The sequence below is a fragment of the Corvus cornix genome, chromosome 1A, assembly GCF_000738735.6.
Source record: "Corvus cornix cornix isolate S_Up_H32 chromosome 1A, ASM73873v5, whole genome shotgun sequence".
NCBI lineage: Eukaryota > Metazoa > Chordata > Aves > Passeriformes > Corvidae > Corvus > Corvus cornix.
Window position 1 is genome coordinate 62,675,663 of NC_047057.1, and position 60,948 is coordinate 62,736,610.

The 60,948-nt window shown below is 42.6% G+C and overlaps 3 long non-coding RNA genes across 5 annotated transcripts; 2 read left to right on the top strand and 1 right to left on the bottom strand.

Annotated features, from left to right (window-relative positions):
- The first annotated feature begins 32,398 nt into the window (after positions 1-32,398).
- LOC120411970 lies at positions 32,399-48,202 on the top strand. Of its 2 annotated transcripts, none has more exons than XR_005604606.1 (3): positions 32,399-32,688; positions 47,062-47,233; positions 47,820-48,202. It is a non-coding gene; the product is annotated as an uncharacterized LOC120411970 (long non-coding RNA). The 2 variants fall into 2 exon arrangements; XR_005604607.1 differs by lacking the exon at positions 32,399-32,688 and adding an exon at positions 33,638-33,786.
- Positions 46,273-55,945, bottom strand: LOC104696120. 2 transcript variants are annotated; one of them, XR_752975.4, is made up of 5 exons: positions 54,153-55,945; positions 53,615-53,823; positions 53,445-53,512; positions 51,686-52,691; positions 46,273-48,103 (listed from the first exon to the last, which is right to left on the bottom strand). It is a non-coding gene; the product is annotated as an uncharacterized LOC104696120 (long non-coding RNA). The 2 variants fall into 2 exon arrangements; XR_002047936.3 differs by having other exon boundaries at positions 51,335-52,691.
- LOC109146124 lies at positions 54,255-58,952 on the top strand. Its single transcript, XR_002047941.3, has 2 exons — positions 54,255-54,339; positions 57,246-58,952. It is a non-coding gene; the product is annotated as an uncharacterized LOC109146124 (long non-coding RNA).
- Positions 58,953-60,948: the final 1,996 nt, after the last annotated feature.

Genomic DNA, 60,948 nt, shown 5'->3' on the forward strand with positions numbered 1-60,948 from the left:
GAGACAGGCTGGGAAAATTGGGATTGTTCAGCCTGGAGAAGGGAAGGGTGCATGGAGGCCTCACAGCACCTCCTAGTATCTGGAGGGGCTGCAGGGAAGCTGGAGAGGGACTTTTCATCAGGAATTGTAGTGACAGGGCCAGGGGCAATGTCTTCACACTGACAGAGAGCAGGTTTAGATTGGATATCAGGAAGAAATTCTTCCCTGTGAGGGTGGGGAGGCCCTGGCACAGGTTGCCCAGAGAAGCTGTGGCTGCCCCATCCCTGGAAGTGTTCCAGGCCAGGCTGGATGGGGCTCTGAGCAACCTGGGACAGTGGAAGGTGTTCCTGCCTGTGGTAGGAGGCTGGAACTGGAAGATCTTTAAGGTCCCTTCCAACGCAGGCCATTCTATGATTCTGTGATTCTAAGATTCTAAGTTTAAGAGGTATGTGAGACATTAGACATGAGAAATACCCGTGTAAGGTCTTAACCTGAGATCTCAGTCCTCCCCCAGATCCCGTATGGGAGTTGGAAACCACAGCTGGGCTGCCACCAACCTGGATCCTCCTCATCCTGGAGGAGGACCTGCTGTCCTCCGAGTAAAACTGCTCGATGTCAGTCTGCAGTGTTTTATATGACATTTGGTTGCATGTTTATTTGTTTTAAAAACTGAACACAAGCCATGTGCAGAGATGTACTTCTGTGCTGACTTGACAGGAGCCACTGAGTGAAAAGTTGGCAGGTGGGAGATGTGATTTCGTCTCCTTGTTGATGTCCCTTTGATTCAGGTGGTGATTTTGTTGCCAGAGGAAAGATTTACCATGTTTTTTAATAATCTCTCAAGAAATCTTTCCCAGATCTCAGATCCAACACTTAATTCTTCATTAACTTGCCACTCTCATTACCAATTCCCTCACCCAGGGGTGAATAACTGATTGCTATCAGTCCTGTCAATCCCCCTCATCATGCTGAAATTCCTCATCACAGAAATAGCTTCTGCTTTGGAGGCAGATCAATACCAGTTTCATAATGGAGGGAGTAGGTCTTGGGAATGGGAGTTGAACACACCTTAATCAGGAGGGAAAATGTAAAAGCACAACTCTTGGCTTTATTCCTCAATTGGTGTTAAATCTGGAGCTGTTCCAAAATAAGACTTTTAAATTTTAAATGATTGTTCTAAATAAGTCTGAAAATTTGCTCAGTTTTTATCTGAAAAAAACTACTAAGATTTCTTTGGACGCAGTGGGGATATTCCCATTTTTTTCTGCTAGATTCTACTGAGAATTCAGAAACAAGGAGTTGGAGTACTCCTTGTTTCTTTCCAGCTGGTTAAAACACCAAGCATTTGAAAGCAATTTAAAATCAGAATTGCTACCTAGAAACACAATGGAAAGAAGAAACTGTCCTCATACCTTTTGGGGAGGAAGTTTTTTTCAGCTGTTCCAATTTAAACTGTAGATCCTACAAAACCAGAATCATGGAGGTTATACTAAGGCTCACTGGAGTGGAGCTGTATTGTCTGAGAAACTTGTAAATCTAAACACAAACACATCTTGTATTGGTTTTGCTTGTCCTGGTTTTTGGTAGCAGGGGGGCCACAGAGGTGGCTCCTGTGAGAAGCTGCTGGAAGCTTCCACCATGTCCAGCAGAGCCAGTCCCTGATGGCTCTGAAGATGGACATGCTGCTGGCCAAAACTGGGCCAAATGAGAGAGGCTGGTAACACCTCTGTGATGACATATTTAAGAAGAAAATCAAAACAAAGTCACAAGGTTTTGCTTCTAGCCAGAGAAGAGAGGAGGTGAGAACATGTGAGGGAAACAACATGGGGACACCAAGGTCAGTGCAGAAGGAGAGGCAGGAGGTGCTCCAGGTGCTGGAGCTGAGGTGCCTCTGCAGGCCATGGTGAAGACCATGGTGAAGCAGCTGTGCCCCTGCAGCCTGTGGGTCCATGGGGGATGCAGAGATCCACCTGCAGCCCTTGGGGATCCATGGGGGATGCAGAGATCCACCTGCAGTCCATGGGGATCCCCGTGGGATGCAGAGATCCACCTGCAGCCCTTGGGGGAGGTGCCCATGCCAGGGTGGGTGGATGCCTGGAGGAGGCTGTGATCCATGGAAGACCCAGTGCAGAGAGAGGGCCCTGCTTCCAGGCTGGAGCAGCCTGTCCTTGGAGGACTGCACCCCGTGGCAGAGTGACCCATGGCGCAGCAGTTTTGGGAGGGCTGTGTGCCCATGGGAGGGGCTCCCGCTGCAGCAGGGGTGGTGTGGCTGCTGCTCCTGAGAGTGGATCCACACTGGCGAAGTTCAGGAGAACTGTCTCCCGTGGGAGGGACCGCACGGCCTCACAGGGGAAGACTGCTGTCCCGGAGCAGCGGAAGGAGATCTCGGGGATGGACTGACCAAACCCCCATGCCCTGTCTCCCTGCTCTGTCTGTGGGAAGAAGGCAGGGGCTGGGGGGAAAAGGTGTTTTAGGCTTATTTTATTCTCATTATCCTCCTCTGATTCTGTTAACAATAAATTCACTTTGTAACTTTAAGTTGAGCCTGTTTTGCCCTTGAAGTGTTTTCTCCCAGTCCTTGTCTCAACTAAGGAAGCCTTCATTAATTTTTTTCCCTTCTCTGTCCTCTGCCCAGTTGTGGCAGGGGAGGGTGAGCAAGCAACTCTTGTGGGTGCCAAACCACGACAACATCCTTCATGCAAACATAATGTTTCAGCTCTTTATTGATCACCTAACATCATATCTTTTATGATTGTATTTCTTTTCTGTTTAAAAATTCGTTTGGATTTGTTAATAAAATACATCAATCTCTTGCTGCTTGATTTGATATTTGAATACTGAATCCTCAGTTTCTGGATTTTTTTCAAGTGTTTACAGTCTAGGACTGACAGCAGAGTGGATATCTCCAGATCTAGGGATTGGGGCAAAGTTTGGGGATTAGGGGAAATTTTTAAATAGAAATATTTTAAATATAGCTTAGAAAATAAACTATAAAATGACAAGCTTTCAAACTAAATGTAATATGTATTCTTAGATTTGGCTTGAAAAGTAAGACTGATAAATAGGTCATGTTTGAACTTTATAATTTCAGCTGCCTTTGAATAATGAAAAAGAAAAGTTAAATTAGAAAGGTTAGTAAGTTAAGAGCAAACCTAATCTTACCATACAATGCTGGACCAAAAGTAATTTTCACAAACATCCTGGAGAAAAATAAAACATGAATTCTAAATTTTGACAAACTGCTGTGGAACAACTGTTTTGTAATACATCAACAATAGGAAAAGAGAGTTTCAAAATGAGATAATAATAGTGCTTTTAAGAACCAAATTGAAGTCCTACAAAAATATTGGTGGTTTGGGATTTTCTGTTCATGATTTTGTTCAGTTGCATTTGAAATCCATTTTCTAACCTTAAGAGAAGTTTGCTAAGCTCTTAAAGTTGGGAGTCATCCTCTTGTTGATTTCAGGATCTCTGCCAAACACTGTTTTCAGTGATGAAAGGAAAAGGACCAAGTCCCTGGACTCCTATAGGAGGGATAGAAATGAGGTGACTAAGCCTGACCTCTAGTTCAGACTCACCTCCTTGTCCTACATGTTCCTAAGGAAAATATTTTTAAATGCTTGGAATTCTGAGCACCTCCTGTTGAGTTAGGACAGCTCTACGCACCAGCACAATAAAAGAAGTTTTAATCATCTGCTCATAAATACATTTTTCTTCTTGTTGCTGTTTTTATTTTTTATGTAATGACAGAATTTCTCCAGCATGCAAACTGTGAAGCTGGGAACCAAACCCAGAAACGTTTGTCTGGGCAGAAATCATTGCAATCTCAAAATCTCCTGAGGAGCTCTTTTTTCCAGCACTCCCCAGCCTTTCTAGTCCTCTCAGAGCTATGAAGGACTCTGTAGAATTGCTGTGGTTTGGAAACCAAGGGCAAATCTCTCTGTATTTATGTCTGTGGAGAGTTAAGAGCTTAGAGGAGGAACAGAAAAGGCAGCAAGTCCAATATGCCTGTGTCACAGCACATCCCAGGAAAGACTTGGTTTCCTCAATGGAGAAAATAGAGGTGGAATCCCACAGCAGCTGGTCCTGAGTTGCTGCTGGCTGATTCTTCCTCTCTCTGTCTCTTTGGTTAAGCCTGGTTTGGCACACATGTTATGGTGATATGTTAAGGAACAGCCAATGGAGGGAGGAAAATCACCAAATTTGGGGATTCCTCCCTAATTTAAGTTGTTCTGAGCAGTATTGATGGTGTTGAGACTCTTCCCCTCTCCAGAATGGCTTATTAAGACAGGACATCCAGAACATCTAGACTATTGCCAGATAGTTAAGAAAAACCTAAAAGCTGTGCCCATTAAACACTTTTCCCTGCTGCTCTTAAATAGGTTCTTACTATTTGGCATCTTTGAAAACTGAAATTTGGTGTTTTCTGTACACTAGAACTGATTTCTTTTTCTTTTTTTTTTTTTTTTTTTTAATGAAGAGTGTCAGGGTTCAAATTAACAATGCCAGGCTAGAACACAATATCTGTGTCGAGCTGTAGTAAATGCAGGGTATAATGAAAACAGTTTGCAGTGGTTTCACATACAACTGATTGTAGTAAGTAAACCCTGATGCCAGCCAGACCACTGCTGGATTCCTGCTAAAATCCCAATCCCAGCAGCAGGGTAATCAGCTAATCTTGTAATCCTGCTCCCTTGGGGAAGGGATTGAGAACAGCAAGCAACTCCTAATGCAGGCTGTGCCCTTGGAGCCAAGGCTGGAGTGACTCCCGCAGGGAAACAGCTCTGGCACATGGATGTATTGGCAATGGCTTCTCTGTCCCTCAACTGGGGCATTGTCGGCGCTGAGGGGGGTCAAGATTGGCCGTGTAGAGGAGGCAAAGTAAAACCAAGTCAAACGAGTCTCATTTAGTATGGAAAATCAGCAGGGTCTTTGTGGGGTCTTTCCAATGGCTCATCTGGAAACAATGGAGGGATTTGTTTCCTTTTCCAGGCTTCTTAAGTCTTGTTAAAGCTAAAGCAAGCCTGATCAGATAAAAGGACCACAAGGGTGGTCAAACCCTTGAACAGTTTGCCAGAGTAGTTATAAAGTCTCTGTCCTTGGAGCTGTTCAAAACTTGACTGGATACCGCCCAGATCAAGGGCTCAGATTCAATATTTACTGAGGGTCTGCTCAGGGCCCACAAGTCTTTCCAACCTAAGTTATTTTGTGATTCTGTACTGGCTTCTGAAGGACTTTTTGTGTTGAGCTACAGGCAGGTGCAATAAATGGGGAAAAGGTTTTGAAGAATCCCTCCTTCTCCCTTGTTGCACCTGCTAATGTCCAGGGAAAGAGTGGAAAGGCAGAAATGTTATGTGACAGACATTGCCAACAACCTGAAAGTATTTTTTGGGGAGTAGGGAGAGAAAACCAGATCAGAGCCACGGCAGGAGCAATGTTGTGAGTGTTACATACAGAAACAAGGGGAAACATCTTTTTACACAAACCACTGGAGCTCTCCTTCGGGGTGGTGTGTTTGGAAGCCACCACAATTGCAAGGATGTGTGATCCCTCCTCTATATTGTGGCAAGCCTCATGTATATAAAAGCCTTAACTGATCCTTAATTTGCTGTTTCCTACTGACTCTGAAAAGCCCATGAAATGCAGTGGTTACTGGCAACCTCCAAGCTCTTGACTCAGTGAAAGTGAATCATTCTATTTATGTTACTACAAGGGAGTGGAGTCTGGCAGAGGTCCTGTTTGGAATGATTTAACAGAGCAACTCCTTTAAAAAGGATTATTTTTTCTTGCTTTTTTGACTTTTTCTTCAGGGGATTTTTTTTTTTTTTTTTTTTTTTTAATTTTAGACAGAGGACCTTTTTTTTCCCCTTGGTTTTAGCCCTTCTAGCCTCCTCTGCTCTGCTCTGCTCTGCTCTCCTCTCCCATTAAAATACTGATCTGTGTTATGTGACACAGTATTTGTTGTATTTTCAAATGGCTATGAATATGCAAATGAATATTCAACCTTATTCTGAATTTAATTAAATTTGTGGCTTCTCTGCCTCTTAGTTTCTCATTGTACTTAAGCCTTACATGATTTTTTTAGAGCTTTTGACACTTTGAAGCTTCCTGCATCTAAATGTCATTAGATATCCACCATTATTTTGTTATGGACTACCATGAACAATATAATTACTTCACACACTCATTATTTTTCAAATGCTTGAGACATCTTCTTGTATTTGCCCTTCATCTCAGCTGAACATTTCCAGGCATTTCAATTTCTCTTTGGACTTTTCTAACGTGGGGCAGTTCTCTGACACCTCACATGAGATAAGGCAAAAAATTGTTTCCCTGAGATCTCTGCCAGATATTTTACTGCCTACAGGAAAGGAAGATCCCTCAATAGAACCAGTGGTGGGCAGAGCAGATCCTGCTACATTTCAGTGAGTGAAACACAATTTAATCCAGATGTAAATGCAGGGAACTGGGCCTTAGACAGATTGTTGCTATCTTGATGTGAGGTTTTGTCCCACCTGTTTCATATTAACTCCACGGATAGTCCCTAAATATGCTTCTGTCCTGCACTGTGTGGCTACTTCTGAGCACTGTTAAAATGTGGAAAAATGGAGCAGGGAAGAAGCAGCTCTGGAAATGAGAAAGGACGAGAAGAATGCAGGACACAAGGGATGGAACAAGAAGAACAAGGGAAAAAAAATATTTCCAAATGGAAGAAGTTGTGTAAGTTAATGAAAGATAGATGGATTCCCATGTTGCACACAAATGTTGAGGCAAACTATTTTCTCTTTCTAATATTTTATAAAGCCTCCTATTATCCAGGATCAGATTAATGTCCTTGCTGGGTTTAGTTTTGTTTTGCTTTGTTTTTAACACAATCCACCTGTCTTGAAGGTCGTGGTGTGGAATTGATTTCAATAAAACCCAGGAAATTAAGTTAATGATCCTGATCTCTTTTCCTGAAGTGATAGAATCCTCCATGGAAAGCCAGGGCTGTTCCAGCTCCAGCCAGACCTTGGGAATGCCCTGTCAGGAGCCAATAAACTCAGCTTGATGTTCTTCTTTCCCTGGTTCCCAGTGCCTAGGTTACACCCAGTAAAAATCAGCTGTCTATTAAGCAGGCTATCCTTTGTTCCAGCTTGGAATCTGCTGTCCCTTTTATCTGTTCTTGGAAACTCTTTATCTCCCTGCTGAGGTGGCACTGGTGAAAATAAAATTACCGTGGCTGAGACAGGAGGGATATACTCAGAGTAGCATGCCTCACATGTTCACTTCCTTTCTGACAGCCTTCTTTTGAAGAGGCAGAAGATAAATTTCTAAGGCTTCTGTGGTGCAAATTGCTAGAGGAAGTTTCTAGGGATGAAGCTTTAAAGTCATTTGTGACTTATTATGCTGCCAAGTGCTAAGACTGCCCAGCAAGGTATAACATTGCTCTGCTTGTTTTCTTTGCAGCTCTCCTGAAAGCACTCTGAGAGCTCCTCTAGGTACAACACCCATGGCACGAGGGTGTCTTGGGTTTCCTGCTCCAGAGCAAACTTTGCTGATCAGAAACAACCGCAAACCTCTGGGACTTGCCCTGTTGAGCACCTTCCTCTGCATGTTCCCATGGTTCCCACTCAGTCACACAGACAGAGCCATCACCTCACACTTAAAACATAAAAATACAGGGTGCTGCAGCAGCTGCCTTCAGGGAGCAGCTCTGTGGTCCTGGCAGTGAGCAGGAACATTATTCCATGGAAAAGCCCACATGGCATCGTGCCTGTGGCTGGCACAGCATCCCTCAGAGCTCCATGGGAGCGGGTGTCTGGGCACACCTGGTCTTCTCTGTGCCCTCTGAAGCACTGCAGAGAGAAGGACTGGAACAAGGATTTCTTCCTCCAAAGAAAGGCAAGGCCCCATCCATAGTCCCTGGTGCTTGTGAAAGTGTTGGAGTGGCTCCCTTGGCCCTTCTGCCTTTAGATCCATGCAAAAGGGTCACAGTCTAAAGGGCCAATTCAGCCTGGCAGAGAATATTAGATCTGATAAAAATTGTCTCTGCAACTGTTCCTGAATTAAGAAAAAACATAAAAAAAAAGGAAGCAAGGAAAAAGGTCCACCCATAAAAATAAATCTGAGTAAAAGCACTACATGGAATTCAACAAGCAAATATATAGATGTTGTATTTATCACAGAATCATCAAGGTTTGAAAAGACCTCCATGATCATCAAGTCTGGGTTTTGACCAATCCCCACCTTGTTGGCCAAACCAGAGTACTGAGGGCCACATCCAGTCATTCCTGCATGGATGGGGACTCCACCACCTCCCTGGACAGCCCATTCCAGTGCCTGACCACCCCTTCAGTGAAGAACTCAATGTCTTTTAGTAGTGACAGGCCCAGAGCTGGACATGGGATTTGAGGTGTGGCCTCACCAGTGCCCAGTACAGAGGGACAATCCTGTGCTCCTGCTGACCACACTATTGCTGATCCAGATTCTTATACTAAGAATAATTTCTTTGTCAAAGCACCTTGATGAAGAAATTACAGATTTTAGCAAATGGTTCTGAGGGGGAAAAAAGAGATCTTGGAAGAGAAAAAAGGTTCTCTGGTTATGGAGGGAGGGGTAGAATTGGTGCTGACACAAAAATGTTTTTAAAATCTATCAATGGTTTCTGAAATGCCATAGAGAATGTAGTGAAATACTCAGAGAATATTAAAGAGAGAGCATATTCTTCCCTAAGAGAAGAAAATAAATGGTTGGAAAAGGAGCATAAGTCCTCACCTTCATCAGTCCATAAGCTGTGGTACCAATTTAAATTACTTCACCCTTATTTTCTAATGGAACTTTTCAATAAGAGCCTTAGTTCATAGGATTTAGGCAATTAGCATTCTCTCAGGAAAAGAAAAGCTACTTAGACCAAAACCCCTCAACTGTGCAATAGACAATGGGCTCAAAAGGAAACTCAAATAGGTGGAGTCCTTTGAACTAAGTATTTTTCTGTCTGTGTTGCTGACTGAGCTAGGCAGGGACATGTCCCAGAGTACAGGCACTTTGCACAGGATGAGAGAAGGCTGCTGTAGGTCCCACTGATCTGGGCTGTTGTGAGCTCTACTTCTGCCCTGCTCAGCCCTCTGTGAGGGCTTGAGCTTGGCCTGCAGCCACACACCCCCCCAGCTGCTCCCTCACTCCTCCTCTTCAAAAGGACAGCAGGAGAAAATGAGATAGAAGAGCTCATGGGTTGAGATAAAGATATTTAGCAATCACTGACACAGGCAAAACAGACTTGGCTTGATGAAAATTTAATTTATTGCCTGAAGTCCATCAGGATAAGCTTGCTCCATAGTGGCCCTCCTCTGTGGGCTGCAGGGAATCTCTGCTTGGGTGCTTGGAGCATTGCCTCTCCCTCCTCCTGCTCTCATTTTGTGTCTGATGGATGTTTCTCATGCATTTTCCTCACTCCTTTTTGCCTTTTTTGTCATTTTTGTCCTTCTTTAAAGATGCTTTGCTTGGCATAAGGTTTATTCTAACAACATTCCAAGAAATAGCATAAGGTAATATCTAGAACACTGATTGTTGGGAGTTTTATTTGTCTTTTAAGTGGTTTTTATGGCCAGTGTAGCTACCTAGAGGAGCATCAGTGTTTTGTTTCATTCTGGGATAAATCCCTTGATATCAATTGAATAATTGTTGTTAACTAAAAAGGGAGCAAGGCCTGCTTTAATTTGCTCTCTGAAAAAAGTGCAGGCCATGAGAACTGCCCACATTTCTTGGAAAAACAAGTACATCTCCAAAGGCCATTTTAAGCTTATAGCTTGTTCAGTTTCCTCTTTTTACCAGCTGCAAAAAGCCAGGGAAGTTTGGACCATAGAAGGTTTTCAGTTGCTGACAGCTTTTCTCTGAAGCAGGAAGAGTTCCAGTACAACATCACCAGCCAAGCTCCAAAAGTAAAACCCAGGCCCTTTCTCTTGGTCTTGAAGTCTCCTCTTTCCATCCATACTCAGTTCTCACACCTCACCTGTCCCTTGTGTGTTTTCACATCCCCCAACCCTGCCAGTGGATGTCCTCTATCCCTTTTTCCTCTTCTCTAGGAATCTTCTTTCCCTGTTGAGTTTTTGCTTCCTTAATGTCTCTTCTCTACTTCTTGCCCAAGTTTCTGAATTTGTTTTCTTTCCCTTACATCACATGCACATGGCCAGACCTGCTCCTTGCTCTCAGTTTTGTTATTTTTCAGTCAGTGCGTGATAACCTTTTAATGAGGATTTTGAACAATAACAAGGATTTTGAACTCTCCTTGTAGAGGAGAGTAAACAGTGCTATCCTTAATAAGGATTTCCAAATATATTGTGAAATTAGCCGTTTCACAAGCAGTAGGACTACTGAAGCATGATTCCTACTGGCATTGTGCCATGAGGCTCAACTGGGCAAGATCTCTGATGCCTAATAAAACAAAAAGTCATCTTAGTTTCTTCTCCCAAAGGACACCTAGAAGGATGTCTTGTCTTTCCCCAGATGCCATTTATTAGTGTCTGTAGTACCTCCCAATGATTGTTACCCCTCAGGAGAGATGTCGGTCCCTGTTTGTGCAAGGCAGAGCCTTTTCTGTGATTTAACCCTGGACTCCTTGGTGGGATGGCACAGGGGAGGCACACAGATGTGTGTCCCCAGCCTGCCACACGAGGCCAAAGCTTGCAGCTGGGCCATTAGCACAGCTCTGGAAAAGAAATCTGAAAACTCTGCATTTCACGTGTTAGTTAATCCGGCTCTTGACAAGGACACAAGATTATGGCTGAAGACGCCTGGACATCTTGTGCTACTTTTAAATGTCAAAAGCAAGTTTATTTATTTTATTTAATTATTTTATAATTACTGGTTCCTTCATTGGTCAGTGCTGACACGTGGGTGGCTGTGCAATAATTAGTGCAGAGTGGTGTGCCTGTGGGGATGGGGCTCACTGAGGCATCCTGGCTCATGGCAAGAGCAGAAGAAGCAACAAAACTGATCACCACCTTTTGGTAAATCTTCTTCAGAGGAGCTCTGTAATGAACAGAGCAGAAATTAGCCAGACATGTCTAATTACTTACAAAATGCTGGCTTAACTAGTTCATGCAGGACAGCAAAGTGAGATGGATGGACTGACATGTGACAACAACAAAACTGTGACTCTGTCAGCTCTGTCAGCAGGGCTGAAATGCAACGACCTTGCTTTGAGCGATGTAATGGGGAATCTGAAAATGGGACGGTGATTTGGATCAGCACTGCAGTAAATGATGGGTTATTACACCAGTTTGCCAGCGCCAAACCTTAGAAACAATATATGCTTCATCACAGAGCAGAACCCACCTAAAGCCCTATTACCTTTTGCTATATTTCCTATTTCTTGAAGCTGGTGGGGGTTTCCCTTTTTTTTTTTAACCTCTGGTTTTAGGCAGAAAGAAATAGCGTATTATGTGGAATTCAAGAAAACACATGCCACAGGAATGTCATCTTGCCCTTCAGCAAATAGCTGAGCAAACCCCAAACACCAGAGTTTCAAAAGCAAACTCCAAATCAGCTTTCTGCAACCTCCTATATATGAGCAGGCATGAATTAAACATGCTTATCCCTCCCATGGCTTTGCTGAGGCAACTGTTGTTGTATAAGAACAAAACTACCTAGAGGGATATGAGCTCAAATGTCAGGTAATAAACCTTTCCTGTTCTCAGTCAATTTTTAAGTTTATATTTTTAATAATACCAAAACCTAGGATGCTTTGCTTCCTGCGGATTATTTTTTGTTTAACCCTGAAGGATACATTGCTGATGAAAACCAAGCATGGAAAGTGTCTGATATTTGGTTGCATTTTTTCATACAATTAGTGGTAATTCTGGGTTAGCAGCTGAGATTACCTAAGAACAAAAGAAAAGAAAAAGAAAAAAGAGGAAAATAACAACAAAAAACTTCCTTTGCTACAGTTATTCCTGGTTAATGTGCTGAACTAGCCAGCGATAAAGGGGGCTCTTGATGATATTAAGGACATGAATTTGGCACTCATTTTTCCGGACAAATCTTTCTACTTGATTCTTGAGATGTCAATATATTATAAAGGATTGCTCCACAAGAGTTTAAGTGATGTTCCCCACCTACTTGGCTGTCCCTGATGAGCCTCCAGAATCCTGGAATGCTTCTCCCAAGGCGCTGGAGTGACAGATATTCCTGCCACTAGAGGGTATGATGTCTCCATCATTTATACCTGGCCAGCCCTCACACATCGTGGATGCATGAACACCTGGCTTTTCAGGAGCGTCAAAACTGAGGCAAAGCTCCTCAGGGAAGCTCGAAGGAATTAAGGGTTCTTTGGGATAGGAGCACCTCACTTCTGCCACCTGCTTTGTCGGTCTCAGCCAGAGAATACTTTCCAGAAAGCTGCAAGTGCGAGTGGGAACTGACTGGTGGAGATAAAGGGAGAATGTAATTATCAAGATTTGTGGGAAAAGTTAATTTAAAAAGTCCATAACCAGAGCAGTTTAGCAACAGTGGGAAATCCCAGCCTGTCATCCCAGGCTGAACATGGAAGGCTGACGTATAAATCCATTAATCATGTTCCCTTGTACTTGGGTGGTAGGATCTCTCAGCAGCCAAAAGAAAGGCTCTGAGGGCTGAGAAGAAGCCCTAGATAAAAACACAACTGAAGAGATCCCTGACTGATCATTCTGAGGAGGGAAGAGTTCGTTCTCACTCCACTGAGGTAACAAGCTCTGTGCCAGTACCAACAGTCCTCAAGGAGAACAGAGGGTACCACAGCACCAGCCAAAGACAGCCCTTCTTCTACAGGACTGGGGATCCTTCAGGAAAAAAAAAAACTGTGTGTTCAGCTCTAGGGATTCTTCTGCTAGGGGACAAATGCATTTTTTTTGCTTCCAGCTAGTGAGAAAACTGAGCTTTGAGAGAAAAATTACTTGTGAGATGTTAGAAGGCTCCATGCAATTTATCATTCTAATCTCTAGCATTTGGGAGCAAGATATATCTTTGATTGTCTGTCTTGCTGTACTGCAATCTGAGGATCTGAATATTTGAATAACAAGCCCTGTGAAGAAATTGCAGTCTATATTAAACATGTGAAAGCTTCTTCTTAATCTTTAGAAAAAGGGGAATGACATTATCTTCCCAGTCCAGCTCTCTGCTTTGTGATCTTTCACAGAGAGGTGAAACACGAAAAATTATTTAAATCCATACATGTTGCAGAAAAAAGTATTCCTTTAAAGAGCAGGAGTTACAAACCCTCTGTAAGAGAGTTTCACCTTGCCTTTGAAAGGGTCAAGATGCACACAGATATGCAGCCAAACACTGCTTTTAGGTGACCAGAAGGTCACTTCAGCTGCCTCCCACTCCCCTTGGACCAGAGCACTTAGGTGGCACCTGAGTGTGGATGTAAAAATGCCAGCACCAAGTTCCAGATTCGCCACAGTTTAGTCTTGCAGTGCAAAGCCATCAGGCAGACTCAGAAGTATTTGCTCTGCTAATCTGGACTACATTTAATGGCTATCAGATAACCCCACCATGGTGATTGCTAGGCTGCTGTTGTCCCCAGCCAGTGGCAGTGCAGATGGCAGGCAGCAAGGCTGCCTTTATGGAGAGGGCAGTGCCTGAGGAAAGCAGGAACGAAGGAATTCTGTCTGAAAAAGGACTGTGAGTGGGTCAGGGCTGCAAGGAACCTGTAACCAAGCTGTTCCTCATCCATCCTGCATAGGGAGGGCCTGGGCTGGTAGAACAAATCCCTGGTGAGGAGCAAGTTGAATGAAACTGCGTCAGTGTCTTGCTGTAAACCCTAAACTGTGAAAATTCCCAGTACCTCAGCTCACTGGCAGTGTGGGGAAGGGGCTAATTAGGATCACGTGTAATGCAAAGTCTCTGTTGCTGCTCTTGTGCAAGAAAAAACCCTTATGAGCTTTACTGGAGCTAAATTTGTCCCTCTGGGCCAAATGGGTTCAAAACCATGTAGATGTGGCACTTGGGGGCATGGGTAAGTGCTGGCTTGGTGGGCAGACTCGCTGGTCTTAGAGGTCTTTTCCAACCATAATTATTCTGTTATATTGTGACACTTCCTTCAGGAATGGGGAATTTGAGCGTCATAACCAAGAGACAGAGAAGCTGGACCAGCCGGACTAGAAATGCCAGATGAGAGAAATGTTGACCTCTGGAAATAAGGGCCAGACTCAAAGCTAGAAAAGATGCAATCCTTGTTTATGCATTTAAATAGGATGTATACCAGGCCCTGCTGCTCTTTACTGGCATAACTAAGAGCCTTGCCTCTCTTTCCACTTTCTCACCTGGGGTTGTTTTTTTCCCCCTCAGTTCATTCATAAGAAAAGTAAGTCTAAAAAAAGAGAAGTAGTCTCTCTGCTTTCTCAGGATGTGGTTTTTTATTTACAACACTCTCAGGCACATGGTGTGATTCTTGGGGCTGTCCTGTGCAGGGCCAGGAGTGTGACTTCAATGATCCTCGTGGGTCCCTTCCAACTCAGGATATTCCATGCAATTTATTTACTATTAATTATTGAAAGCATTCTGTCACTTCATTTCCCCAAAACACGTGTATACAGGTGAAATAGGAGGATTCTCTGCATAAACCACCCCACAGGTTTTGATGGAAGGGATGAGACACTCAGAACCAAGATGATTATTGCACCAATAAAATATGTACAATTCATGAAAAAAAACCAAAAAACAAACACTTGCAAAAAGAGGTTTTAAGAGGATTATCCTGACAATGAAGAACATAAAGAGACAGGTTGGTATATTCTGCCAAAAGTACAGGGATTTAATGAGACTGCATTGCAATGGAATTGTGAAGTATGTGGATTCTGTATGAGCCTGGAAAAGGCCTGGGAACCAGTGCAACTCCTTCTATTCTCTTATCAGTGCTTATTATATGGCATAATACCCAAATCCTGGTGGGTCCATATCCATTCCTGCAGTTTAAAGTAGCTTTCAATGCAAGTGCCATGCACATGCCACGGGAGAGTTGTAGAGCATCTAGCAGCAGGCATGTGGAAACTCAGAGCTGAAGGATGTGCTGGTTTTGTCTGGGATAGAGTTAACTTCCCTCACAGTGGCTGGTGTGGAGCTGGGCTTTGGATTTGTGCTGGAAGCAGGGTGGGTAACACTGGGATGTTTTAGTTCTTGCTGAGCAGTGATTACACAGCATCGAGGCCTTTTCTGCTCCTCACCCCACCCCATCAGCGAGGACTGTGCACAAGGAGTTGGGAGGGGACACGGCCAGGACAGGTGACCCCAGCTGGCCAAAGGGACATTCCAGACCCTTTGGCATCATGCTCAGCTTATAAATCTGGAGGGAGAAGAAGGAAGTGGGGGCTGTTTGAAGTGATGGCACTTTTTTCCCCAGGTATGTGTGATGGAGCCCTGTTCTCCTGGGGATGGCTGAACCCCTGCCTGCCTGTGGGAAGGGGTAAATTCCTTGTTTTGCTTTTCTGGCATGTGTGGCTTTTGCTTTCCCTATTAACCTGTCCTTATCTCAACCCGTGAGTTTTCTGGCTTTCATCCTGCCAATTCCAGCTTTTTCCCTTCCCCAGTGGGATAGGGGAGAGTGAGTGGCTGTGTGGGGTTAAACCACAACAAAGTCATTTGCAGTTCTCAGGCTTGAGGTTGCCTCCTGAAGCTACACTTTACTCTGCCCCACCATGGATTTTGCCTCCTGTGGGTAATCAGCTGTTCAGGCTGGATGGATTCCTGTGGAAGACACAGTTATGTGATGGTTGTGGTTCATGGATTTAGATAAAGCAGCCGCACAACAAGTTTATCCCCTTTGTCCATTTGTAAATGTCCACTGAACCTGAAGAGGTCAGCTGGGTGTAAATAAGGGCATGTTTCCTTTGGCTTAAAACTAAACTCACTTAAGTGGGTTGCTCCAAGAACACTAAACACAGTCTTCCTAGAAATCAAGAGATTTGTAATTTTAGTGCATTCTTGAAAAGAAGAACAAAATACTAAAATTACTCTGCGTACCCACTTGCAAACTTCTTCATGTTTTCCAAATGTATTGCTACTTTACAGAGTTATGATACAATACTGCTTATTATGGGATTGTATTGCTTCCTGCCAATTTCTTCTCGACCTTGTAGGCCACAAGCATAACTCATGTGTGCATTCTGAAACCTAGAAATACCTAACAAGACCCAGCATAATTTTCATGGTCCAAAAATGCAGAGTGCCTAACACTGCCCTTGTTTTCAGATGTGTCACCTGAGGAGGTGGCCATGGGCAGGGACACCTCCCACTGTCCCATCTTGCTCAGAGCCCCATCCAACCTGGCCTTGAACACTTCCAGGGATGGGGCAGCCACAGCTGCTCTGGGAAATCTGTGCCAGGGCCTCCCCACGCTCACAGGGAACAATTTCTTCCTAATACCCAATCTAAGCCTCCTCTCTGTCAGTGTGAAGCCATTCCCCTTGTCCTGTCACTCCAGGCCGTTGTCAAGAGTCTCTCTCCATCTTTCCTGTGGGCTCCCTTCAGGCACTGCAAGGCCACAATGAGGTCACCCCAAAGCCTTCTCTTCTCCAGGCTGAACAATCCCAGTTCCCTCAGCCTTTCCTCCCAGCAGAGCTGCTCCATCCCTCTGCTCCCCTTGGTGTCCCTGCTCTGGACTGGCTCCAGCAGCTCCCTATCCTTCCTGTGCTGCTACCCCAGGACTGGTTGACTTTTCAGCCCCTCAGTGTCTTTGGAGCCCAGACAACCTGTACCTTAATCATGGATTTCATGCAGCTGGCAGGTTTTGCACCTGTCATTTAAGAACCATTTAGGTGAAAACTGCTTCTTTCCCCCACTTCTCCCTGATATAACTGTAGCTGTTGATCTTTATGCGATTCATTATGTAAGTGTCCAGTCCTTTTTTTACTCTTGGCAAATGCTTAACCTCAAAGCCACTCTGGTGCATCTGTGCATTAAAAAACAAGACTCTTACAAACTGTACTGTGCTGTTTATAGGAAATAATCCTCCCCATTAAAAAAGAAATTAAATTTCCTCAGTTTGCAACACTGAAACTTGCTACTATTGTTACATTAACCAATGTTTCTGGATGTAAAGTCTTCCTTTCCATGGAAAGCAGGAGGAAAAAAACTATTTCAGTGACAAATTCCTACAGAGAAAGCCTTTAACACTGAATTTTTCCAGTTAATAGTTATAGTTCTAATGAGGCTTCTTCGAAACTTTTTGGAATTCTTTGTCAAAATAAAAAGAATTGTTCTTAATGTGTTTTCTTTGAGTATCCCTGTAAAGTATATTTTCCCAAGTTCCCAAGATGGATTCTCTGACAGTAAAAGGAAACTAAGCTTAAAGCCATTGTTTTCCTTCCAACCTTCATCTTCAGTTTGTGGCTAATTTTATATTTGTCCTGTGATTCTTAAAATTCCTTCAACTTTTTCTTTACCTCTCTGTTACTTCTTGAGACCATAATCTAATATACCCCAAAATGCCCTGAAAAACTGTGTTGTAAAGAAGACAGAATGATTACAATACTTCTTCTGTTCATTGTTTTGGCAAATACATTTGGCAATCCAGGCTACTCAAGAAAATTCATAAATGCATGAAAATAAACCAAGACTTTACACAGATGGAGAGCAATGTGTGTGGTGCATATTTAAAAAAAAAAAAAATGTTAAAAGTGTAGCTGGCTGCTGCCGTGCTGCCCCTCCACGTTCATGTTAACGAAGAGGTGCACTAGGACAGTAAAAAGACATTTCTCCTCTAAAACAGGAATGAGGGCAAGCAAAGCATCCAGAGAGGGCTCTGCATGACACTTTAGGCAGTGGAGGAGGAGCATTCAGGGGGAGGCGCTGCAAACTAAGCAAGGACTCACTGTGGTGTCTTCCCCGCAGGGGAAGGGAGCTCCCAAGATCCACAGGTACTCCTGGTCGAAAGGAATGACAGAACTCAGAGGGTCAGCAAAAGCTTATAAAGTTTTATGGGTAAATCACACTCCTGACATGGAAATCTGTGCAAGTGTGTCCCTGATCTCCAAGTACAAGCACGTGGTGGTGGGTTTGGAACAAAGGGGTGGGGTGGAGGGGAAGAGACGGAGAGAGATGGATCAAAGAGGGGGAGAGAGAAAGAAAGGAAGAAAGGGAAAAGGTGAGATCACCATTCCTGGCTCCAGTGTTGATCCAGCTGGGGGTTGCCCAGGGTCCTGGGGCTCCTGTGCACCCACACTTTGTGGGAATACCTTTTGAAAGATAAGTTGTCCTCACCCTGGAGATAAGTTTCTTGTTCTCTATGCAAATTATTTGTCATGGAATCACAGAATCATTGAGGTTGGAAAAGACTTCTGAGATCATCCAGTCCAACCCATGACTGACACCCATCTTGTCAACCAGACCAGAGAACTGAGTGCCACATCCAGTCCTTCCTTGGACACCTCCAGGGATGGGGATGCCAACACCTCTCAGAGCAGCCCCTTCCAATGTTTCACAACCCTTTCCATGAGGAAACTGCTCCTCATGTCCAGCCTGAGCCTCCCTTTGTGCATCCTGAGGTCATTTCCTCTTGTCCTGTCACTACTTGCCTTGGAGAAGAGACCAACTCCCACCTTGCTACAACCTCCTCTGGAAGTGCAAAGCCAAACCCTGGTTAGTCATGCATTGTCCCATGGTAGGAGCAGTTCGCAGAGTCTAATTTCTGTCCCCACAGTGTCACCTGAAAGGTTCAGTAAGCATGGCACAGGAGCAGTAGGTTCAGTAATCACGGCACCGGAGCAGTACCACACTGGATCGCCAGCCCAGCCATCCCTGCATCCTTTCTCTTGCCGTGCCCTGCACTAGGCAGCTCATTTTCAGGAAGCTGCTAGTTGAACCTTGATGACCAAATGTCAGTTGCTTCCTTTATGCTTCATTTGGAGGGGGGATTATACTGTAAATCATCAGGCTTTGTTTTTCCTTCCAGTAACTCTTGGATGTATTTTTCTTTCCCCCACTTCTTCCTGATGTAACTGTAGCTGTTGATCTTTATATGATTCATTATATGTGTCCAGTCCCTTTGTTACTCTTGACAAATGCTTAACCTCAAAGCCACTCTGTGACTAATTAATCCCACACTAAATGGCACTGATATCCCATGTGGGCCACAGGAATGGCTACACATGGGGTGCATTCGCATCCCTGTCAGGTGAGTTCTCCCTCCCCCACCAGCCTGAGGTAAACATTAGCACAGTACAGAGTTCCTCCATCTGTCAGCATGCTCTATTCACATTAAGTGACCAAAATCCTTGATGCTAAACCAGATCACAGGAATAAAGGATATTTTGAAATCTGGAGTGTTTTCTAGTTCTGCTTCCCTCCTTCAGAGCTGAGCAACACACAATCTGCAACAAATCATGTTCACTTCTTGAGGTCTCATTTGGATATGCTGAGATCTGTTTAGTTTTATAATATTCAAAATTTGCTCCAAATGAAAAAATTACAATTTGTAACAAATAAGAATTAAAAAATCATGCCCATTGTCTTTGGGAAAGTTGAGGAAAGCCACCAGGATAACAGGCACAGAAAATGTTAGAGATACCCAGGGAGCAAAGTTATTCTTTTTGTACTGAGCACAAAATGCTGAAAGATGTGAAGAGTGAGGGGGGCACGTGATGCCAAACATGAATTCCATGTGAATGCTTTTGGGCTTTTTTATGGGACCCAGCAGTGTTATTGCAGCCTCATTTACACTGCTGCTGTTCCATCTGGGTCAGTATTTCCTTTGGAAATCCCTATTTTCAGGGCTTTAGAAACTGCCCATAAAAAGCCTTAATGGGCAAAAATCTTGGCAGCCCTGATCCCAGTATGGGAGAAAGCCATTGAGTTTTAAGAGGGTTTATTTTCCTCTAAGTTGTAACTCAAATTACTTCATGGGCTTTGCTTAGAGGAAAGTTTTCAGACTATCTGTGTCCTCTTGTGGCTTGGACTAAGGAAATCTTGTTGCTGAACATGAGTAACACCTGTTGCCCAGTGAGGAAATCCAAGGATGAGTCTCTTGGGTCACTTTTGCCCAGACCTCCCAGCTGGAATGTAGTCCTGGCAACTCTTACATGGAAAAGGGGAGAGCAGATAAAACTGAGGGATAATTCAGCGCCCTTTCCCCACCCCCACCCCAATATAGATTCATATCCTGGCCAGTTCCTTTGCATTTGTGGAGGCCATAAACCAGGCACATATATTTTCTTTTCCCCAGTTCAGAGTTTAATTTCACACCTTGGGCCTTCTTATTTATCCCCCAGTCCTTTTAGGCAGTCTGAACACATAAAGGCATGATTAAGAATGCGTAAAGGTTATTGACACTCGTTTTATGGGCCCTTTGAACTGTTCAAGTGATATAAAGGCAACACAAAGTAATAAAAAACAGAAGCAGCAGTGTGTTAGCAATAAAAAAAAATAGGAAAAAAACCCTCTTAGGCTGGTGGGGATCTAAATGGTTTTCTTCATTCTTACTCCACTAACCCTGACTGAGTCTATTTGCAGTGATCAGATGCCCTGTTCCACCTATCTGTGGGCTGTCCACTGAGGAAATCACTTCTGATCTCCACAGAAGCCTTGGCGTGACTGCATGGATTTCATGCCATGCCATGGCAGCATAACCCCCAGGACAATTTTGCAGTTTGGTGGCTGGAATTGCAGTTGTGGGTGGTTTGCAGTGAAGCTTCACCTCCTTGTGCACCTCTTACATGGGGTTGGAAGATCCAGGAGGGATTTGTGTGCGTGGTGATGAGCAAACATGGCCCTCCATGGTATTTCCATTTCTTACCAACATTGACTCTGGATGCCTCAAGAAAGAACATTAAACAAATAAAGGAGTGTGAGGACTTCAACAATCCCTTCTGTAGCCACACTTGATTGTGAAGAAAGTAAAATACCTCTCACCCCCTTCTTTAATGTATAGATAACCTAATTCTCTGCTCTAAAGGAAGGGGGACTCAATCTTAGCCCTTCTGTCAATGAAGGACCTCTGAATGCATCATTCCGTGAGATTTGTCTTTTCTTCTTGTCACAGCTTCATGGCATTGATGCTCTGTCACTCAGAGTTATCTCCATTTTTTGGTACCACTTCTGCCTGGGAATTATCTCCTGCTTTAGATGTATTTGCTCCTTCTTATTTGTGTCACTTTGTGCTTGGCTTTACTGAGAAAGTTTTTGTTTATCTTGGACTGGTTTGCCAATTTTTTCAAGATGTTTCAGATTCTGATCCAACCGTCCAAAGCACTTAGAATTTTCTTTCTCTCTACATGATATTCAAATCTTTATGAAACCCATTAAGCACTTACCCTCAGTTAATACTTTGTGCAAATAATGAACTTTTCAGTTCTTAGTCCAAACAAACAAAACATTTAGCCTTGAACATAAGTGATTTCTTCTTTTTTCTCTTAGAGAAGCAAATCCCTTCCTACTCAGCATATTCTGTGAAAAAAAAAAGTCATTATGAGTCAATGGAAATATTTTTGTTTTCATTGCTGACAATTCTAATAAAAGCAAAATACTGGAAATGAAAAGCTTCATTAGGTAACACTGAAAAATAACAAAGAAATGCTACTCTATCTACCTAACCCAGTGCTTAAGCTGCTTACCCAAAGTGCCAGAGATTTAGATTCACTGTCTTCTCCCATGGAAAAGTGTCAAATCCCCAGCTCCCAGAATGCCCTGGCCTCCAAACTCTGTGCCAGAGCTGGGCAGCTTTTCAGTCTCCCTTTTGAAGCAATTCATTTTCACAATAAGCTGAAGTGATCACTGGCAGAGAGACAAGAACCTGGGCATTTGTCTTTCCGGGTGAGTATCCCAGCCACTACAGGGAGAGCACCAAGCTCCAGCTGCTCTTTCCCATGTTTTGGACAGGCCTGTTCTTAGGCAGTGATCCTTTCATGAACAGCATCCAGCAGAGGAACCTTCTCCCGCCACTCTAAACCAGAATATCCACAATGTGGTGATGGCCTTAGATGTGGAATAGGAGAAGGGTAACCTGTCCTTCACATCTAAAAGGTCCCTCACATACAAAATGGTGTTCTCATAAAAGGGCATAAAAATCCTTGCTCCACTTGAGCAACCCAAACAGTTTCTGCTTATAGAAATTTTCTGAAAAGCCTTGCCAAAATCACTGCATCATTTTAGGATGACCCCACACTTGTTCTTCAGTGAGCAGAACACAGCAGTACATTCTCTGAGTGACACTCACTTGTGACAACATGGGACAAGTGTCTGTCTCTACCCAGGAGGATCCAAGACTGACTCCTTCCAAAACACGTAACAGGGACCTCAAGCAGCTTCTACTGAAAATGTCTGAAGAAAAATATTCATGGCTCTGTGAAGCCCAACATGATGTTATTGTGCCACAAGCCTGACAATAAATAGGTTTGAACTGTTTCCTCTTTAGGTAATGTTACTCTGAGCTCCCAGATGTTGCCAAGCAGAACAGTCTGTGCTGCTCTGTTCTCAGCTGCCATGTGGAACTGCTTCCCCAGCCTAAACCACGCTATGATTGAGATAATTAGAGAACATTATACAGAAACAGACATGGTTTGGTTTGAAATTTATTATTAACAAATGTTGTACAAGACCCTTGCTGCTAAACTACTCATCAAATAGTAGAGCTCGAGGAAGCCAGTCCTACATATTGGTGATGGACTGGGGTGGTAAAGTAAATGCTGAGTCCACCAGCCTGATGAGCTCTATATTCTCAACCGAATAGAAAGCTTTCTGCACACTGAAATTGTGGTGAAAGAAACCCTAGACATTTAGCAAAATTCAGTGTCTGGTAAGGCCCTTGCTCAGTGCTGTGTTTGGGTGAGGATTAAAAGGCTTATTTTCAATTCTTATGTTTGGAGCGTAACCACTGAAGAATATTTTGTTGGAGATGTTCCAACGCCCAGAGTAAGTTTCTTGTCAAATGACAACACTCCGAGAAAGGACTGCAGAGGACTCAGAAGAAGAGGGGCCCTCAGCCCTGGGTGTCCCTGTGTGCAGGGAGGGCTCCGAGCAGGGCCCAGGCTCTGCTCCGGGGGGCCCAGCCATGGCACCAGAGGAACGGGCAGGGACTGATGCCAGGAAGTTCCACCTGGACAGGAGGCAGAACTTCTTCCCTGGGCAGTGGCTGAGCCCTGAACAGAGACCAGAGAGGGTGTGGAGTCTCCTCACTGGGGATATTTCAGACCCCTCTGGACACAATCCTGTGCCCTCTGAAATTCATGGCACACTGCTACAGCAAACCAATGGCTCACCGTGTGGCCTTGAAAACCAGGATTTGCTGGCATTAGCAGGGTAAGAGCACTCTAAGCAAATGGATAAATCACGGCTAGAGTTTTCTATACATGCCTTTTTTTTCTATAGGACACCCTGCATATAGCAAATCTTTATCTATACCTGTCACAGACTGGACTTATATTTCAGGCTGCCTTTTCAGAGGTTTAAGAAAGGTTTCCCATAGTCAACTTTAGTGCAAAAGAGCAATCTGTGTCTACCAGTCAGGTATCTATAAAAACTTTAATTAATGTTCATCATTAATTGCTCTTGCCAAGCTACAGGAGCAGCCCTGAAGGATGAAATAGCAGCAACAGGGAACAAAGCATTCCCAGCTGGCACTGAATTCTTATTCAGCTTTCTCTTTAGGATTTTATATGTATCTTTCTGTAGATTTGGCACTGGTCAGCAGTAGAAAAGAGGGCTGCTCTGGCTACCCAAGTGATGCAGTTCAGAACTACAGTTTTCATGCAACTTTATTATCGAACTCTTTGTGACAATGCTGAACTCATATACAAAAATTTAACCTAAAAGCCTCAGGAGATTTTCAAGCCTCCAAGAAAAGCTAGCATCTTTAGGAACATCAAGGACACAAACCTAGTACTTGAGTTTAAAAGCACAAGCATGTCTGATGAAAAATGTTGTGGAGACTATTTATATTGAATGCTTTGTGGCTTAGTTGTAGAAGAAAAGTCCACTAGAGAAAACTCTAAATTTAATCTACCCTTGGTGAAACAACACCATTTCAATATTTGTTGGCAATATTTCAATATTGCAACAAGTGGCAAATTTTTTGGAGTTGGTTTTGTGGCCACTGAAATCAAAGCCAAATATCCCAGTGAGTTTTTGGTAGCAAAGTAAAGGTCCTTTACTTTTGCAAAGAGCCTTGTCATACTTTAGGCCCTCTAAATACTTCAGAAATCCTTTTGGCTTCTAAAATAAAAGGTATTGGGACATTTGTTTACAAATCTGCACCCTTAAGGAAGGTCTGGATTGACTTCCTGACTCAATAGGAACAGCAGAATTCCACCAAATGGAAATGTTCTAGTCAGACTTTGAACTTAAAATGCTAACACTTTTGTTTTACATCTTAATGCTGCACTAACACTGAATTAAAATGGAGTCCCAATGGTAATGTGCAATATCTGAATCAATACCACATGATTAGTGTCATGAAAATGAATATTAAATGATATAATAGCAGTGGGACTCACCAAACAAGAAGGGATTTTTAAGGGAATAAAACCTTTGGTGTCCATTAACTCATGCCTGACTAATGCTAAATTATGATCAAATATCTGGAAAATACTTGTGAGAGCTTCACTAATGCCCACAAAATGTATCCTAATTAATGCTATTGTGATAAATTCTGAAAGAATTCATTATGGCTCACTACTTTTAATAGATAGTTACCCATAAATTTCATCTCAACAAACTCTGGCATTACCACAGCCCCAGTGATTAGTCCCACAAAGAAGCTCTGGTGAACTGTGTCCAAACTCTTTATTTAAAGACTACCAATGACTGCTTTTTCTGTTTGACATATTTCTACTTTGGAGCTTTCTGCCATGACTGGGAATCAACATCCTGCCTTGTTTTGCGGCTTCAAGGTCAGTGCAATGCCTGTGTCCACGCGGTCTCCACAATGGACAGGCTGATGTGGGTGTGACAACAGGAGGAACACAAGGATGGATATGATTTCAGTTTGTCCAGTCTGACATTAAATAAATATTAAATTAATTTGCTGGAGAAGAAAACTGCTTGGATTCAGATTCTATCAGGCACCAGATGTATAGATTTTTTGAGGTTGTTCTCTGCTCACATAGAGTCTCCCACATCTGTCCCACTGCAGCTCATGGCAGAGCCTGCTCCCAATGCCTTCAATACATCAGGAATCTGGTTTGCATTCCCTGAATGTAAACTAACACGTTTTCTATCAGACTATTTCCCTGAGAAATTAACCTCCCAAATAAGCAAAGTGTTCTTTAATATCTAAAACATGAAAGCCACTTACAATTTATCCCAGCAAACTATTACAGACATACTCAAGCACAGGCCAATTTACAAGGCATGGGAACAATATAAATTTAAATTAAACTCTTGTAACTTCATGAAAATTGCAGATAACTCTTTCAAGTTCTCCTCTTCCTTTTAGTTGGATGTGCTCTCTGAACTACATTTAATGTAAATGCTGCTGATTTCACCCAAAACACATGTCCAGCCAGGACAAGGTTTTTAGAGGATATGCTTTGCTGGATTTATGCTTGGATCAAATCCAGAGAAGCCCAGTGTGTTCTTCTAAGCAGGACTCATCCATACATGCCTATATGATTTCCTAAATCAAGGCCTTTTTTTTGGTTGCATTGCTCAAAGCCTTCCTCTCCATTTAGCCTTCACATTTATTGATTAAAAAAGCATTTGCCAAAGTAACAAATACAGCCCAGGGGTCAGGGCAGAATTATACCGAGATTATTTTCCGTGTAGCCAGCAGACAAACGAACAGAAGGTCTATTGTTTGTATGTCTGATAATTTACTTATTTTTCAGTGTTTATGTCCCAGTTTGTCTATACATTGCTTATGTCACTTATAAATTAATTCAGTAAAATTAAAAAATACCAATTTGCTTGGTTTTCCCAGAGCTAAATAAAATTGGATGCTACATTTTGATTTTCAAGGGAAAAAAAAATGCAATGGGTCGGAGTCATCCCTAGTATGTGCCAGAGATTAATTTGGCCTGGTGTGATAGATTTGGACATAATAAAATGTGTTTCTACTCTGAAAACATGCTACATTAAATGGCAGCTTACACCAATCAGTCCCACATTCTGAGTAATCAGAGTCAAAACTGTTGACTTCAACGACAAAGTGATTTTTTTACCGCTTTTTTCCCCAAAGTACATGCCTGAGATTGTAACTGAAGAATGTGCTTCTGCATATGGTTGAATTCAAAATATTTAGATGGTGATGCAAGCTCGCCTTGAGTATGTGCTAAAGTGCACAAACTGAAAAAGAGAGTTGCCTGCACAGAATAGGGTGGGGTAGCCAACTTCTGCTCCATCCAACAACTTAAGCAGGTCAGGATCTTTTATCCTGAAGGAAAATAAAAAAACCTTAGTACAAGGCATTACCACCACTGCTTGGATTTTTTTTTCATTATTTTATAACTGACACCCTTAATCAGCCCTTCCCTCTCCTTCTCCTCTGATCTTGCAGAGCTTCTTTCTCATCATCTCTACATTGCTCTTAGAATTCTCTACACCTAAACTTTCCTCAAATCTTTCAGAGAACCTTAAGTAATGAATTTGTAGTCCAAGCTAGGAATCATGTTTTTCTTTCAAGCAGAGACATCAGAAGGCCCTGATTTCCACAAAGGAAAACCATTTCTGTGTTTTTACTTCAAAGCTTTCTTGACCTTTGGTGTGCATCCACAGGTACACGTGTGTTCAAGCACTCACGAGAAAATCAGGCCCCAATTTTGCTCTCTTGAAGCACCACTTTGCTTTCCTCATTTTCCTCTGGGTGCTTGGACTACAAACTCCTCCTACCCCACATAATAGACCTTTAACTGCAAACTCAAGGTACCTTTGGTCCACTCAGCTCTTCACAGTTACTTCAGCACATGGTCAAGTAAAGTGAGAAATTGAATTATCCTGGGTTGAAATCCATGTTGCACAAAGTACACTGGTCACAGGTGGCAAGTGAGTGACATCTTAATCAGCCAAGACAGGTCTACATGAACTCCAGCCATCCCTTAGGTTCTCCCCCTCGTGGAATTGGAGGTGCAGGCTGCAAGGAATGCTGTATTCCTGCCAGGCTTTATTTTCACAGGGTCAAAACCATTTAGGCAGCCAAAACGTGAACAACTCCAAGGTATAACCTTTATCTCAGGTAATCCCCAAGCTGGTTATTAGAGACCGGAAGAGTGTATTTGAGGAGTGTCACTTGAGATTTACTTGATTCTCACCTGTTTTCCATTGAATGTGGTATTTACGTTCCCATGGGCCAGGATGCTGAGCTCGGTGATCTTCCATCCCAGACTTCTGCTGTTCTTGCATCCAAGTTGAATTTACAACCAACCCATCCCTATTCAAGACATGGAGTTATGAATAAACACCACAATAATTCATGTAAACTGGTATTTATTTCTTTGCTATTATTGAACAAGCAAATCACTCACAATCATGCCAGGCTGGGAGCTGAAGCTCCATGGGGCTGACTGTCCTTTGGAGCTGTCGATTCCAGCTGGGAGAGGAGAGGCAGGAAGTGGGGCAGGATTAGTCCTACTGAGTATCAGCACTCTGAAAATTGGATGTCTGGCTCAAGCTGCTCACGTGGGGCTCTCTCTCAAGCACCTCGAGGGAGTGATTCATCTCTCGCATCTGAGAGATTAAACTAAGTGAGGACAGCTAAATGTGGGGGAAATCAATCTTGTTCTCAGTTTCACCCTCTCTTGTCTTCCCTTTCCCTTAAGTTTTTTCACCCCACTGATTATATTCTAAACAACTGGATAATGATGCCTAACAAGCCTAATAAAGCTTATCAAATTTAAAAAAAAAAAAAAAAAAGGATTTTTAAAACCATCTGAGGCTGCCAAGGAATAAGAAAAAGATATTTCACATATTTTCTTCCCAGACTCCAAAGGGCACAAAGAGAAATTTGGAGACAAAATCTTTTGGAGTCAATGGAGACATTTTTGTTCCCACAAGAAAAGAAAAAAAATCCAACCAATAATATTAATTTGAAGGGGTTTACTTTGCTTTATTTTGTCCAGGTTAAGCCCAATTTTTTTCACTTCCTGGAAAGAAAAGTTTCATTTTCTGTTGCAAACTTATTTCTACAATTACAAAACAAAAACAAAGGTTAAGAATATGAATCACCAAGAGTCTTCAGAAAGAAAATTATCTGAAATTCCATTTTCTTCTCAAATTCACAATTTTCTGTGTCCTTTCTAGAAGGAAAAACATTTTGAATATTCAAAAAAACAGTATTTTTTCACGAATGTTCTTACTTTCAGTTTCTTCCAGAGGACTCTGCATGGTTGTGAGTGAGGAAGAACTGTTTCCAGAGATGTCCATGAGTAATGTCTACTCATTTCCTCAAGCCAAAAATGGGGTTTTGTGTCTGGGCAATGACTTCCGGATCGGATTTAATTATGTTAGAAAAAAATGTCCCCTGATGCTGCCAGCAGCACCTGTAAGAGAGGATGCATGCCTGTATAGGATGCTTCCTGAATCCAGGCCTTTGTCTTCATCTGGGCTATAATTTCATTTACCTGTCAATGGGGATGATATTTACATCGACCTCACAGAGGTGTTGCAAGGTTCACTTCATTAAAATATGCCAAATGTCAGGTCCTTGGAGGGAAGATGGGATGGAATTATAAAGAAGTTATTTTTAGTATTCAGAAATTAATCTTTTAACCTGCCAAAACAGATGCTCTGTGCCTTTCTCTGTGCCCTTCTCTGTGCCCTCCAGGCTGCTGAACTCTGGTGAATCATGAGCAGAAATTAGCTTCAGACTTTGCCTGCAGACAGGCTAAGGATTGCATCAGACCCCATGGAAACAAAAATATGTTCTCAAAGACCTGTTAGAGTCCTTTTGAATGTGAAGATTGTGTTGGACAACTTCATAGATGATTCTGCTGCTCCCAAATCCAAAATTGTTCTGTTTGAAAATCCTTCTCTAGGAAGTGACAGCTGTTTAGGCCACTGAAATTTAGATCTGTTTTCTGTAATCTGCTGCTTTTCCATCATTTTCCCTGTGTTTGGAATAAGTAATTCTCAAAATTGCAATTGTGCAGTTCTCAAATGAAAGAAGTAAAACTATAGGAATACCATAAAAAAGTAGTTAGGATCTACAATGAAAAAAAAATCAAGAGAGCCAAAGAAATAAAAAGCAGCCGTGCCCTGAAAACTAAAAAAGTTAAAAAGGAGAGAATATCTGGAATGGAAAAATGCATAAAGAGTAAATAGGGGAAGATGATTTATTTAAGCTTCAGGCTTTTTTTCTAATTATGTTTTAGAATGCTTCATTTTAATTATCAACATGAACAGTTCAGTGACTCAGTTCTACAGACCTCAACAACTACAGCTCAACAACGTCTAAAAGATGTTCCTCCCACCACCTTTCCCTCTCATACTTGACCACTGCTGCTGCTATGTTCCAGTTTGGGACTGTGTGACCAAAACTGAGAATGGTAGGGAGAAAAATGCCTGCAAACACTCACATTCCCTTTGCTGCACTGATGCCATGATGATTTTTTGCCTTTTCTTTTATACCCCTTTTATACCCCTTTTATACCTTTTTACAACTTCTGTATTCTAGTGGTTTTTTTAGATTACGTTCTTGGAACGTAATTTGTCAAGCTAGGAGACTAAACATTTTAGAGGTTTCATAGTTAGGGATCAATATGCCCCAGACCCCAAGGTCCTCTCCAGAACACATTCTGTAAACTAAGATAGAACCATCCAGGGGAAGGTTCCTCAGAGAGGGGGGCTCATTCAAGCCTCTCATTGGGGAATCTTTGATAGATATGCTAATTAGTAAAACCTATAATGTTATACCAGATCTTTTGGGGGTGTGCATGGAGGTGTGCATTGAGGTGCATTTGACCTGGACGTGTGCACCTAAGGATCCTTAAAATAAATACCAAGGTAAAATCCCTTTTCCCCTTCTAACCGTGTTTGACTCTTGATTTTAAGACCAGAAAAAGGCATCAGCACCATACAGGCCTGCTGTGAAAAATGCCCCCCTGCAAAGAACCACTCCACAGGAAAATCCTGTGGGCCTCATTGCTTCCAGCTGTCCATGCTTCCAGCTTTGGGAGAAGCTGTGCCAGAGCTTGCCAGGATGATGGGATCTAAAATAACAGCATCGTGGCCCTGTCCATTTTTCACACTCTTTGCCTGAGCATGCACTGGCCTCCATCAATGTCTTCAGACTGACAGAAAGTAGGTTTAGATTGGATATTAGAAAAGAATTCTTCCCTGTGAGGGTGGTGAGGCCCTGGCACAGGTTTCTGGGAGAGACTGGAATGTTAATGGGTAATGACTCAAAACAGTCTGCCACTTGTGGAGGTGTTTCAGTGTTATTTTTATGTTTTTATATTGCTGTATTACTACAGATAATCGTAAGCAAGATGGCTACAAACCTGCTTCCCATTGCAAACAAACGTTCTAAAATAAAGCTTGAAATATTCATATTTATAAACACCAATCATTCAGTGTTGTTTCACTTTAACCTGTTCCAAGGGATCTATTAACAAGAACCTGGGATACCCTCGCCTTCAGCTCATAACACTTGCCCAGAGAAGCTGTGGCTGCCTCATCCCTGGAAGTGTTCAAGGCCAGGTTGGATCAGGCTCTGAGCAGCCTGGGATAGTGGAAGGTGTTGGGAATGAGATGGATTTTGCGGTCTCTTGCAACACAAATCATTCTATAATTCCATGATCTAGACATGGGGTGATCTGATCCAGCCCTTTGGCAGCTGCACAGCCCCAGAAGTGGGAACCCTGTGGAAGGGGTGAGTGAGGCCCAAAGCTGGGACAAGACTGTCACACTGCCAGGGTCACTTCAGTTCTCAAGGCGAGTTAGTGCCTCTTGTGGCGTCTCTGCACCGGACAGACCCAGCAGCCTGCTCAGAGCTGACTTCACAAAATCACAGAACCATTTAGGCTGGAAAAGACCTCCCAGATTATCGAGTCCAGACCAGAGCACTGAGTGCCACATCCAGTCATTTCCTGAACACCTCCAGGGATGGGGACACCTTCCAGTGCTTCACCACCCTTTCAGTGAAGAAATTCTTCCTGATGTCCAACCCGAACCTCTCCTGGCACAGCTTGAGGCCATTTCCTCTTGTCCTGTCCCTTGCTGCCTGGGAGAAGACTTTGACCCCCCCTGGCTGCCCCCTCCTATCAGGGAGTTGTGCAGAGCCAGAAGGTCCCCCCGAGCCTCCTTTTCTCCAGGCTGAGCCCCTTTCCCAGCTCCCTCAGCTGCTCCTCACAGGACTGGCTGCCTCGGTGTATCCAGAGTACAGAGCTTGAAGATGCGCAGGGGCCCATGCAAACGCCAACAGCTGCAGAGAATAGAACCAGCCAGGCATTTCAGGTACAAAGAGATAATGGAGACGTGGTTCAGAGGAGTGAATCATCTCATTTGTGTTGCTAAAATGCTGCTAATAAAATGTGATGACAGCCCCGGCGTTAATAACATGTGTGCTATCTCTGTGATCAGCACAATGTTTATTTTAAAGAACGGTGTTTATTCCTTCCATTGCCTGTCCTCGTCATTCAAGGCTGAACAAAAGGTCTTTTGTGTAGCACAGAGCTGGGCTGAACCGTACAAAGGGCTAAGCATTCTCGCAGCAGTGGACTTAGTCACATGCTTAACTTTAAGCATGTCAACAGCCCCACTGAAATTGGCAAGACTAATTATGTCCTCAGAGTTAAGCGCGGGCTTAAGTGCACTTTTGGACCAGAGCCAGAGTACTCAGCACCTTTGCAAGGCTGATCTGCCAGTGAACAAATTTTGTTTTGGAAGAATTTATATTCAAAGAAAGCAAAATGACCAAAAAAAAAAAAAAAAAAAAAAAAAGAAAAGAAAGAAAAAGAAAACCCCTTGCATCTTTCTGTAAGTATTATCAAATTGGATCCAGGCCAAAACTTTACCATTCCCAGCAGCACATGCAGCTGTTCTCTGAGAAAAGGGTGTAATTCCAACCCCTGGATAAAAGTGTACATTTCAGTGCATTTGCCATAAGGAGAAGTTTGCCGTGTTTCACAGTTTAAGCAACTTTTCCTGGTTGGTGGCAGTTTCCTTGTCTCCAGTGAAAACTGCCTCAATTTCCTATGGAATGTTTACAGTCAGGAACAGGAAACAGTTTCATTTTATTGCACCCCCGGAGTGTATTTCCCATTTCATCAAGCCCTTGAAGCATGTCTTCCAACCCTGCATGCTGAGCTGTGGCTCGGAGAACCCTGGGGGAGAGTTTTCAGGTCTTCCAGGACCTTCAGCAAAGACCTTAACCAACTGAAAAGAGCAACTTGTGTCTCCAGGGAAGGGTGAGGTGAGATGAAGTGCCACTGCTGCACCTTCATCTCATTCCAGACCAGTGCTAACATTGACACGAGCCTCAGTAGAAGTCACTCTCTTCCCAGTAATCCACAGAGTGAAACACACCCCTGTGAAACTTTGATTCCTCATTGCACGCCTTGGCATCTCCTCCAGGATGAATCTGACCTGCAATTACTGCTCAGCTGTATTTGTTTTCTTTCACTTGCATGCTCGTTTTCCCCACTGGACACCCCAATTTTTCACCAGATTATTTAATTTCTCATCTTCTCTTCTACTACGTAATACTGCCTGTTCCTGTTCTCTTCCACCTGTGGAGGTGAATGCATCCCAGCAAACATATTTCTCATGGATGAAATAAAAGAACTGCTCCTGAGGAGAGGAAATGGAAGCGGGGAGGGAAGCAGGAAAGAGGTAAGTCCCTGAGCTTTGAGCTTTGTAGCCACTAGTGCTTTTCTAGCAGTGCCCTCCCAGCTTGCCAGAACCTGTCAGTCTAGCCTTCCTATAATCACTTCCACTTTGAATTTCTGCTGGAATGTACTCGTTTGTTGATTTCCTATTTGCTATTTGATGAGGTTCATAAGGAGCAGCTGCAATACCTGTCCTAACTCCTTCATTTCTCCTCCTCTCCTCCTCTTTTCAAACCAATCACCAAAGTACAGCTGCCCTGGCTTGGAGACCCTACACAGAGCTTGCAGGCAGTGTTTGTTATACAGATCTTCAGTTAGCTCTAAGCTCCCCAGGTTTAGCTCTGGAAACACTCAACTTAGCAGCTGACCTTTCAGCTCAGTCACCTATCAACTGGACTAATTTTTAAACCCCAATCTTTACCTAACTCTTGGCACTGAAGGAGGGTTTTGCTTTCTCCATCCACCTTTGCTAAATCACACAAGAGTGAATGAGGTGCCATCTTCTGTTTTCTAAGAGGCCAAAAGCTGATTCTGTTATAGTATGTTCAGTTCTGCTTTTAATCCTTGCTGTCTTCAGGTTCAAGTGGCTTCAGAATTCACCCCTATCCATCATCTGTCCAAATCACTCCATTAGGCCCATCATGGCGGTACAGGAGAAATGAGGTCACTTTCCTGGAAGGATAGTAACTGATGATTTATTTAATAAAAAAAAGGATCATCTGTAAGCACAGCAAGCTGCAGGATGGGTGGGATACTGTGAGTACCTCCTTCTGCTTGGTGGATATTCCCAAAATCCCAGAATGGGTCAGGCTGGAAGGGACCACAGAGGGGCAGCTGGTCCCACTCCCTGCTCCAGCAGGGCCATCCCAGAGCACACAGCACAGGATTATGTCCAGATGGTTCTGGAATATCCCCAGTGAGGAGACTCCACACCCTCTCTGGTCTCTGTTCAGGGCTCAGTCGCTGCCCAGGGAAGAAGTTCTGCCTCCTGTCCAGGGGAAACTTCCTGGGCATCAGTTCCTGCCTGTTCCTCTGGTGCCATTGCTCAGTACCACCATCTTGGCATCCATCCTCTTGGCACCCTCCCTTCTTCATTTAAAAGGTCAGTGATTACTGGGGTTTTTTCCCTCAGAAAATCTCTTTTGCTCATTCACTGCTTGTATGCAACGAGACTAAAAGGAAAACCCGAGGCTTGTGCTTGTATGACTGTATTCAAGATTTCACTGTGTTTCAGTCTGTTGCTGTGTCCAGGCATAGATCCTCTCCAGTCCCACGGAATCATTTAAACATGGAGCACAAATTCAAGCAGTCTGGAAAAAGCAAGACTTTGGAAGTGTAGAATGTTAAAGAAAGTTGAGACAAAAGGCAAACAAGTCAGGTAGCAAAGGCAAACTTGTAAGACAGCAATTTTGAGATATTTACTTTCACTACTGCTGGCCGGCAAACATTTTGTTTTGTTGTTAGAAAATAAACACTGAAAATACTTCTAGAGTTTAACTGTTTAAGTTTCACAGACTTTCTAGACAATCTAACACTACTAATGCTGTTTCCTGCAAACTCTGAGACATTAATGTTTCTTCTATCATATTCAGCAGAAGAAGTAATAATAACACTCAATTTTTAGTAATCCGCAAGAGCAGCAGTAGCAATCTGAAAATATTTAAAGGAATGGGAATCTGAAATCATGATTTGTTGCAATGAATATTTTCTTCTAAGATTCTCCATGCTCCCTTCCTCTGGGTCCTCATGCCAAGCTGGGTGAAACCCTTGTAGTTCCTGAGGAGCAGATCCACATGGCATGTGAATGTCGTGAGATATCTGAGACATTCAAGGCTTATTTAAAAGAAAAAAAAGGGAGTCATCATGAGAAATGTCTATTTACTTCTCACTGGATGAATTTGAGACAGTTCTGAGGAAGTAGCACTTAATAACAGTGCAACAGTTTTGCAGTCACTGTGACATGAACTCCCTTTTTTGCTGAGAAATTGCACAGTTTGGACAACTATCAATGCAGTGAGAGACAATATATCTTTTTCTGTTCAGAAAATAGCACTTTTTGGTATGACAGAACTGCTGTATCACAGGCATCTTCTTAAAGCAGAGGTCATCTTTGAACTGTTATAGTGAGGAAAATCAATCTAATTCATCATGAAAGAGCAACAGTAATGGAGTCAAACATTTTAGTTCTCTAAACCAGAGTATATATTCCATCAGTCCCTGCCCATTCCTCTGGTGCCATGGCTGGGCCCCACGGAGCAGAGCCTGGGCCCTGCTCGGAGCCCTCCCTGCACACAGGGACACCCAGGGCTGAGGGCCCCTCTCAGCTGGGGCTCCTCTCCAGGCTGGACAGCCCCAGCTCCCTCAGCCTTTCCCTGTCAGGGATGCTCCAGGCCCTAAATCATCTCCTCAGCCTCTGCTGGCCCCGCTCCAGGAGCTCCCTGTCCCTCCTGTCCTGAGGAGCCCAGGACTGGACACAGCACTGCAGCTGTGCCTCCCAGGGCTGGGCAGAGGGGCAGGATCCCTTCCCTGACCTGCTGGCAATGGTCTTCCCAATGTATCCCAGAATTCTTGAAGATTCCAGGAGCTACTCAGCCCTATGAAAGGATCGCTGGAGGCTGAAGATGCAGTTACAGAGGTGCCTGGTGCCTCTGGGCACACAGGAACCCTTGCCTGAGGGGTTTCAAACTCCCTGTGAGAGTGCCTTCATCAGCATCTCTAAACTTACTGATAAGTGAAAGGCCACCCCAGGCTCTGCTGCAGGATCTGGGTTAAATGCTGGAGGGCAAACAATGAAATTCCACTTGGGCTTTCACATCTGGGGGGAAGATCTGAAGCACTAAAATACTGAACTAAAATAAAAAGCAGCAAAAATGTTTTGTTATGTAATGCTACAGCTATGCCTTGTCACTACAGGGATTTCAACTCTTCCCACTCTCTGTTCTGTCACCTTTCAAAACTTTCTTTGGTATACATGCAAATGACCCCAGGTACTTTGAGACAGGAACTGGAAAAATGTTAGTGGGGTAAATGGATCAGGACTATCCAAATCAGATCCAAGAGCTATTTCTTTTTCTGATTTAGAAGATGAGTCATCTTTTTCACTGGATGACCAAGCTGAGTTGTAAAACCCTGGCCCTTGTAAGAGAAGTCTGACTTGAGGCCAGCCTTTTTTCTCATAAAAACGAGGGCTCAGATAACACACAAGAAAGTAACTTCTGAAAGTATTTAGCAGCTGGTGAGTGAGTAAATAAATCATAACAATCAGTTCTATGGATATAACACGCTAGAAAGCTTGGGAAAGGTAACCTCTTCCTAACGACAGACTGTGAAACATCCCCGCTTTGTGGTTGTGAATAAGTGTGAAGATTACCCGTGAGTCTGAAGGAATATGACATCTGCAGATAGCATGTTAGGTGTCCCTTTCTCCTATTTATTTTTCTTCACTTTTGCTATGAGTAGTAAATCAGGTCTGTTTTATCCTTGTCCTTGGCTCTTGTATATTTTTTCCCAAGTCTCCACTGTGTCTGTGAGCCTCTGCAAAATTCCTCAGAGAAAATTAGGAGTGACTTGCAACAAACATATAATCTTAGAATTAATATAAATGTGTATATACACATAATTATAATTATTTATAATTATGAATCATCCTTTCCTATTTCCTGAGGAAGACCAAGCCATTTGTAGGCACTGCAGTCAGGAAGGAGTGACAATGGTGCAAGCCAAGGGAAACTCAGGTTCTGTAATTTATTCATGCAGCAAGGCTGTCATTAGCCACTGTCAGAATATTTCATTTCAGGAGTTGTTATTATTGTGTGTCAGGAAAACTTTGGGATGGGGAAACCATGATGGTTTTGTACTCAGTCACTGAAAGGAATTTAGTCTGCTATTGGCCAAGGAACTAAAAATTTATATCTCGGGAAATGAATTGGATAAGATTATTAATCTGTCAGACAACAGAAGAAATCCATCTCCCATTGATTTTGGGACATCTGTAAATGGAGTTTTGCTATTCTAAGTAGTGCTGAACAATAACCATTTGAATTTTTCACTGTGTTGATTCCCAGACTTATATTGATATAAGTATATATCATACTTATATATGACATTGCCAGGCTGGTGAACTGGCAGGATCTCACGCCACAATGCTACAATTCAAAGAGAGCATTCCAGAAAGTGGAGGAAGACTCAAGATGAAGCCAGAATCCCAGCTGTATAAAACAAGGAAAAAATGGTACAACATGTGAGCATCAAAGAGATTTTCTGGAACTCAAGGAAAGCAATTCAAAGAAAAAAGAATTGGTTTGGGTTTTTTCAAGAAAAAAACAAAACAAAACCAAAGCAGAACAAAGCAAAGCAACCTTTACATTCTAATTAAAACCTGGGCAGTTTGGTTGTGCAGAGAGAGCAATCAAGAACACAGGCACAAGCCTTCATTCAATAGAGAGATGACTGAAGACTTAAAAGACGAAGCCATAGGAGAGGGAAGAGAGGTGGAAGCTAGAGAAAGACCAGAAGGAAGGACTGCATGCCATCCAAGGCACTTTCAACATGGATAAAATGCCTGGCACTATTTTCCAAACCTCATTAAGTGGGGGAATTTCCCAATGCACTGACAGAGAGCAGATCTTTCAGCAGGCAGGGCCTTATCTTATCGATTTAAGCTACATTGCTGTATATTGATTTGCTGACTCTAATCAGGATGTTCTTCTAAGCAATTAGATCTTGTCTGAAAATGTAGGAGTTGCTGCTTGCCTCTACTAATCCTGAGATTTCAATCAATACTCACAAGATTCAACCAGTACCAGCCAGAATGTGGCGTGACTGTCCGCTTTAATGGAATCTCTGTCCAGGGTAGGGCATCCCCACTCCCACACAAACTCATGTCTTCCACCAGAGCCTCCTGCCTTGAATCATGTTCTGGAGGATCCTGGCCTCCTCCCCTGGTCCCAAAGGCAATCTGCACTGACTAGTCTCTGATTGCAGTGCTCACTTGGCTGTTAGGCAGGCTGCCCCTTTCTTCCCTCTGATCAGACTGCCCAGAGCAAGTCCACATGGACAGTGAGGAGGAGGAGGAAACTTTTGTTCCTTTGGCTTCTGCAGCATGGTGGGAATATTATAATTTACATCTCCAAGGCACCAGCAGAACATCAGGACCTTCCCTGGCCAGAGGAAGGGGAGGGAGACACTGTGACTCAGTCACTCATCTGAGTCACCGTCCTGGCAGCAACAATTTGGGTGGTGCTACAGTCACCACCCTCCTCCCTCAGAGCTGCACTTGTACTCACTCCCTGTCTGCATGAGACTCTTCTCGTCAGGGACTGAGGTACCTGCCCTGGTGCACCTGATTTTAAAATTTGGATGGCATTCTCCAAGCCATGCAATAAATGTGAAAGCATTCCTTTGAAAGAAATAAGAAACTGTACCCACCAAAATCTTTTAAAATATCCAAGTCAGCACTTAAGCTGAGTCTGGCAAGACTTGAGGCACTAAAGTAAATATTTGTGCATGCCAAATAAGCCCCCTTCAAACTGGAAAGAGGAATTTAATTGAAATTGTTAGAAAGTCCAAGAACAATACAGAACTGAAGTTTTCCCAAACTGTCCTCCTCTTTCTCACATCAGAAGCAGAGAGTGACAGTGACATTCTTAGACACCAAAATAAAGACCAAGCAGGTGGTCTTGTCCTACAGCATTTAACCCTTATCTCAAACTTCCCAGGAGAGGATCTCAATCACCCTCACACCTCCTGCAGTGGCATGTGCCACAGATAGAACAGTTCTCGTAGTAATTACAGGCAAGGATTCTTACAATCACCCATAGGACATTATTTTATTTTCACACTGAGTAAAGTTAAAAAGCCATTTAAACGCTATAAGCCAGGCATGAAGGACACTTAAATTACCTTAAAAACAGCACTGGTTTAGCAGTATTTATGAAAAAATCTAGGAAGGACTCGGATCAGACCCATTAAGGTGTGAATTACACGTAATGCAAGATATTCCCATCTGCCACTGCTCTCAAGGCCCTCAGACCCCTTCACAGAGGTTTTTACTTACACCTTCTCTAGAGCCAAAGCAGCCCTAAGGCCCAGGAGTGAATGTGGGCTTTGTATCAAGATCAGAAGAATGGCAGAAGTAAAAATTGATTGTCAGCTGCAATTCAAAAGAATGTGCATGGTTCTGGTGGAGTTTGAGGTGCTCCTGTAGGAAATGGATTTATTTCTGCCCTAGAAGAGCCCTGCGTGCTTTCTAAGAGCCAAAAAGAAAAGGGCAAACACTTTCATAAGCACTTCTTGGTCAGTAATTTCCTGTTTTCACTGAAAACTTCCTTTAGGACTTTACATGTATTATTTTAGTTAGTGCCACATTAAGGCTTTACAACGGTAAAAGTTTTATTCTCTCACAATTCGAAATAGTGCTGAACAACGATAATCAAGAGGAAGTAAATTCAAAATAGAAATTCTGCTAAGGTAACAAAGGTCATGCATAATGTGTGAAAAAATGCTGCGTTGAACTGAGATATTTTGCTTCATCAAATTACTTTTTTTCATTCCCTGTGCTGCTGCTGGCATGGGACAGGAAAGGAAGTGGAAGATAAGTTCAGGTTTCTTGTTGCATCACCATCTTCAGAATCTTTATGCTTGGCTTTTCTATATACTGCAACCACATTTAGAGCTAGGCCATCCCTGAAACATCTATTTATGTAGCTGCTCCTTTTCTCTTTTTTTTTCTTTTTTTGGAGCAATGTAAGTTCTCACACTAAGAATGTGTATTCTGAAGAAGAAGCAGAAGCAGAATGGATCCACATTTGTGCCATTTGGACCCAATCACCTGAAGATGATTTTTAACCACCTGAGGGATGATGTAAAATGTTTATCCTGCGGAAGGCAACAGCATGTGGGCCACTTAGGAAGTCTTGCTGGGGCATGGGAGATGCTCAGGGGCGCCAGAGCTGGCTCCAGGCACCCTGCCTGGTGTCCCTGTCAGCAACGGTGCTGCGAGGGGAGGTTCACTCCATCCTGAGAGCCATGTCCCCATGGCAGGGTCAAACTGGGCTGTACCTGTGGCACTCATCTTGCCAGGGGGGTTTTGCAGCACAGCCAACTCATTCCAGCTCTGGATTCCCACCAGTCACAGGGGGTTTAGGGATTTCTGCAGGGCACTCAGCAGGAGGAGGAGATGAACCCTTGCTGATTGTCACCAGGAACATCAGTTTAGGCCAGATAAGGATCAGGCTTGGGACAACCACTTGGAAAGCAGGACCCTTGTCAAGCAACCGGTGAGTGAAAATTCCAGACAAAACATATGAGGGGGATCTGGGATCTGGGCCTAGGAAGTCTGTATCAGATCATACTTGTATCCCTCCCAGTTCAGTGTTCTATTTCTGACTGCAGGCAGTGCCAGTTATTTCAAAAGACATTCAGCTGTAGACTATTGCAGTTTATCCCCAGGGAAAGCCTGGTTTTATATTTATGGCCTGTGTCTTGAACAGAAGATTTATATCAATTTGAAAAAAAGGTTGATAAACATTTAGTCTTTTGGACAAGACACTCTCCAGCCCCTGGGGAGAAGCATTTTGAAAAACCCTGGAAGGGGTGATGGGGGCCTCAGACACATTTTTAAGACTCAAGCCTCAGGGGTGTGGGAGGAGCTCATGCAAGAGCAAAGTCACTTTAGGCTTTGCAGGCTTAGGCTACAAGTTTCCAGGGAGATCCAAAATTCATGTCCATGCCATGTGAAAGGAAAGTGCCTTTCTCAGATAGCATTTACCCCACCTGAAACTGAGGACTGAAAACCCACCTCAGTCCCCACTGTGAGGTTCTCTGCGCTTCCAAGGGAACACCCAGCAGCTTTGAGGAAGTTTGGATCGCCATTCCTCTCTGCCCTGCCAAACCCAGGTGTCCCTCTAAAGCAGCAAACCCATCTAATCCACAGCTGGATGAACAGGGACACAACTGAGATGAATCTCCAAAGCTGTTTCTTCCTTCAGAAGCACTTGGCTGATTCAAGATTTACTGGGCTGTCAGGGCAAAACAAGGCATTCAGGAGACCCCCCTGATCCCATCCTCAATCTCATTAACTTCCTGCTTTCCCCAGTGCCCCAGCGGCCGCGTGTTAACGAAGGGCTGTAATTGGTAAATGAAATTGATTACACAACTCTTTGAATGAGGCAAATTGTCCGTCTCTGGAGAAAAGGTATCACTTTCTGCTGTGCATAAATCAAACGAGGGTCTCTTAAAAGCTCTGGGTAAGTAGAGAGCATTTCAAATTGGCTACAAAGTGCTGGACAAAGCATTGGCAGAAGGAAGGGCAGGGACAAAAATGACCTTAGCGGCTCTCTCCTATCCCCAGTTTCTGTGATTCTATGAATTTTAATTCTGTGCTGCACGATTTAATTACCACTTGCAAAGAGCTGCAGAAAATGGAGATCCATTTTCTACTCTGGGCATATCTATCCTGTCATCTGTCAGCTGTGAGGGTACTGAATTGTTCCTACAGAAATGTGGACATAAAATTGATCCATGTCTGTCTGAAGGACTGGACATTGGGGCATCACAGCTGGAAAAAGCTGCCAGAGGTTGTCCTAAAAGCCCCAAACCCCTCTTCAGCAAAACAATCTGAATGCTGCCATGTTGCAGCATTACTCGATATCTTGTCATTTAATCATGCTAATATTTTCATATATCTGGTTTTGAATTGCTGCAGAGTAAAGGAATCAATCCCTTTACTCTCTCACTGCGTTTATAGTAGCCATTTTACTAATGCAGAGCTTTGCCTATTCCATCTTAGAGGAGAAATGTGTTTCTAGGCTATTCTGGGAAACAAGGAATAATTCCCTTTCTTTGTGGCTGCCCTTGTCACGTTAACATCACACTTTCAACTCTCTGTAATCCTTAAAGGAGTCCTCCAAGCCTGGTGTCAGTTTTGTTCTGAATATTCTTCATATTATGCAGTTGCTCCTGAAGCTGTAATGACAGCACAGAGACAAAAAGATCTCAATGTCTGGCTGTATAAATACAAACTATGAGCCTGTGTATTCATAGTATCATAGAATCATAGAATGGACTGAGTTGGAAGGGACCATAGGGATCATCTCTTTCCAGCCTCTCTGCAGTAGACCTTGCACTAGACCAGGGTGCTCATTCCTAGACCAGACGACCTGTGGGACAGGTGTCATAATGTAACATTTCTTGTGCATAAATATGCACCCTTTTCTCATGCTAAGCCTGGCCAGTTTCATCTCACAAATTCTGTTATTGCAGGAATTAAGGAACAGGTGGCACATTTTGGGGGTTGTGCTGGTTTTAAGGGAAAGAGTGCTCTGGGAGGGGTAGTGATGGTTGTTCTTTCATTCACTTAACTAAAAGCCTCTCACTTGTGACAGCTGTGAGATAGGTTTTACAGAACAGAAGATATACCCAATTATTACCTTACTTTTTCAAAGAGGAGCTGCTGTTTTTAAGTGATTAACCTGTGCTCAGCAATAGCTTCTTGAACTGTGCTTTTTTGGAACAATTTTTCCTCTTGTCTGCATTGAATTGATTTATTTATGTAGACTTTGATGCGTTATAAACTCTAAAATGACCCTAGACATCAAGTGCCTTCTCAGGGCAGACCTTATCTCACTCTTGATGGCCTGATTTATTTAACTCACTGCAGGAAAAGCACTATTTCTGTGATGTGATGAATTATGAATTCTCCCAAAAAACCTGGTGTGACAGACAAATAAACATTTTAGCCATGGGAAGGCAGAAGCGGAAAGGTGTTGAGACTTGCTGAAAGCCACACAGGGTGTTCCTGTCAGAGGCCAGATTAGGATTTTGCAAGTCACTCATCAGCAACTTCAGTTGATTTGGTATCTGGGAGTTACAAAGAAACTTGGCAAACTTTACCAGTTCTCCTACCACTGGCACTGAGGTAGGATCTGAGGAAAAGCATGTGTAGGATAAAGATTCTGCCACAGCTTCCCTTCCCTGTTGTGTGTGTGCATGAAGACAAAAAGGATCTGGCAGAAAGGTGCAAAGCTGTGGGTAGAAGTTGTAGCACCCATTCTGTGGGACTGTGAAGTTGTGATGGGTGGTTTACTGATAAATCCCTAAATCCCTGTGAGCAGGGAGGTGGCCCTGCAATATGGGCCTGCCACCACCCAGTTTTGTTCCCTTCTTTGTGGGGCGGTCAGAAAATGATCTCCAGGATCTATCTGAAAAAGGCAAAGCTTGCCAAGTGCCAGTCACTCTTAATCTCTTCATATCCAATTTATCAATACAGTTCCTGTCTCTGATACCACTTCTGTGTTTGGGCCATCCATGCCCTGTTTCCCTTCAGGAAAACTCACTGACCTAGGCTTGCTGGATTGGTTACTCAGATAATTCCCTGAAACAGGAGAGAACCAGAGAAATGGACTGGGTTTTTTTCTAGTTAATGTGTTTAAGGATTGAGTGCCAGCTGAAATAATAAAGATTTACTGAGTTATGCATAGAATCATAGAATGGCCTGAATCGGAAGAGGCCCTAAAGATAATCTGGATCCAACCCCCTCCCATGTGCATGGATACCTTCCACTATCCCAGGTTGCTCTAAGCCCTGTCCAACCTGGCCTGGAACACTTCCAGGGGTGAGGCAAACAGAGGATGATATCCACTTACCTTCACACACATGTACCATAGCATTCCTAGAATCCTGATGAGGGTTAGGAATAGGATGCAGGAAAATAGAGCAAAACTTCAAGAGCATTTCTGCTCTCATTCATAATTCTAGTAACTCTATCACCTGTGGATTTTGCTCAGTATCTTCAAGAAAAAAGACAAAGTTCCTTTCCTGTTCACTCTCCAGCATTTCCTAACAGTTGAATACTTGCAGCTGAAGGATAAATGACATTTTTAACGTCTATTGCAATGTCATTTTTCTCCACGTGCTGCAATAGTTTGTATTCCCCAGTTCCTTCTTTGGAGAAGGGGGCAAAGATGGACACAAGACTTTGGGACCTGCTCAATAAATAATTTAATTCACAGTAATAGCAACATCTAAAATGATCTTCCCTATCCCAAGTGGAAATCATAGCCGGACACAGACATACTCCCCCAGCTGCACAGTTCCCACAAAAGTACTACTTAAACTAATGGGTCAGAAACATTCCAAGTGTAATTCTGCTGAAAGTGATAGTGTGAATCAATCTGAAATTCAATAGGTGGTGCCTAAACCCTTTCTTGCCATGGGCAAGGAAAGCCTGGGATGTGGAACAGCAAATGTGAAATAAAAGCAGCAATGGGAGTGTTAGAGAAGAAAGTCTAAATGATGAAAATCCTGAGCAGAATTTCCTCTATGGTCCAGGAGGTCTTGTCACACATACATTGCACATTTAGATTTTAAATGCATATATAAAGGCAATTATGTTCTTGCACATAAACACTTGCAGAGATTTTTGCTTCATTTCAAAGGTTTCCAAAGTGCAAACCTGGGAAATATTACGGATAGTTCAGGCAGGTTGGGAGCCACGTCAGTTTTCAAAATCATTGCAAATGCCTTTATGAAAGAGAGATTTTTTTTTTAGCTAGATTAAGTCAAGAGCCATGAAAGAGATGTAGAAATGGAAGCAAAGCCTACACATTCCAGTGTTCCATTTTTCAATTCCCATTATTTTTTTAGCTTGGGCTTCTATCTTCAGACCTGTGGGAACCCAAAGCGCAGAGAATATTTCTCTGCCCATTTTGAAGGTTTTTACCCCCCTGAACAACACTGGTTTTGACCTCCAACCTTGGAAAAAACTGCCTACTATTAGAGAAGAACTAGAAACTACACTAGTGTAAATTAGGTGATAGACTACTATGTAAGATTGTCACAGGGTGAAAAATTTAGAGGTTTTGGGTTTGTTAATGTAGTGAATAGATAAAAGCAAAAAACATCAAAATGGAGGATTGTTGTTCTCCAAACCAGCTTCTTCTTCTTCTACTACTCCATATTCTGCAGTAAAAGTAGTTTGGGACGACTGGACAAAGAATTCTGCAGTTCCTGGCTGTATTACTGAATAATTGGTAGGAAAGTGAAAATAATGTACGTTTTTAGTAACCATTGGTTGAATTGCTTTTAAAAAGGCCATGTAATCTTGATAATTCAGCTTTCTCCTGCATTCCCTTCTTTGTGCTATGTCTGGATCACACTAGTGACTCTTTTTCTCTGATAAGACTTAATAAACAACTATCAAGAAGCAGCAAAGGCTGAAAGTCCCATTTGTCTCTGGAACTCCTAGCAAGGACTTTAAAAACTCTCTCCCATCAGGAGAGGTTTGATTATGGCACGATCAGTGTCAAGAGCTGGTATATACATGAGTTGTTCCATCTGGGTGTTTGAAAGTAGAATAGTTAACCGTGTAGGTTGGTTGGCTGGTAGTAAATAGGTGCATGTGTTGTCCCAGAAGTCAAGAGAAAATAGGGAAGGAGAAGAGTAAAATCAGCCCAGGACATTTGCCTCAGAGGCAAACACAGAGTTTCCAGTGAATTTAGATCTCTGCCAAGTTTAATTATTTGGTCCCATAATCTCGGCCCACCTTGAAAAGTGTTTGCTGTTAGGAAAACTCTCGATCATCCAACTACCTTGTTCCTTCTGCTCTTTTATTTTGCTGCTCCAGCCAAAGTAGATTTTCATTTAAATGCGGTAAACATAACAAGCCCTTTCATGAAATGTTGGAGGTCAACTGCACCCCTCATTTTATTTAGTGTATGTTTCTTTACTTCATTTGGAAGAACAATAGCAAAACCACAAACTGAAACCCAATATCACCAAGCACTGAAAACAAAAGGGTGCTTACGGGATTGGAGTGCTGGGAAAAAAACCCACTATTTTATTTTGCAAAGCATTTGGAAAAGTACATTTGATCTTCTTATTTCACTCTTTGGTGCCTGATATTTCAGCCATCCATCCTGGGCTTAATTCTTTGTGGTCTAGCAGTAAATGTGGGGTTTGTTCCTGGTGTTACTGCTCACCTACTGTGTGACATAGGCTGAAGCACATCTATATCCTTGTGGTGCCTAAAGACACCTGGATTTAAAATGGCTGAAGAGGTGTATTTAATTTATATTTGTGAATTATATTTATGCATTATATTTATTAATTCTGTTTATAAATTGTATTTATAAATTATATTTAATTTAGCTTGGTTCCAGAAGGCTTAATCATAAAGAGTCTCCTGCTCAGAGCACCTAAATGAGTTCTCTCTCATGTCTCTCTCTGTTCTCTCCAGTGTTTTGTCCATTCTGCCTAAATATAGCATACTTATTTGTTTGAATTTTGTCATGCTAATATTTTTGCTAATACTTTTAAATTTAATTTCAATCTTTTTTACTGTCCCCAGTTCTGGAATGTCCTTTGGCACCATTTCTGTGGGAAGGACTGCAGGACTGTGCTGTTCTTTCACATCATGAGCCTCTAGCAAAAAAAGCTACTGCATAAATCAGTAAAACAAATAAACAAGAGGGAAGATTTTTTGCTATCATAACTGAAAATTAACATGATTTGCCTTGTTAGATGTTAATTTTTAATTTGTGATGGTTTATATGCATTTCTATACTTTATATATCCAAGATAGGGACATTGATGAGTTTTGGTTTAGGCTTTTAATAAAATGACATACATTCATAAACTTTCATATTTCAAGTGTTAAAATACTTTCACATAAAAAAAATTTAGTTTTTTATGCTTCTTACGAGAAGTATATCTTTAAAAAACAGAAACATGTTAATTACCAGTATGATGCTCCCTAGTCAGCCCTAATCAGAGGCAGTGGGGACATTAAAATGAGGATGATAAATCTGATTTCAGTGCTTTGCTGGGTGAGCATGCATGTTATATTCACAGAACCAAGAAGCTTTTTTCCTTGCAACTGGAAATGAGAAACATGAACATAGATAGCATGATAAACAGAAATGAGAAACATGAACATAGATAACACAATAAATAGCACATTGATTTGGAACCCCATTGCTTGGGAAGCCTGTTATTGCAGCAATAAAACCACAAAAGCTGCATCTGTAAATGGGATAAAATACATTTGTGTGTGTGTGTCACAATATTAATGTAAACCTAGACAGAGCTAATAAATACATTTAAGGATGAAAAGAGAATTAGTAACTCACACATAGAACATGTTGTATGTGGACTTTGATGTTGTGTTAATAAAAAAAATAGGATTTATCTTTCTTTATTTGAATCTACATAAAGCAAATATTGCTTTCAAAACTTCTGAAAAAGCAAATACTTCAGTCTAATACTTCAGTCTCCCTTTCATTTTGTGTAAAATTATGTCTATATGTATGTCTGCATGAATTTTTAAGTAATAAAATGCACTGGTTTTATTTATGTGCCACCTATGCATTTTCTTTTCTAGTTTTCTTACATTTTGTTCCGTTCCCACTGTTTGGAAAGGGAATAGCACAGAATGGCAAGACACTGGGTTCTTGCCATGCTCTGTTTTTCCCTGGAGAAGCAAGATCTGCCCCATCAAGCAGGATTGCAGTACCAGAGGCATTTAGAATTGACTTGAGGAAGGGTGTGTACAGGTATGCTTTTATGAACCTGATTTCAATGGGACAAGTTCATGTGCAGGATTATATTGGATTCAAAGCAGGACTTGAATATCCTCATATTTCAGTCTTTCAAAACCCCCACAAATCATTTCCTACCGCACAGCTCTGATAAAAACAGCTAAATATGGCTGGAATGTAACAGATGAGTTGTTTTTAAAGGCTGCTTGCTATAGGTTAAGTGGGAGAACAGCAGTTTTTCATTTATTCCTTTGTAGATCTGCAGCGAAGAATTCCAGAGAAGGATATAGATGTAGCAACAAGCAGATGAGTGGTTGGGATTTCTTGGTCTAGTGATATTTTGCAAGAATTCGTTAAAAAATGAAGGCGTTTGTTCCAGATCCTTATCCAAACATTTATTTGTTTCAGCAGTTTCCACAGTAATTGGCCATTGCAAACACCCAGAGTCTTTTAGGGCTGGCATAATGGGCCTGCCCTTAATTTTTAAAAATAAATCACAACTTAGATGTCACTTTGCAGTTCCATGTAGCAAACTGATAGCCAGTTAAAGATTGGTAACAATATGGTAGTTTATTTTCTTTTTTTTTCTTTTTTCTTCAAGCAGTGGCAATGAAATTTCTTTTTAAAGTTGACCAAACCCCCAAGACAACATGACAACATCAAGACTGGCCAGCACAAGCCCATACTTTGGGTTGTCATCATTTCCAGTGTGGAAAATGGCTTTTGATGAGCTGTACATCACAGAAGTCTTCAAATTACATCCGCTCATGCACAGATGCCGTATAATGAATATCTTTCCAATGTGAAGTTATTCCCTGCTGTTAATTTCCTGAAGCTGTGTGAGCATCTTCCCCAAAACTGGTAACAGGCAGCAGCTAGAGCTGACTGGAAGACAAGAATTTCCATTTTTATTAACATCTTAGGGGCTTCAACATTTGTTTTGTCCTGTTGGTTTACCAAAAAAAAAAAAAAAAAAAGAGCCCAAAAAGCACACTGGAATAAAAATTGCACTGGAACAAAATCTCTCTGTCTTTGGAGAAATGAGAAATCCCAGCCCTAAAATTTACATATCTGAGGGACAGACAGCACAGCTGTGACATTGAAGGACACCAAGGTTCTGTTCCCTGCTCTGTCTCCTTTGGCCACCTGGATGATTGCTGTGGCCTCTGGGTTACAAAATGGTAGAATCACAGACTGTGCTGAGTTGGAAGGGACCCACAAAGATCATTGAAATACAGCTCCTGGCAGACACTCCAACAATCCCACCCTGTGCATCCCTGAGAGCGGTGTCCAAACACTCCTGGAGCTCTGGCAGCCTTGGGGCCGTGCCCATTCCCCGGGGAGCCTGTTCAGTGCCCCAGCACCCTCTGGGGGAAGAACCTTTTCCTCATATCCAACCTAACCCACCCTGACACAGCTCCAGCTCTTCCCTCGGGTCCTGTCCCTGGTCACACAGAGATCAGAGCTCAAAGCTGCCCCTCAGCTTCCTTCACGAGGATGTTGAAGAGCACAGTGAGCTCTGGCCTCAGTCTCCTCCAGCTGAACAGACCCAGTGTCCTCAGCTGCTGCCCACATGGCCTCCCCTCCAGGCCCTTCACCATCTTCACATCCCTTCTTTGGACACTCTCTAACGGCTTTAGATCTTTCTTGTACTGTGGCACCCAAAACCACACACAGTATTCAAGGTGAGGCTGCCCCAGCCCAGAGCAGAGCAGGGCATTCCCTCCCTAGCCCGGCTGGCGATGCTGGGCCTGGTGCCCTCAGGACAGGGATGTCCCTCCTGGCTCCAGGCCACTGGTGACTCATGTCCAACTGGCCACTGACCAGGACCCTCAGGACCCTTTCCACAGCACTGCTCTCCAGCCCCTCATTCCCCAGTCTGTCTGTACATCCAGGGCTGTCCCATCCCAGGTGCAGAACCCAGCCCTTGTCTTTGTTAAACTTCACACAATTGGTGACCCCGTCGTTTGTTCAGGGCTCTCTGCAGGGCCTTTCTGCCTTACAGGGAGTCAGCAGCTCCTGCCAGTCTAGGGTTATCTGCAGACTAACTTAGTATCCCTTACAGTCCTGCATCTGGGTCATTAATGAGGTTGTTGAAGAGCACAGGGCCGAGGATGGAGCCCTGCAGGACCCCACCAGTGACAGGTCCCCATTCTGACGTCGCCACAGTCACTGTCACCCTTTGTGCCCAGCCTGTGAGCCAGTTACTCACCCAGCACACAACGTTTTTATCCAGCTAGGGACTGCACAAAATCAACCTGTTGTCCTCATTAATAGAGTCTAAATTATTTTTATACTGTCAGAACCAATGACCATCAAAACAAACACTCTTTGTTGTAGTAACACTTTCCACACCCACTGAAAAACCTCCATGACAACAACAAGTAGCGGTGTTCCTCACACCAGAACCACGGAATCCATGATCCCTGTATTTCTGCATGAAAAATAAGAAAAACTTTATTCAATGCACCAAAATAGACCAAAAAATGCACCAAGTTAGACCAAAAAATTTTAAAAAATCTTTTTGCACCTGGATAAACTTCTCAAAGGCAGATAAAGGATGGGAACAACCATTCCTGGCATTTTTCACTAAATAATAATTCTGTTTGTAAGCAGACAGAGATGTTTTTGCAGGGAAGAAAACCTTTAGAATGTACATCTGGAAAACTGAGGATTTTTTGTTCTATTAGGTACTGGAGCACACTGACCTGATACAGACACAGGTTTTATAGCTCATTACAATCTTGTCGCCCACAGTCTCCTCCAAAACATTGAACCATCTCAATTCAAATGGAATAATATAAGACCTTTTAAAACCTATATTAACTTTATGTTTTATGCTTTGATAGACCCAGTCTTCTGAGGGGCTTTTCGGTAGTTTGTTTCTCTTTCCCAAACTATTTTGTATTGCATTGTATTTCCCTATATAGCACTTGCTTCTGTTTTTCCTCAGAGTTTAACTTACTCCTACTGCTAAGTTGTATTCTTCAAGTTTCATTTCAATTTCTGATTGTTAACAAGGAAGGTGGAACATAGTTTTTGAAGCAGATTGTTCTGCATCATCCTCCTGAGAGGATTTTGCAAAGCTTTCCCACCTCTGTTGGTGGCTGCTGTCACATTTAAGATACCAGAATATACCATGCAACCTGTCTTCCATCTAACTCTTGTGTGCTTAGATGACTCAAGTTGTCCAAAAACTGAAGCTAAATCCATCTGCCATTCTGCTGGTGCTCCAAAGGTGCTGCTCTCAGCTGTCTCTCCTCCTCTCACTGTGTGGCACATGCTCTGGCTTGAAAGACACCCAGCCAACAGCCAGTTTTGACCCTCAGAGAGACAAAAGGACACCTGCAAGCCAGACTGGGAATAGCAGGTCCATGGATCTGAGAGGGGTGAATGAGAAGGGATGCACCAGAAAGGACTGGCATAATGCAAACTTTTGTTTATTTTGACCTACAGTTCAGAAGCAGAGGGAAAGTAGTTGAATTCAAAGTCAGTAAATTTAAAACTGATAAAAGGGAAGGGATATTTCAGCCAAAGTCTAATTAGCTACTTTTTATCTGTATCTGTTATACAGAGAAAAAAAGAAAAAAGAAAGAAATGTAAAAACCAGTAACAGAATACTGCATTATTTTCACATTTGAAAATATAACCAAATATATACCCTGGAAGAATCTATCTTGAATAAAAATATGTCAGACTTCTAAAGCTTCTTTAAAGCTTATTAAACCAGGTGTTAATAGAATAATGAATAAGTATTTAAAAATATGTCTTGCACATTTTATAAATGCTATGAAGGGAAAACCTTAGATCTAATATAGTCTTTATAGTCACTTGTTTCTGCCCATAAAATTCTCACAATAATGAACAGTCAGGATGATAATCAGCCAAGGTAAGGAATGCATTGATGCACATATAAGGAGGAAAGCTGTGTGTGAGGAACAGAGGATTAGGCCCCATTCACTTTAAAAATCCTTTAAAATATTCAAAATCATGATTTTAAGCAATGGTAAAAAATCCACTGAAATGTAGGCTGCCACAGACTTTAAGAAGTCACCCAGCCCATTTTTCTACCCTGGGCAGGGTTACATATAAGCAAACTTCGGTCTTATAACTCACCTGGCAAATGTTTGTCTAAATTGCTCTTTAAACCTCCAGTGAAAGCCTCCACAAATTCCTGAAGGAAACTAATCCAGCCCTTCAATATCTTGCCATTAAAAAGCTGCTTTTTTTCCCCTAATTCCCACCCTCTCTCTGTTGAGGCAATTCAAACACATCTTGTCTTGTCCTGTTCCTGGTGGCTATTATCATGTCTCTGCACATTCCTCCCTTCCCTAGACTAAACAAACCCAGCTCCTTCGCTCCTGTCTCACAGGTTGTGTTTTCTGGACCTCTAATAATTCTTGGTGTTCATCTCTGTATTTTTGCCAGTTGGCAAGGGTCATTTCTCCAGCTGTTACCTGCACTTACCCAGACACAGGATCCCAGATGGGGCTTTATCCACATGGGAAAGAGGTATTACCTCCCGTACCTTCTATAGCACCCCTCATCTTTACAGGATTCCTTTTTTCATCAGGATGGATCTGCTGACTCACAAATTCCCTTTTGGAGATTTGCTGCCTACTCAGTTGTTCCACACCTTGCATTTGTCCCCTCGACTCTTTGACAATAAAAAGAAAACCCAACCTTTTCTAAGGTCAAAAGATGAGAGGCTCCTGTCCAAAAGAGGAATTGTACATACATTTACAGTGATGGAAAGACAGGAAAAAAAGTCTTTGCATAGGAAACTAAATTTGTTTTCACCACTCCACAGTTACCATTTACAGTCCCTAATCTTTTGTTATAAGTGATGACAATAAGGTGATCTCTGGCACAAATTACTTAATTCTGGCAACGTTTGTATTTTGATGTAATAAAAAAAAAAATCAAAGAGTTCTTACTTATAATTCATAAATAAAAAGAAAAAAGTATGGGATCATTAGGCAAATGAATGAATAGAAGGGCTTCAGAAAAGAAAGTGAAGGGATGTGTTCCAGCGTTGTCTAGAAAATTCAGGAAAATAAAAGCATTTTCTTCACATTCTTTTAATGTTTTCAGACTAAAATTTGTCATTCTCTTCAAATAAGGAAATGAGAAGAAGTCTGTATCTACAAAGAAATACTTCATTCACAAGTCTTCCTCCTCCCTAGGAGTGTGAATCATTCCATGATCAGCGCAACACCTGAAGCCTGACACCCTGGTGCTCCAGGTTTTGTGGCTGAGCTCTCCTCTGAATATCAAATTCTGGCCAAGACTTGCTTCATGACTAGAGCACTTCCACTGCCTTGCTACTCTGGTTTCTGATCATGTATTTGACTTTCTGCTCCAACTTTTCCCTCAGGAAAAACTAGTTTGGATCTTCTTCTGTCCCAGCTACTAATTTATTGAAATTTGCAGTTTAGTGCCTATGAAAACTGAAGTCATCTGCCAGATGTACCTGAAATTGGAAAAGGGTTTTGAGATTATGAAGAGAAAGGACAACAGCAGACATCAAACAGTTTGTTAACATCAATCTTATCCCCACAGAAAATCAAGCCAAGGAGCTCTGCTCTCCAAGCACTATCACACGTCTTCCTACAAAATAAAACTGCTTTGTTCAGGCTTTGGAATAAATGGGAACAAAAAGAAGGTCTTGCTATAAAAAACCCCCAACTTTTTGAGGGTCTGGGTGTGAGACGAAACCAAGGAAAAGTTTTCCATTGGCCAGAAAGAGTTTGGGTAAAACTTTTACGAACACTGAGAAAAGGGGTAAAAGGAAAACCAGAATTTCATGCTTAATTGCAGCTGGCATCAGTGAAATCCCCTCCTAATTCACTCTGCAGAAACAGCAAAGACATTATATCATTTATTATATCATGGCTTATATCAGCAAAGACATCACTATCATTTAGGTATCAGTGATGATACTGCAGAAGAATGGATAGAGTAGAATTTGAGCTGGCCAAAGATTGATTTTAGGTCTTAGATTTTAAATAACTCAAACATTTATGTCATTTTTCCCCTCTTCATTTAGAGCTGCTGAGAACTCTCAGGCATCAAAAGCAAACAGTGGAAAACACTGAAAACTTATGAGAACTCAGCCTGGATGTTTTCTGTGTTCATGCATCTGGAAAGTGAAGCAATAACTTGTTTGGCAATTTTCAGATCCAATGTATTTTATTTTTCAAAATAAACAAAACCTAGTCCTCACCTCCATCCTTCCAAACCAAGAAACTGGCAGAGTCATAATGAAATGTATTTCCACTTAAACATTTATTCCTGAGGAAAAGGATTTTTAAAAAGAGAGAGAGAAGAAATAAATTAGCAGAAGGATCTCTGATCTGTTTTGATCTTGATCACTAAATTGATAATTTTTCCTACCTTCTTGCTTTTCCAGGGTCCCTTCTGTCTTTCCTGCAGAAATTCCTTGCATTGTTTCAACAGCAGTTCCTAGTTTATTAATTCAGGCTTAGGCATCCAGCTCTTTTAAAACAGGGGTCCCTCAATCATTCTCTGGTCATGCAAGTAACCTTCTTCTCAAATAGTATTTTTTTTCCTCTCCAAAGCAAATCCACCAGTATTATATTTCCCTATCAGAGAACAAATACATGAATTACAAATTCTTCCTCCTCCCCCCCCCCTCCCCCCCCCCACCGCAACAGCCCATTGATTTCATGCACACTTTCCCAGAAAATCCAAGCGGCTTCACATTCTCCCTGCCCCCAAATCCATCAAGTTTCCCATTCCCACAGTCTACTCCAGCCCCTCTGAATGGACCATGCCTCTGATTCCCAAGGACTCCACAAAGAGCCCAGGAGTGAGGTGTCCTCCCTGGCAGCTCCGCTGTGTCACAGCAGCAGCGTGACAGTGGCAGCAGATGGGCTGCCTTGAAGCCTCTGTTAGCAGCGTGGTGTCTCACCCAGCACTCCCGTGGGGCTCCAATTTTTGGCTGCTTGGCAGGCTGGGAAGGGGGAGAATCCGACCTCCCTCGCTCCTGTGCGTGAGACATGAAACAAAAGCCTTCCCCTGCCTCACCGATTTCAGGCTGGCTCAAGTCCTTCACATCGCGCAGGCAGCACGGGCTGCCCCATCCTCCTTTCCTGAAGGTAAATGAGTGATTTATATTCCTAATATTACTACACGGATTTCAGTTCAGGCAGGTTCATGCAAGGCAAGACAATAGGTGATAGGGGATTTGACTGAAAAATCAAGGTTATTTCATTTACCCTCATGGCAGAAACAAAATAAAGATCATGATTTGCAATGTTACTTTGGGGAACTCCAAGGAGCTGCTCTTTAATACCCTCTCACAGTAATTAATGACTTCTTATTTGATCACCCAAAGATGGCATATGGAAATCCATAATAAAACTAGGATGCTGCATTTTCTTAATAAATATATCTTAATTAGATTTTTCATCCCAGTAACACTAAATGCTTACACACAAAAAATTATTTTGCTTGGAGTTGTATCATGAAATAAAAGTAACTGATTTCTCATAATGTTGCTCCTGTAGAAATATCAATTTGCTTTCTCTCTGCTTTCTCTCTGTTCTTTATCAGAACTCCAGTTCTGATAAACTGACAGGGCATAAAATAGTTACAAGCTAATCCTTGTGGACTGAGAACTCCCAAGATTTCTTGTTGCCCTCCCCCTTGGCAAGAATTAAAGACTTCCTCTTTCACACGGCAAATCTCCCTTTTCCCACATGTTTGGTGTCAGAGCTGTGTTTCGCTAGGCCTTACAAATCCAAATTCCTTCAGGTCTTTTTTCCTTCAGTGAATTCCATATGTACAGGCAATGGGAGTAGCAAGAATATCCATTCTCTTCCTCCTCCTGTCCTTCTCTTTCAAGGCTGTCAGTTCCTTTCCTTGCATGGACACAACTCAAGAGTTTCCTTGTAATAGTTCCCATCCTTTTCCCTCATGTGCCACCACTCCCACTGCACATTCATAATTCTCCAACTGGAGCCTTTAAGAGACAAATGATGCACAAATCCATGTAGCTGAGCTCTATATGAATTCAAATCTCTCCTGTAAAATCAATCATGGTGTTTTCAGCGGCTTTGCAAAAGATGCTGTCAAATTAGCCATAGCTGGACTTTTACTATGTGAAATGCAAAATAATTATTTCTTCCATCACCCTGCTCTGCTGTCTTTGGTGAGATGAAGTTGGAGAGGAGGTGAAAGCTTGTACCTCCTGCAGGTCTCCTAAAGAGAGTGTGTCCTTCCAAGGCAGCTTCTGAATGGAAACCAGTGGGGATGTTAAAAGGGGTGTCAAAGGTGGCACCTCAGGGAGGAGATGCTGCCTCAGCTGATTCCAAGTGCCAGGGCTCATGTGGAACCAGCCTTGTCCTGAGGCTCTTTTCTAGGCTGCAATTCACCTCTTCAGTAAATACTTTTGGACAGGACTGACCAGGTGTTGAGACTGCACTTCTTTCCGAATGGGTCATCCTGTCCGAGCTGGCAATGGGTTTTGCTGGGAGAAATTGCCTCATGTCCCACCTTCTGCATTAAGACCCTCAGAGCTGGCAGCTTTACAGAATCATTAAATCACAGAATTATTAAGGCTGGAAAAGACCTCCAAGATCATCGAGCCCATCCTGTGACCAATCCCCACCTTGTCAACCAGACCGGGGCACTGAGTGACAGGTCTGGTAGTTCCTTGGAGACCTCCAGGGATGGGGATTCACCACCTCCCTGGGCAGCCCCTTCCAGTGTCTAACAGCCCATTCAGTGAAGAAATTCCTCCTGATGTCCAACCTGAATTTCCCCTGGCACAGTTTGAGGCCGTTTCCTCTCCTCCTGTCCCTGTTCCCTGGGAGCAGAGCCCGATCCCCCCTGGCTGCCCCCTCCTGTCAGGGAGTTGTGCAGAGCCACAAGGTCCCCCCTGAGCCTCCTTTGCTCCAGGCTGAGCCCCTTTCCCAGCTCCCTCAGCCCCTCCTGCTGCTCCAGCCCCTTTCCCAGCTCAGTTCCCTTCTCTGGACACACTCCAGCCCTTCAATGTCCATCTTGCAGTGACAGGACTAGAACTGGACACAGGATTTGAGGTGTGGCCTCACCAGTGCACCTCAAAACTCCAGGTGGCTGCTCTGCCACTCCAGAGCAGCTCTGTGATGTGCCCTGCTACATGCAAAACCTGCTCCATGGACTGTGAGTGACCTCACTGTGATGGAAAGGCGCTGGCAGGGAAAATCTTCCATTGCTCTTTTCAAAGCACTATGGCTGTGCCAGAGCAGGAGCCTTGAAATGGAGCACACAGTTTAATCTATCTTTGACATGACTTTTTTTAGCCCAGTTGTTTCTTATTAGAAAGCACTTTCATTTCTTCTAATCATTCATCAGCCCTTGTGTGTGAACACAGTGTTTAACAGAACTCTGACCATCAGCTTCGGACATCAGCTGTTCTTCCATTAAGAAAAAAATCCTTCTGTGTTGAAATAGATGGTGAGATGTCTGAATCTGGGGGACACATTTTTAAAAGGTGCATTTGGGGTTACGTAATTTTATGTGTCAAAATCTCATGCACCCTGATTTAGCACATTTATTATGATGTTTATACATTTGTGTGAGGAAACAGACTCAAACACTAACTTACAGACCTCTACATTGTGTGTTTCATGCAAGTCTGCTCCCTGGACACTTTTGGCTCAGGCCAGCTATCCTTGGGGTGGTTCAGGGAAGCTCACAGCCCAAAACCTGCAGTCAGTAGGGATGCAGCCACTCTTTTCCAGAGAGGAAGAAAGTTCAAGCACATTGACAAAGAACCAGATCATGGCACTTAGCCCTTGAGCCAAGGCTGGTGCACCAGTCTGGGGCTGGGATTTTAGCAGTACAGACCAAATCTCCCTCCTCTGTAATGTGGTTTTGTATTACTCTGTGAAAAATAACATATTGAGGTAGGTGACTTTGGTTAAAGGACATGTAAAACACTGCACTTAGTGTGTTCATTGGTTGCATTTTTCCTCTGATCACTTTCAGATTTTTTTTTTTTTTTTTTTTTTTTGGGCAGGAGGATTTAGCAGTGCCAGCAATCCACTGCATTTTTGGAGAGTGTGGGGCGAGTTCTGCACTGATTTACTGCACTGCAGTACATGGAATCCATTGGTGTTGGCCAGGTGACACAAGATCACATGGAGCAGAACTTAGAACCAATGTATTCTTACTGCCTGTTATCTATTAGTTTGCCTAATGTCCATATAAAGAGCTTTTTTGACTTAAACCCCTTGTGTCTAACTGGATAAGAATATTTTAGCTTCAGATATTATATAATAACATTTTATATGCAATTTATGAATGTTAGACAATCAGCGGTGGCATTAAGTAATATTTTTCTGTGGTTTGTTTGGGGTTTCTTTCCTTTTCTGTTTGTTTGAGAAAGCTCATTGGACAAAATCTTTTGAATACAAGGCATGATCATGTTTAGCCTTTTCTGCAGAAAAAAAAATTAAAAAAGAACTTTAGAGAAAGAATACTTGAGTAAAAATTGCTTGGGTAGAAGGAAAGTCCTTTGCAATGACAACTTATGAGTTCTAAACTTTCCTTTTTCTGCAGCTTTTTCACTTGGTCTTATAAAAACATCCTCTGCCCCTGCAAGGTTTGCTTGTCACTGTAACACCAGAGCTGATAGACACTGCCCACTTTAACTCAAAACTGTCATAGTCAGATCAATGTGATGGCTGAGATGAGAATAATTCAGACTTAAACTATCCAGTGCCTAGGATTTAGAATGACTAATGGCTTTGAAATAAAAAAGTCAATCAATTCTACAAACATGTCAGGCAGTCGCCAGAATTTCAATTTCTGGTTTTGGTTGGAAACAAATCTGGCACTGTTCAGGCTGATGCAGAATCCAGTTTTATTTTCACTAATTCCAGTCTCAAAAATGAGCCAAGAACCCTGCAGAAACACAGGCCTTACTCCAATTGTCAGATTAGTATGGGCTTACACGGACATGGATCAGGCTGCTTTTGCAGGTTGGTGCATAGATTGAGAAGATAATAACCTAAAGATATCATTCAGGCAAGATTTAAAACTCTGCTTCATTTTACATGTGTAGGCAGTCTCGAAGAGATCAATGGGATTACCCACGTGCATAAAGTTAAATGCACACATAAATCTTTGTGAAGCTGTGACCCAAGGGTCCAGCCTTGTATTTATCTTCAATATAGAGTTTAGTTCTAGAGGCAATTTCATTGATGACTTAAATATGCTCACACTCAGTAGTGTCTCATATTCATGGCTGCATGTGTCTGATTGATCAGGTCCTTAAAAAATGTGTGGAGTGGCAGAAAAGAGAAGTTTTTTTTCAGTCTGTTCACTTTCAGTATTGTGACTCCAACCAGCTTTAAATCCTTCTCTTGCCTTGCATTTTTACTCTGAAAAGGCAGAAGATGTTCATTAGTGCTTAATTAATGTGATTTTTCAGTCTTCATCAGGACTTCCAATTCCACCACATATGGTTCTTAACTTTAGTTTATAATTAGATTTCTAGTGATAAATTGGTCTCCCCTTTACCCAAGTTCAGATTAAAACATATTTGATTTTTTTTTTTATTATGACTGGTTTAGTGTTCCCTTTCCTGTAGGAATTTCCTTTCCCTTTCCCTTTCCCTTGGCAAATGTGATCTACCCTCATGTAGCTGCTTTGGTTTTGACCTGTTGACACTCACTGATGTATATTCAAGAATCTTCAATTAAATGTAACTGGGCTCAACAGAGCACTGACCCCTTATTTTTACAGCTGTATCACAATTTCTTCTCCACAAGAATTTCAAATTGTATTTTTTACTATCCATCACTTCTCATTACAGGCATACCAGAAAAATAATTTTTATACTTTTTGTGGGTCTTTGAAGTGTACACACATCTGCCTTAAAATTCTAGAATATCTTCTATGTTTATTATATCTACCTGTCTTTGAAGAATTTAATGGATTCTGATCACTCTCCTTTGAAGGACTATTACCTGAAAATTTTCTGTCTTTAACGCTGCAGTTCTGTAAACCTAAAAGATATTTTTCCCTAATGGGCTTCTTCATTAAATACTGATTTTCTATTCTGACACTGAGTCTTAACACAGTGTAGCTCGATAGAATTCAGTAAAATCGTGCTGATATGGAAACATTGCAAAAGTGGAGGAAGAGTCCACAGCAATTTCAAACAGAAGGGTTGGAACCACAGTTCTGGTTTTTCCCCCACAAAAGATGACCTGCATTAACTAACAGCAGTGCAATTATATTGGTCCAATATGTGTATGAAATCAGAATCAACCCCTACATAAAATCATTAGACAGCTGGAAGCTGGAAAAAATGACACTATTCATATTTTTAATCATCTGCCAATCATTCTATATTGGTTGAAAAAATAGCCCCCTGCAGACACCCTGCATGATGAGGGACCTGATGCCTCCCTTTACACATGTTTCAGGTGACTTTGCCTTTGCTAGCCTGGTTCCACGGGCTGAATTAGTACCTGGCGTGGGTCAGGTGTCCTCCTGGACTTCTCCTTCCAAGCTCATTTCATTCCAAGGAAATGCATTTGATGTGCACAGACAAAACCCTGGGATACAAATACATGGTATTAAATCTACTGAGACCAAGTTTCTCTGGGACTACAGCTCATAATCTAAGAGAGGGAAAAGGCAGGTGCTCCTAGAAATCATGCAATGTCTGTCCTCCTAAGGAATGGTTCAGATGCCCAAATTATTGCTGGTTGTGAAAAATAGCACACCTTTCTTAATTTAAAAAGAATAGCTTCACTCCTTGTTGCATTGACCAACTCTTGGAATTTTTCTACAAACTGTGCCTTCTTTCCTGTCAGGAAAGTGTTCAAGGCCAGGTTGGATGGGGCTCGGAGCAACCCAGTCTAGGGGAAAGAGTCCCTGCCCACAGCAGGGGGGATGGAAGGAGATGATCTTTGAGGCCCCTTCCAACCCAAATCATTCCATGATTCCACGATTCTAAGGGATAGAATACTCAGCTCCTTCCCCCTGGTCCAGCCAAGCTGGTGTTTGGAACACATACAATGAGCTGCTTTATCTGCATACTTTGAGCACCTGCTTGAATAATAACTCCTTACCTCCACCATTGCAGCATCCCTTCATGCAGGTTTCCTCCTTCACCAGCCCAGAGCTGAGAATAGCTGGCAAAAAGCACCCCAGGCATCATTACTGACATAGACACCAACACAGCAGTCAGGTGAATCCCTTGAAGCACCCCTGCCCCTCCTGTTTTCATTCAGTAGCAGTGAGGGGTGGCCAGAAACCACCCCGAATGACCTTTCCTCACAATCCACACTAAAGGTTTTGCAGCTAATGCCTCCCTTCACCATCAGACCCTTTACACTCAGCTCAGGGATGCAACTGGGTTCTGTGTAGGCAGTTTGTAGTAGGAATTGATAGATTGGCAGAATAAAGTTATGGTTGATGGTTATAATATTACACTCCCCTGTTTCCAGAAACCCTAATTTAAGTTACTCTAGCTGTTAAGTCCTTAAGGAAGGAAGGAAGGAAGGAAGGAGTTTGTTTACTTGTTAGGAAAAGAAAAAAAAATTCTTAGGAAGAAGAAAGACTGTGGAAGAAACACCAGGACTTAGGGGAAGACAACATGATTTAGGAGAAGGTACCTTAATGCTTAGTTTGTTTAGTGTTTCTGTGGTCTACATCTTTTACCTTCGCCAAGTCACCCAGACCTTCTGGGTCACCAAGATCTATCT